Source organism: Lepidochelys kempii, chromosome 2 (assembly GCF_965140285.1).
Source record: "Lepidochelys kempii isolate rLepKem1 chromosome 2, rLepKem1.hap1, whole genome shotgun sequence".
Taxonomy (NCBI): domain Eukaryota; kingdom Metazoa; phylum Chordata; order Testudines; family Cheloniidae; genus Lepidochelys; species Lepidochelys kempii.
In genome coordinates this window covers 76,240,597-76,301,544 of record NC_136381.1, presented here as the reverse complement: position 1 = coordinate 76,301,544, position 60,948 = coordinate 76,240,597, and the positions used below count along the sequence as shown (strand labels likewise).

Below are 60,948 nucleotides of genomic sequence, written 5' to 3'. Positions count from 1 at the left end.
TCTCGACGGGGAACTCTCTTCTTGCCTCTTCTGCTACTACCTCCAGGTATGCACGGCAGGGAGACACCTCATAGAATCATAGAATATCAGGGTTGGAAGGGACCTCAGGAGGTCATCTAGTCCAACCCCCTGCTCAAAAGCAGGACCAATCCCAATTAAATCATCCCAGCCAGAGCTTTGTCAAGCCTGACCTTAAAAACTTCTAAGGAAGGAGATTCCACCACCTCCCTAGGCAACGCATTCCAGTGTTTCACCACCCTCCTAGTGAAAAAGTTTTTCCTAATATCCAACCTAAACCTCCCCCACTGCAACTTGAGACCATTACTCCTTGTCCTGTCCTCTTCTACCACTGAGAATAGTCTAGAACCATCCTCTCTGGAACCACCTCTCAGGTAGTTGAAAGCAGCTATCAAATCCCCCCTCATTCTTCTCTTCTGGAGACTAAACAATCCCAGTTCCCTCAGCCTCTCCTCATAAGTCATGTGTTCCAGACCCCTAATCATTTTTGTTGCCCTTCGCTGGACTCTTTCCAATTTATCCACATCCTTCTTGTAGTGTGGGGCCCAAAACTGGACACAGTACTCCAGATGAGGCCTCACCAATGTCGAATAGAGGGGAACGATCACGTTCCTCGATCTGCTCGCTATGCCCCTACTTATACATCCCAAAATGCCATTGGTCTTCTTGGGAACAAGGGCACACTGCTGACTCATATCCAGCTTCTCGTCCACTGTCACCCCTAGGTCCTTTTCCACAGAACTGCTGCCTAGCCATTCGGTCCCTAGTCTGTAGCTGTGCATTGGGTTCTTCCATCCTAAGTGCAGGACCCTGCACTTATCCTTATTGAACCTCATCAGATTTCTTTTGGCCCAATCCTCCAATTTGTCTAGGTCCCTCTGTATCCTATCCCTGCCCTCCAGCGTATCTACCACTCCTCCCAGTTTAGTATCATCCGCAAATTTGCTGAGAGTGCAATCCACACCATCCTCCAGATCATTTATGAAGATATTGAACAAAACCGGCCCCAGGACAGACCCCTGGGGCACTCCACTTGACACCGGCTGCCAACTAGACATGGAGCTATTGATCACTACCCGTTGAGCCCGACAATCTAGCCAACTTTCTACCCACCTTATAGTGCATTCATCCAGCCCGTACTTCTTTAACTTGCTGACAAGAATACTGTGGGAGACTTTAGCTTTGCTAAAGTCAAGAAACAATACATCCAGTGCTTTCCCTTCATCCACAGAACCAGTAATCTCATCATAGAAGGCGATTAGATTAGTCAGGCATGACCTTCCCTTGGTGAATCCATGCTGACTATTCCTGATCATTTTCCTCTCATGTAAGTGCTTCAGGATTGATTCTTTGAGGACCTTCTCCATGATTTTTCCGGGGACTGAAGTGAGGCTGACTGGCCTGTAGTTCCCAGGATCCTCCTTCTTCCCTTTTTTAAAGATTGGCACTACATTAGCCTTTTTCCAGTCATCCAGGACTTCCCCCGTTCGCCACGAGTTTTCAAAGATAATGGCCAATGGCTCTGCAATCACAGCCGCCAGTTCCTTTAGCACTCTCGGATGCAACTCGTCCGGCCCCATGGACTTGTGCACGTCCAGCTTTTCTAAATAGTCCCTAACCACCTCTTTCTCCACAGAGGGCTGGCTATCTATTCCCCATTTGTGATGCCCAGTGCAGCAGTCTGGGAGCTGACCTTGTTAGTGAAGACAGAGGCAAAAAAAGCATTGAGTACATTAGCTTTTTCCACATCCTCTGTCACTAGGTTGCCTCCCTCATTCATTAAGGGGCCCACACTTTCCTTGGCTTTCTTCTTGTTGCCAACATACCTGAAGAAACCCTTCTTGTTACTCTTAACATCTCTCGCTAGCTGCAGCTCCAGGTGCGATTTGGCCTTCCTGATTTCATTCCTACATGCCCGAGCAATATTTTTATACTCTTCCCTGGTCATATGTCCAACGTTCCACTTCTTGTAAGCTTCTTTTTTATGTTTAAGATCTGCTAGGATTTCACCGTTAAGCCAAGCTGGTCGCCTGCCATATTTACTATTCTTTCGACACATCGGGATGGTTTGTCCCTGTAACCTCAACAGGGATTCCTTGAAATACAGCCAGCTCTCCTGGACTCCTTTCCCCTTCATGTTAGTCCCCTAGGGGATCCTACCCATCCGTTCCCTGAGGGAGTCTAAGTCTGCATTCCTGAAGTCCAGGGTCCGTATCCTGCTGCTTACCTTTCTTCCCTGGGTCAGGATCCTGAACTCAACCAACTCATGGTCACTGCCTCCCAGATTCCCATCCACTTTTGCTTCCCCTACTAATTCTTCCTGGTTTGTGAGCAGCAGGTCAAGAAAAGCTCCCCCCCAGTTGGCTCCTCTAGCACTTATGTCTACAGGCTATGTCTGCACTTACAGTGGTGTGTAGCATACATACACTGTACGTTGCCGTAGCATGGGTACAAACAGCACTGAAATAGTGAGGCAATGCTTAGGTGAGTGGAGTAAAGACACTCTGGAATCTTAATAGTCCTCTCAACACCTTCCCCGCATCCCTCCACTCCAGCAGCATACAAGGAGCAGCTGGGGAAGAAAAGGGGCCAAGTTGTTGTTGCAGTCATTGGGAATCCTGTAGCCATGGTAGCCCATCTGTACTTCCACCAGAATTTGTTTGCTCAGCCCCAGTCTGCAGAAAGAAAAGCCTGTCACCCATGCGCCACTCAGGAGAGATCCCCTAGCATGATCCTGAGGATACCCAGGCCCCACTTTTGACATCAGTTGGAGAGAGCTTCAGCACTCAAGTGAAAACTGCCAAACTCATGAATCCAAGGTGACCGGTTCTCACTCTCCACCTGACCATCACGCAGCCAGAGTCTTCAGGATGACTAGCCTGCCACTACTATTTGTTGCAAAAGTCACAAGACACTTGCATGCCAATGCTCCTGTAGCTTTGAAGAACAGCTACCTGGAAGGGAAGTCAGTTCCTAGACTCATACATTTTAAGACCAGAAGGGACCATCGTGATCAGCTAGTCTGACCTCCTGCACATTGCAGGCCACAGAATCTCACCCCTCACTCCTGTAATAGACTGACTGACTTTGGGCTGAATTACTGAAGTCCTCAAATCATGATTTAAAGCCTTCAAGTTACAAAGAATCCACCATTTACACTAGTTTAAACCTGCAAGTGACCCATGCCCCATGCTGCAGAGGAAGGGAAAAAATCCCCAGGGTCTTCACCAATCTGATCTGAGGGGAATCCTTCCCAACCCCAAATGTGGCAAATGTGACCCTGAGTATGTGGGCAAGACCCATCAGCCAGACACCTGGGAGCCCCAATGAGTTACTGGGGATAGGGAAGCACAATGGATCAGAGAGGTGGATCACAGGTGTGTTGGGGGAAGAGTAAGAAATTGATGGGTTTTGGGGGAAAAGAAGTATGGAATTGATACATTTTTGTAGTGTGGAGAAAAAGGAGGAGAGAATTTTGTCCAGGTAACATCATGTGTACCACTGAATGAGGCAGAAAATTTTGTGGGAGCCTCTTATTAAAACTGTGGCAGCACATCACTTATTGTATTGTAGCCAAGATCTAAGTGCTGTCACGCTGAGTAATAATGCCACCTCCTTTGAGAATGCAACACAGCTTAGAGTATTATAGGCAAAATACAAAGAAATTAAAAATGACCAAATTATTTCACATGGGCTTGATGTGCATTGAGCAGCAACAAAATTGATTTGATCAACAGAAAGAGCTGCTTCTAAGCTAATATGATTTATTGAGTTAAAAATCCTCTTTTTCACATTGCTTAAATCTGGATCTACATGATGACAAATCCAAACGTGCCATTTAAGTTTATCATGTAAATAATAATGAGTTTTCAAAATTAGAATGCAGATCAAAATAGGTCTTTAAATTGCAATGGTCTCTTGGGTCAAAAATGCACTTATTGAATAGTTCACAAATACGAACTGCTTAGATTGTGAGCTTCTATTTATTAAGGCCCATGTGAGTAACTTACACATTTGAGTAGTACTGTTGAACTCAGTAGGATTACTCAGATGTGTAAAGTTACTTACAGGCATAAGTGCTTGCAGTGCTTAGATTGTTAGCGTCTCAGTCTAGGGACTATTTTTTCTTGTACAGTACCAAGCACTTTATCAGCACTTCGATTATACTATTTATTATCAGGAAAATAATATTTCTACCAAACCACATGCAGTGTGATATTTTTTATTTTGTTTTGTAATGCAGTATTCTACTGCAAAAAATGTAAACAAAGTGATTAGGGACCATTTTTTATGTGTGGGCTGGTGAGTACACCTTTAAAAATTATGGGCCCCACTCCCTGCACCTGCATTTGCACCCCTAAATCAGCAAATAACAAATTGCCAGTTTGTATGGACAAAATTTGCATGCAGAAATGTGGGATTCTGTGGGAGTACTGGTTGCCCCTGGGTTTGACATTTTGGCCTTTAATGTTAAACAGCAAAGTTAGTCTTCTAATTGTTCAGCAGAAGGGAAATGTTTTCCTCTTTGACACAGTTCTCTGAACCAGCAGTGATTCCATGGGTAAAACTCAGCCCTGTACAGAGGGCCAACACAAAATCTCTGTACCATTTAAGTCCCACTTAACCTCTCAAAAAAGCCAAAATAGCCCTATTTTGAGGGCTTAAGTGGGGTTTAGGTGGCCCATAGGCCTTGTACCGGCCCTCTGTAACAAGGTGTAAAAATAACCAAAGTCAACTGTTTGAAGGACAAAAGAAATAATCAAGGGCAGATTAGGCAAAATCAGCATCTTTTCCCACTCTGCACCCATCTCATTCTGTATAGACAGAATCCATTTCTTCCTACTTCCTTTGAGTTAATTGTAACTTGCATTGAGTAGTATCATGGAGAGAGGCATAAAAAGCAGCAACAGTAATAGTGCTCAAGGGGAATTAGCAGCTCTACTGCAGAACAGAAATCTCTGAGTAAATGTCCTAGCAATAACTGAGCCAGTTTGATACCAGTCAAAGTCCACACACAGAATACCCCTCTTATAGTACTGTCAAGAATTTGAGTCTGGTAAGCCTCAGGGCACAATGGGAGCTCATTTATAGTGTTCAGCATTTAGCTGATTTTTTTGTTTATTTAGTTTTTTTTATAGTTATTTTTTGTTTTGGCAGATAAATACTCATGGCCAAATAGTGCTTTTGCAGCATTGGCACCTGTAGGGGGCAATGTAGAGTCCCCCACTTACACCCCAGGGGAGCACCAGCAGGTATTATGCTTCAAAGAGAAGAGTGGGCACCATGTCTTTCAGATGAGGATCTAAAACTGTAGTAAGAACATCTTTCAGTGATTTACTTAAACTTTATTCAAGAGTTCTTCTCCTGATGGCTAAAGTGGTGCTTGTAAAATGCACTGCAACATCATCAGTCATTTCACGCTGTACCCTATATTTTTTCTCCTCTAGGCAAACAAAAGTGATGCTATCATAATTAGAACAATATCATGGCAATTATCTCAGTGACAGAACCTGTGATTGAGGTTTTTATTTCTCACAAGACACATTTATATAAAGATGGGTCTGAACCAAAACCCTAGATCCAAACAGCTCACAGTCATAGGGAAAATCAGATCCGAGTATGAATGTTGTGGCTGGCCCCTAGCACAATAATAGGCTGACAGTAAATACTGGATCCAAACGCTGGAGAAATTAAGATCCAGAACCAAATTTTACAGCTCAAGGTCTGAATTGATTTGGTCAGACTGGCTGTGTTCAGGGTACCCCACCTTTGCAATGCAGTGGAGATGCTAGCTGGCTCCTTGGAAAGGCTGTACTCTGTCCTCTTGAGCACAGTGAAGATATTGGCGGGCTTTGTAGACCCATTGGAGAGTCTGTGCCCATTTGTCTGTGTTTCCTTTCCCCCATGTAAGGAGGTGAAGATTTTTTGCTGATCTCTACAGGTCTCCCCTGTGAGAATAAAGACATCCAAGCCGGTCCCTGCAAGACAATGTAAACATCCCACAGTGAAGATGGGTTTACCCAAAGAAAGGGAGGCCCAGGAATCAGTACTGAACATGCATGCTGGAAAAGGTAGGGAGAAAAAAACCCCAAGATCTGTCACAAATGTTAATTAAATCCATGTCTGAATCAAAATTTACTCTGATTCACCATTAATATTTTTCCAAACAAACTCAAATTTTTGCTCACTAGTTGGTCTTCTCCAAAATGTTTATGGAAAATAAACAGACTTTCTTTAAGATTCCATAGAGCAGGTATCAGATATGGAGCGCTCCCTTCCCCCCATCACCCTTCTGCACGACAGCAAAGACTTAATGATTTACGCTGTTTGAAGAGTCATTCAAGCAATTCCACCTGGTCAGTAGCACAGGGTACTTCCTATATGAGCTGGTGCAAGAGACATTTTGCAGCTAAAACTCTTAGGATGTGTTAAGAGCTACACAGGAATGACCGAGGTGACTGCAGACTCGCAGTGCAATGACCTGCATGTTTTGTGTATTTTTTGTGAGTGTCTGGAAAATTATATAGAATCAAATTAAGGCAGCATGCAAAATGAACACGCAGCACATCAACACAGTCTCCATCCTTAATGGCATATGTTACGTAGCTCTCCATTATCAGATGAAAGAAACTCAGGAGACAGAGATCAAAGGGTTCGCTTCCAAGTGATCTTGTCATGCAGCTTCTTAAATGATAATGTAAAGGTTTTAAAAAACATTTAGCATAATTTCTACTAAGTGTCACAGCCTAGTGAACCATTAAGAGTGAACTAGTTCATTGAACCGAACTGAAGTGAACAGATGGAATTCCACCCTCAGTATGCTTGAGAGACTCCATGAACAATACAAAGTCTCCTTTTAAATCTCCTCCTCTGAGCTCGTTACCAGTGCAAATATGTGGTGGGCTCTACAGTCACAAAGGCTGTGGCTCCCTCCTCTAGAAAGCCATGCTGTACTGTATGATTTTTAAAAAATGTACCTTAATTTAGTTTTGCTTTTTCTCTTTGTTTCTCACATAATGTGATGGTCGGAAAAGAGGGTGGACACCCTGATTTCAGCTTGCCAGAGCTTTTTGGCTTACCATCAATCCCATTTTCTCCAGATTTCACTTAAAAACAAAACAAAGCATTTTTCTTGGGAACAGATATTTGTGCCCCTGCAGTTCCGAAATTCTACAGGGGTATGTGGCTTAGGCACTGTTGCCACGGTTGCACTTATGCTCTCTTCTTTGCATTCTCTTTCCTGCTACCCTGCATAATAGACAAATCATGCTGCACAGGTATGCGTGACCTAGCTCTCTCCCCAGTCCCCCTTTTAAAGAGCTGTTTACAGGTTAATCTTCATGGAAATCTGGATCTTTATCGCAGGGCTGAAATTTCCACAGAGTTCGTGATTTTGTGAACAGAGTGTGAGCCATCTCCTCAGGCCAGTTTATAGTAAAGGCCAGTAGGGTGCCTCTAAGCTTCAGCAGGCCATGTAAATCAGTTATGCAGCAGTCCTAAGGATAATCAGCCTGGTGTGGAGGAGAGAATCTGTACCCACCCTGTAGCTGGGAGGTACAGATTTGCTCTGAGGACAGAGAAATCATGCAATATGCTCCTGTTCCCCCAGAAGCAGCCCTCTCCCCATAATCCAGCCTGGACCGCAGGGGTTACTCCAGGACTAGGGCTGCAGTTACAGCTGCACAGGTGACTCACAGGAGAAAGACACAGCATCCTTTCCCCCTCAGACAACCTGACCTTTACTGGAGTGCTGTGGTTGCTGAGGGAGTGAGGGGTTGTTTTCTCCCATTTCCACTCTTCAGGGTCAGAGGTGGATTTTCAGCTTGATGAGCTCTATGCCTCCCCTGAGGTCATCTTACGGGGCTTGACTGCCATACGTAAAGTGGCCAGGCTAGCTGGAGTCATGGATCCTGCCCTGAGGAGAGACTGGGTGGCTGATACATGGCCACATGAGAAGAAGACTCCTCCTCAGGATATGTGCTGCCTTCCAGAGCCTAGACTAGCTGAAAAGATTCTCGGGCCTCCTTGCTGAGGGCAGTAGTAGACCTAATTTTGGCCCAGATTCATTTTCACAGCACACAGTTAGAAGAACAACAGCTTTGCACCCTTCTCAGAACCATATACACTAGCTAATTATGCTCCTGAGGATTGATAGGTTAGCCGTCTGAGTCTTTTCTCACCTTCACCAGGTTTATATTGGTGTAACTCAGTTGACTTCAGTGTTACTCCCAATTCACACCAGTGCAAGTGACATCAGAATCCGGCCCTGAGTATTTTGAATCTTTTCCTTTGCATTAATGCAGTGTTCTGTGCCTGGGCTCTCCAAGTGGCAATCCAGACAAGGTCTTTAAAATATTACTTACCCATTAGAGATCTCTTCCAAAGTCCATTAAATTGTGAAAATGTAAACTAATCTTCTTCGGTGTCCATCTCGATGCCATTTCAGCATTTCAGGCATGTGTTCTTTAGTTACAGAGTCTGCTACATTTTCAAAGATCACGCTAGCCATTTTCATCAGCTCGGTGGCATTCTGAAAGTGCATGGCAAGAATCAACATTTATAAACTGGTAACTGTAGTTGTAAAGAAAGGTTTTTAATTAAAATGGATAATTTCTAGTCTTCTGTTATGTTGTCTGTGAGCCACTAGTACAGGAATTTTACATAAATGGTAGCGGTAGGCTCAAACTGGAATTTGGGATACAAACTCGCCAGGACTGTGGGGCAGTTTGAATCTGAAATGTGCAACTCAGGCCTATTTCTATAATGGGCTGAACTGGACCCCCAAATTTAAACACCTCTGAACTTTGGGGAAGTTTGGGCCCAGACTTCATTGCTCAAAACTAAATTCTGCCACACGCTGCCCCAGGATAGTGTTCAGGGAGGCAGGGTTGTGGGTAGGTAAGGAGGGATGGGGAACCTCTTTCCCCTATACAAGCAGCAAGACAGAAGCTTTCTCATATAGTTCAGGGCATTAGCAGAGGCTGCCAGCAAGACAACACATTCCTAAGGGGGCAGGAGCTGCTGGTTAGTCAGGCGTGCTTAGCCCTTCCCCCATTTGGCTAGAGCGTGTGCTGCAGTCAGCAGCAAGCTCTAACCAGGGGCACACTGCTTCTCAAAAAAGCAGCAAAATACTCTCCTCAGCACATTCTCCTTGCCCACCATAAGATGTCTTGCCTTCGCTGACAGAAGTCTCATCCTTTGCAAAGGATTCGTTTGGCAGTACTTTGGTCTCTTTCCTTTCACTGACCAGGGTAGGATTTAGCCCTACGGTTCTTCTGGCTGTCAAACCAATAGTAAAGCAGAATAGAAATTGGGCTCCCAAGTGTCTTTCTGGTATCACAAATTGTGTCATTTTGGAGAAAGATGGCTTGCACAAACAGTCAGCCCAGAAATGACACTTGCAATTAAAAGTCTGAATAGTTTATATGCTGCAAGACATGTTTCTCACCTATGGGAATTCCAGATTGCTACAATGAACAGAAATGGCCACAGTCTACCACTGAATCTCACTTATCTCACACTCTTATCAAGCCCTTTCTAAACATTCTAAACACTTCCTCCATGAGATGGTGGTCAACTTCCAATGGCAAAGGTATTGTTGCCCTGGATACTGGCAGATGCTTGTCTCATTAAGTGCCCAGTCCTGTAACCTCTACTCATGTGAAAGTAACAATAGTTCAAGGATTGGTCCCTTCATTTGTAGACACAGACAGGAAAGAGTGTTCTCTGACTCATTATCATCTTCCTTTCTTTTTTTTCCTTTCACCATTTACATTGCATGCATATACTTCAAGAACTTGGCTTCAGTCTTGATTGAAATATTTAATGAATATTATTCATTGTTGATATTCTCATGATGTTGTTTTCATTCATTTTAAATCTGCCAAACCTTCCCATTTTTCAAGGATGCCTGGCCTTTTAAATAAGGGAAGCCTTCCGATACCTTTGTTACATCTTTTTGGGACCTCTTTGGCTTATTGCTTTTATCATTTTTACTTTGATTAAAACAAAATGAATAACAATGTCAGGCTCTCCATTTCTTAAATACCTCATACTTTGTCATTATTGTCCACAAACGGTTGATACCAATCAACTTTCTTCAACTCATTCCACTGGCAATATTGATGTGTGTCTAGAACCATTCACAAATATTCCCAGAAGTGTTTCCAATCTGGTGATATTATGATAATTTAGACCTAAGGGCTTATTAGCTTCCATGTTATTCATTTCACCTAGTTTCATTTCCTTGGACTAAGTCCAGAATAGCCCCTGGTCTTGTTGATTGCTCCTCAAACTGAAGAAGCAGTTCTATACACCACACTTAGAAACATGCATCCATCCTTAATGACTTCACTACTGCTATACCCATCAGTGTCAGGGTAATTGAAATTCCACTATAGTCACTGCCTCTGTCTGTTTACAGCTTACTCCTTATCTATATAAGCATTTCCTGATCAACTATTTTGTTTTAACCACGTCACTGGTCAGCTCAGTTTCTTTGTGATTGTTTTATACCATGTGAAAATCTCCTTATTCATGCTCTGCCTCTCAGATTTTTGGTAAGTTAAATGAAAAAAATAGCATTATGAGGCTCACATTATCTGATGTTTTTCCCCCCAGTTAGGATTAGAGTAAGTGCTCATTTTAGGCCACTTGCCAAGTATACAATGAGTGGTTGCTCAAGTCTAAAAGAAAATGGAGAAAAAAAATTAGGGGGGCAAAGAGAGGGAAGCTGTTCCAAATATACAAGTTATATGAGGTCTCTTTTCTACAGTTTTCCTAGAAAATTAGGTGGGAGGATTAAAGTTGCAACTTGGGTTGCTTTAAATCACACAACTTGCACTTGCTAAGGAAGGCACCAGAGGTCTTACTGACTCTGGGAGCATTACAGGCTCATATTTTCACACAGCGTAACTGATCTTGAACAATGTCTCCAATTTATTAGGCACAAACAGGCTTTAAGAAGCCAGTGTTTCATTTTTAACCTAAGCAGTTTTTCTTTAAATAAAACTTTGAGTTAGATTCTCCTCCTTGTATTGTAACTCTGGGTATGGTTGGAGGTTTTTTTTCCACATTCATTTAAAAAAATTCCTGCCAAGATTTTAGTGTTCGAGAGCATCGATTCTCAGCCTTTTCCATACCAGGACCCAACTGGGACTCGCCTCTTCTTTAGCAATTTGGGAAAGACCAAATGGTCACAAGCTTCTGACACCTATTCTTGTGTGCCAGTTGAGAATCCCTTCTTCAGAGCAAGGGTTGAGAACATTTGGCCTTTATCTGAAGAGCCAAAACATATCTTTGCCCCTTGTCTTAAAATGTGCATCAGCAGGTGCAGCTGTGGCGATTACATCTTTCAGGGAGCCAGAAGTTACAGAATTAAAAGTATCCACACAAGTGGTTTGTGGCAGTTTAACCACCCATTTCCCACTGGAAAAATCCAAAAGGTTCTTGTGAATCACACATTAGGAAGGGTACAGCACTCTGTACAAGCAATTGCAAAGGCATCAGTCACCCTAGTATCCAGATTTTCAAAGCAGCCTAAAAGATTTAGACACATATGGAATTTCAACTAAGGTGTTTAAACCAAATAGCGAGTAACAAGTGCAAATTCCAAACTCATACACAGAGAGGCAACTCTCAGAGACAGTTTAACCCATGTATTGGAGGGCAAACATGGGCCCTTAATTGCAGTTAATAAATTAATTAGCACTGCACTCCTTGTCTGGATTCAAAGTACTATTCACTAAGGTGTGATGCACATTGAGTGCTTGTATTATTGGGCGATGAGCGGTAGGAATGTTACAGTAAACGTGTGTTGATGCTCTGAATTCTGTGACTACTGGATCCCAAAGAGATTTAGTCTCTACACCTTCTAGTGCTGATGCTATCTTGCACTCTTTAGAGATTTCAGAGGGAGCTGTGTCTATGGATAAGAGGGGAGAACTGGGCATATAAGATGTACGCCTCCCATACTCATTTCGAAGCCTGTACAGTCACAGCCCTTGAGATCCCCTGAGCTCAGACTGCTTCAACAGATGCGCCTGGGAAGCACACACACAGGCAGCTTGCAGATTGGGCCTTTTATCCTTCGTGTTAGTTTTTGGATTTAAAATATATAAATCCTATGTTCAAGGCCTTGTAGAAACACTACCATGCATTGTGGTAGTGAACAGAAATGACCTTTGATATGGCCAAGGGAACAGGCAGATCTGCCATGATAACAACCAATAAAAATGTTGATACAGGAAGAACTTGTTTAGTCTTCCAGATGGAGTAACCTCTTGGTTCTGTGAGATGCCGAACACCTATCTTCCATTCACTTAACTGGAAATGAGGATGCCCAGTTACTTACAAGATTGGACTCTTATATAGCTGGTGAAATGTTTCTTTTGTTTCAGAATTTTTCCTAGTACTCCATTAAATAAAAGGTACCTGGGCAGATATTTCCAGGAACCAGCTAATGCCGCTGTATTTTCTTGATGCCTCAGTGTCACTTGAAGTTATTCGTGAAAGAATTACAACACCCGTTCGTTTCCATATGTTTTCCAGTAAAATGTAATTTTGTACGTAACCTTGCATTTTAGGCATCACCTGTTCTGCCTTGCATGTTTCGTGTTTATTTCAGTGTCTGTCAGAGACGCAGGGTTAAAACTATTGGAGGTCCAGATGACATCTGGCTTCTCAGCTACTCCAGAATATTGGCTGCAGTGTTTATCAGTGCATTATTCATCAAAACTGATGATGCAAAGTACAACATGCTGTCTGCAGTTCAGGGTATGAGTGGAAAGAAGTTGGCAGAAATGCCTAGTGTTCTGTGAGCAGCATGTAATCAATAGTCTGGGTGCTTGTTCACTTTATGTTGATGACTATTCCCTGTGGTACATCTTTGTATGTTTTTGGGTTCACTGTACTAGCAGCTGTGTGATTTTTTGCTCTCTCTTCTTGCCACCAGCCATGATAGATAGAGCAGAAGGGAGGCAACCTTTTGTAAGGGGGGTGTTACAGAATGTGGCCATGAGAATGGAGGGAAAATATTTAGTCAAGAATTTCTAAGAGTACTTGATATTTAAAATAAAAATCAAAGAAAGAAAATAAATGTAATGTTGGCTAAAATATTATTGTCCTTCAGCTAAATACTGCTCTGAGATTAACATGAATCCAGCATGACTCCACAGACTTCAGTAAAGTTACTCCCAATGTATACCAGTGTAACAGATCAGAATTTGAACTTTTATACTTTTACAGTTAAATTTTAATGGAAATACCAGAACTTGCAAAACATGTCAGATTGTCAGCTGGGGTAAAATGGCATTCTTCCATTAAAGTCAATGGAGCCATACTGATATACACCAGCTGATGATCTGGCCCATTATCTCCCACCTCTCTCTCTCTCTCTCTCTCTCTCTCTCACACACACACACACACACGAGGCGTTGCTTACTTTTTTCACCCTTAAATCTGATGTGAATTTGATGCTTATGAAACTGAAGAATTATGCTAGCCAGGACTTACTAGCAATGCATATTGCAAACAATGACTTTGTACTAGCTTTTTTGCCAGTGTACCTCTGTTAATTCACAGACTCATGTTATTCCAGTTCTATGCAAACATGGACAAACAGCAGACAAAAATGGGTCCAAAAGACCCTTTTGTTTGTGACTAAACCCGAGCATCACCCTCCCAAATCCTTAATTCGAAACATGGAGCCAAATATTCTATACAAGAAAGAAGCAAAGAGACAAATCTTATCTTCTCGTTCAGTTGCTCTTCTCAAAGAAGGGGCATGGCTCCTGATTCTTTACAAGTGGGTCAGGTCCCCACAGCCGGTGCATAGAGTCACTAGGTGGATCTAGGTGAGCTGTGGAGGTCAGGACACCAGTCCATCTATTCTCTTACAGTCTTCCAAAAATACTGATGATTAAACTGCCTGCAAACATGGAACATTATCAGAACAGTTTATGAGTAGTGAGTTAACCCTGGATTGTCATTCAGCTGGGTTAATATATTTCTGATACTTAGACATAGCCCTTGGACAACTGGATTCTGTGACTTAACAAACAAACAAACATTGATATTGATGCCAGATCCCTATTCTAGCAGAACCAGGAAGCGTGTGTGAGTAAATATGTTTATTCTCAGACAAGAGAAAATGACTAAGTCAACATTTTTTTCTCCCTCTACTGGGGCATGTCCTCTGCTTCTTTATCACTGGGAAGAGATCTGCTGTAGGAAAAATAAAGAGGGTGGAAAGAAAGGGGTAAGAGATTTTGAAGTAAAAAAGCCTATAACAATACAGTCAGTGTAAGCTACAGAAGTATCACAGAGAGGGAGGCCACATTTGCCAAAATCCACATCAGTGGACATCTGGAGATCAAGCTTCTACTGCTTCATAAAGTGTGTTAGACTGAGTAGCCAACTTACATATCTCTGCTGCCAAAGCACTGGAGAAACTGCAATGCTTTTCTGACGGCAGAATCATAGCTGATTTAGAGAACCGCTCTCATCACTTCAGTCAAAGCAGTCCTTTGCTTTGTATACTTCATTGATATAGTTACATATTCAGGTCAAGGTGATTACTGTATAGACTTGCTGACCCCACCTGCACTAGTTCACAAGGAGAGCTTTACATTTTCTAACCTGTTCCATTCTTTGCAAGTATATATTGATTGCCCTGCCTTAAGTCTTTGGTGTGATCATTTTTTTTTCCTTCTGGTACTTGGGCTTTGGGCAATATTTTGGGATCTGTGAAAAACTGAATTTTTGGGCATGAATTCTTTCAATGTTGTCACTTCATCCTCGAGAAATACACAATACTGGAGCTTTATTGACTAAACTCTCAGCTTCAAAGCCTTGAGCTGATGCAATAACCACTAGGAAGATACCTCAGAGGTCAAGAAATATACAGCTATAGACCTGAAGGCCTGTAGTAACAGACTGATGACCTGGATGGGGCACCTGAAGATTTTTCAGTTGCTGCAGTTTCTCCAGTGCTTTGAGGAAACAAGATACATGGGTTGGTTGGATAAGAAACCTTCTTGTCCAACTCTGAGAACAGAGTACTGAGATTAGGGTGAAGATTTGTACTTTTGAAGGTTCTGTACAATAGGCAAATGGACAGGGTGCTTTTCTGAGGAGTAATGAAAGTTGTTGAATAAGAGGGAAGAAAAAAAGGCACTCTCACTTCCCTTCCTAACATGGAAATCCAGGACACTTTACAATAAATGACAAAGTGGGAAAAACAGTGTTTATCCTTCCCTGACCCTCCTGCTGTTCTCTCCTAGTCTCAGCCTCTCTTTATCTAATCTAGTTTTTACCATAGCATCATCCTCAGACACATCTAATCAATTCACCCACAATCTCCTTCACAGTCTGACTCCATTTCCCCCTGTACTCGATCCAACGCAACCCATCCTCACCTCCTGGCTTGGAATCTCCCCAAGCCCTCTCAGTTTCCTTTACGAACAACCCCCACTTGCTAAAAAACACATCCTCATCTCAGACCTACGCTTCAGGTGGAAAGAGAAAAGGAGTACTTGTGGCACCTTAGAGACTAACCAATTTATTTGAGCATGAGCTTTCGTGAGCTACAGCTCACTTCTAGAATCCCTCCTCCTCCCTAACATCCCCACAGGTCACAATCACTCTCATCTCTGAACCTTCTCTCAGCTAACACTTCTCCACACACAAGCCCTCCAAGCTAAAAAAGCCTAAGTGAAAACTGAGCAAGGATTTGGCCGTTAGGATATATCAGTATATAATAACAGTATATCCTGTGTGGAATGCCCATAAAAACAACATACACCACAATGAGTTCATATAAACATGTTAGTATTGATGTGCCTTACTATCAATACTAACATGAGTATTTTGGGCAGTAAAACAGAATCATTCTCACTGTCACAAACCCTTAAAGAATATTAAGTAATGTAATATGTGGATGTAATTCCACATCAGAACCAAGATTTTCATAAGTTACTCGTGATTCTGAGTGCCTCAGTTATTGAAAATGCTGAGCATTCACCCTCTGAAAATCAGGCCCCTTTAAGGTGTCTCAAGATAGGCATCAAAAAATTTGAGGTACCCAAAATCACTAGTTACTTTTGAAAATCTTGGCCTAGGATTTTGAGGAGAAATTACTTAATTTCCACACTTGTCTATGATGTTTCCAGAACCCCTCAGTATGGCTAGAGAGCCTCGTATAGAAGACTGGGTACCTAAAAGGTTGTTACAAGGAGGAGAAAGAAAAATTGTTCTTCTTAACCACTGAGGATAGGACAAGAAGCAATGGGCTTAAATTGCAGCAAGGGAAGTTTAGGTTGGACATCAGGACAACTGTTAGGGTAGATAAGCACTGGAATAAATTGCCTAGAGAGGTTGTGGAATCTCCATCACTGGAGATTTTTAAGGGCAGGCTAGACAAACACCTGTCAGGGATGGTCTAGATAATACTTAGTCCTGCCATGAGTGCAGAGGACTAGACTAGATGACCTCTCGAGGTCCCTTCCAGTCCTATGATTCTATGATTAATACTGCTACATAACTAAAGCACCAATATCAATCTGCAAAACTGATGCTTTTGAAAGGCTGGTATTTTGCTGTCATAGCCATGAAATGTGTCAGTTTTAAAGCTGGAAGAAAACTGAGCTTGTGACATTTTTAACCAATAAAACTGGATTACATAATTAAAAAAATCAGTCGTACACTGATTGGCTAAATCATTTTAATGTCAAAATCCCACCAGGTGACAAAGACCTGAAATCCAATTATAAGATATTATAAGATGTTTTTCTATAATAACATCGCTAAAAAATAGGTGTTTATACAAGTATATGCAAAAATAAAAAGATATAACCAAAGCTATATTTTGATTTACCTGGTATAAATACCAGGACATGGTGGACTGGAGAATCAGGGAATTGGTAAAGGAATACAGGGCCTCTTATTTGCAGGGTCAAACACAAATTCCCCTGGGGACAAATAGCTGTTATGGATGTAATGTCTAACAGATGTGGACAAGCAAGCAGTTAGAATACTTAAAGCGCCTGCACAGGTATTTGCAGGGGTATGTACAAGTGGCTACAGTTTCATGTATACACAAGCTGGGGCCAGAGACCCAGCTAAAACTTTAGCCCTAACTATTGATATTTTCATGGATGTTAAATCATTATTAAAGCAGGCTGGAAAAAGGTTTGTATTCCATTGACTGCTAGCACTGCCAGTGTCACAAATTATATCATTTTCTAACACTATCAATGTTTCCAGCACTAGGTTCAGCAAAGCCAAATGGAATTGGCAACTTTTAAAAAAAATACATTTCACTTTTTAATCCTGGTGACAAGTTCTTCTTGCACTGTATTTTTTTGCTCCGGGGCTCACTAATATGGCTACAATTTTCTTTTAGCCCAGAGACATAGGCAGCTCAAAGAAGGAAAGGTAAAAGAAAGCGTGGCATTGTACAGGTTGTTCAAACATACACAGGGTTGAATTCCACCCTTTCAAATTGATTCAGTCCAGTGAGCTGGATCCCTTTTAATGTTTCACTAATGCAATGATGACCTAAATTACAGTATAAATGTTTTCAAAAATATTTTTGAGTCCTCTGTATAAAAGTATAGGAAACTTTAAACACTCTTTTTAAATTTCAGCCTGCCCCAGAAGCATACACTCCCAAGCCTCCCTTTGGCTATTATGAAACAAAAAGGGTTTGGATAGCAGATATTTACTAGGCTTGGGGTACTGGATAAGATGCTCAGCATTTCCTCTCCTAAACTTCTATGTGGCGTAGCCGTGTGTTGTTGCACAGTTACAGTGCTCTATACCAGAAATAGATGCATTTTTGTGGCGGATAAGGTGATTCTGATGTACAGATTGTAAAGTACTGTAGGATCCTTTGAGATGAAAGGTGCAAGATTTTTTTTAAAAAAAGCATAGTAGTGGCGTTGTTCTCTCCCCTTTACTTTTATTAAGTAAATGATGGAAGGTTTGGCCACTAGTGTAAAGATGGGGACTCTTCCAATGTCATACATTGTATTGTGGTAATTTAATTGTCCTTGGTTTCTCGGGCAAAGACAGCCCAAGTGTAAGCAAGAAGCTGACCATAGTAGCCATTCCATTACTGTCCATCACCCCATCTGAGCTCTGCAGATGCTAAACAATTCCTCCCTGCACCAGCTCAAATGAGCAATACTAACTATATGTAATTCCAACTGTTTGCTCTTGAGCAATCCAAGTTCACTTAATGCTGCAGAACAGCACGGGCGGAGATGCTCTGAGACCTTTGCTCAATTTAGTCTTATGAAATATAACTGTACTGAGGCTATGAAACCTGAGGAATGGTATCATTGTTATTTCAGTACAAACCCCATGGAATTCTGAAGAATTCTAAGAAAGGTAAGTTACAGTCAGGGTGTCTGGTATCCTACAGCATTCAAGATGAGCTTTAGGATTTCTGGGATTGTATGGCAGATTCTGAACAGATTCTCTTTAGCAAATGCTGGCCCTCAAAATGTGATTTCATCAGAATAAGTGTATGTAGTTCACAGAGACTGACTGTTATTCGTATACTCAACCTACAAGAACACTGAACCTCTTAGGCCTGCCTTGAAGTAAGTCACAGCAACTAAACAACATGACTGCAATTTTTTCCTCTTCATTTGACCCTTACTTTTGTTGTTATGGGAATTAACGGCAGCTCTGATTAGCATTTCCTGTTTTTATGTAGGCTCTTACAGATAGAATCATAGAAAAAGAAAAATGTAATTAAAGAATGAATTGTGCAGTGGGAGACATACAAGCAAATTACTTGTAAAAGGGACTTTCCTCATGGATGAGGACAGAGGTGAGAGATGGTACTCCAGAGTGCACATTATTGTTCTTTATGTGTTGCAGTAGGAATAGAATTTACGAAAGCAGTAGAAAGGGCAGAAACAGTGAAACCCAAAGCAGCGTTAGTGTTTGCAGCTGAGCCCTGGCACCCAAGAGACTGGAATCTGGGTCATAGTTTTGTCTCACCTTACAACCTGATGAAACACAAAAGGTCCTGCCTGCAGGGAAAATGAGAAGAACAATCAGTGACCATCAAGCAAGAAAAGAGAAGAGTTTAAATACCCTCAGGCTCCAGGAAGTGGGAACTGCTGTTTCACTTAGTACCAAGGGCATCTGAAAACTAAAGCAAAGCCCTAAAATAGGAAATGTATATATAGAAGAGAACATCCTGACCCCCCTGCTCACCCACCAATACATATGCACTATGCACCTGTAAACTAACCAATAAGGAAGAAAATTGTCAACTGTCACTTTTTAGGTTGTCAGGTGTCAATGGCTGGTGCCTAACAAAACATCAGTTTCTATTTTTGCCCTTGACATTCATGTAATATTGTGAACCACTAGCTGGTTGATTTCAGAGTAACAGCCGTGTTAGTCTGTATTCGCAAAAAGAAAAGGAGGACTTGTGGCACCTTAGAGACTAACCAATTTATTTGAGCATGAGCTTTCGTGAGCTACATCCGATGAAGTGAGCTGTAGCTCACGAAAGCTTATGCTCAAATAGCTGGTTGGGTTTGTTGAATATTTTTGATAGACCATCACATAATGTAGTGATCTAGTTTCCTGAGTATAAAGTAGTTTGTTTCTGGAAAGCAAGCCTAGTAGATTGAGCATTCAAAGTCTGGAGCTGAAATTCGTGGCTAGGCCCCAGGCTTCCATTGTGACAGCAGTTCAATTCACTTTGACCGGACTACTGCTCCTTTTGATCACCTCCATTGTCTTTGTAACACTGTTCACAGCAGGAGTTAGTGCAATCTACGCAGACTAGGCTAACAGAGATGGATTCCCCAAAGAATGACGAAGGTGCATAGCAGAAAGCAAAACGATGCTGTTGCTATCACATCTGTACTCATCTCTTGTTCTTTAAGTGAGCTGTAGCTCACGAAAGCTCATGCTCAAATAAATTGGTTAGTCTCTAAGGTGCCACAAGTACTCCTTTTCTTTTTCCTTTTAGAGTTGGTCTACACTTTGAGCTGGGGGCGTGAGTGCCAGTTGAAGGTGTCACTCTCATGCTAGTTCTTATAATTTTTAAAACCAAAATATTTGGAGGGTTTTTGAGTTGAAACAATTTTTTGTTTTGAAAACTTAGAAAATGTTGACAAAAGAAAGGTGTTTTTTTTAAAAAAAGGTCAAAATTGAAATGAAACGATCAAAACAAAACATTTTGATTTATTGAAATGGACTTATTTTTCAGATTTTTAATTCATGAAAATTTTTTGAGATTGATTTTTTAATCTCAATTTTGGATGGGAACATGTTTCAATATCTCAAAAGTTTTCACAGGATGGGAAAACTATTTCCTGCTCAGATCTATTGTGTACTACATCTGTATTATAAATTCATTGCTTGAAGTTTGGACCTTAAATATATGGATAATGTCAACCTGACTTCCATTGCCTGTGTCTGATTTAGACTGTAAGCTCCATGGACTGTGATTGTGTCTTGCTTTGTGTCTGCACATCAACATGCCCACTGTTCGTACTCAGTAAATAATAGAGAAGAAGAAGGAGATAGATCAGTAATTCTATTTCATGTGGTGAGGTGTATTTAGTATTTTCCTCTGATGTCAATGAGACCTCCCATCCTGCCAAAATCTTCCTATGGTTACTAGGAGCTCTTGCAGCCACACAGATAGTGTTAAGAATTTGACTGAGTGACAAAACTGTGACTCTTTATGCAACTTCCACTGATGATTTCTGGAAAACTTTCACAAGAAAATGATAAAAGACAAAAATATCCTCTCACCTGTCGGTGAACACTTTTCACAAAGTGATCACTCTATATCTGACTCGCCCGTCCTCATCCTCAAAAGAAACACTCGGGCCAGGTCTACACCACAGATCTATATCAGTATTACTATGTCACTCAGGGGTGTGAAAAATCAACACCCATGAGCAACATAGGTATACTGACCTAACCTTCCATGTAACCAGCACTATGTCAGTGGAAGAGCTTCTCCCATTGATATAGCTACCACCTCTAGAGAAGGTGGATTAACTATGCTGGTGGGAGAAGCTCCTCCATTGGGATAGTAGTGTCTTCACTAAAATGCAACAGTGTTTCCCAGAGAGAATGTTTCCCAGACTTGAAGAAGAGCTCTGTGTAAGCTCAAAAGCTTGTCTCTCTCACCAACAGGAGTTGGTCCAATAAATGATGTTACCTCACCCACCTTGTGTCTCTCAAATATCCTGTGACCGATAGGGCTAGAACAACACACGTACAAAGTACCTAACAAATGTACGTAAGAGGGAAAAATGAAATGCACAACTGCAAAATGGGGACTAACTGGCGAGCAAGTAGTATTGCAGAGAAAGCTCTGGGGTTATAGTGGGTCACAAATTGAATAACAGTCAGCAAGGTGATTCGGCTGAAAAAAGGCTAATATAATTCTGGGTTGCATTAATCGGAGCGTCATATGTAAGGAGGTAATTGTCCCACTCTATTTGGCATTGGCGAGGCCTCAGTAAGAATACTGTGTCCAGTTTTGGGAACCACACCTGAAGAAAGATGTGGACAAATTGGAGAGTGTCCAGAGGAGAACAACAAAAATGATAAAAGGTTTAGAAAACCTGACCTATGAGGAAAGATGAAAAAAAAAAGCCTGGAAATGTTTAGTCTTGAGAAAAGAAGACTGAGAGGAGGCCCGAAAAAAGGGTTCTCAAATACATTAAGTGCTATAATAAAGAGAATGGTGGACAAATAACTGTATATTTAAGGAGCACTGAAGAAGTGTCTTTGGTCCCTCCATGCATTAGGTTGTATCAGCTTTTTCTGTTACAAATCCTGTTTTCAAAGATTAAGAGCTTACACATAAATGTCTCCAGACATTTAAAAAAAAAAAAAAAAAAGAAAATGAACTCATTATTATAACCTGGGACAATGGATTTCCTCACTTTGGCCTTGAAAATCTCCTGGAGATCTAAACACAGACCACACTATTGCCAAAGCAAAGGAGGGGTGTTCTGCTTCTTCGTCGCCATTCCTCCTTGCATCACTCCACCCAGACCCACAGGGACACTCTACCTTATTTTTTCTGGATGGAAGAGGCTTGATGAAGGTCTGACCGAGGGGCTGGGTGGAACAGGAGAGTTGCAGCTCTCTACTGCTCTAACCCATGGCTACACCCAGATTTCCAGGTCAAAATATTGGCCGGAGGTCATACAACTACAGGCTGTTTCATCTCCCTCTGGGTCCTCTCTGTGCCTTCTATGGAGCAAATGCAGAGAGACCCAGAAAATTGTAGTGTAGCTCCTTCAGAGGCTGACCTGACGGAGAGAAGGGCTGTAAATGAGGGCAAAATCTGGCTCAATAACTTTAATGACCATAATTTAAAGCAGATTATATTCAACATAAATTTAAAGCAAACACTAGAAGCTAAAACAATACAATATAATCTGTGATTCACATCTGCTGTTGCTGGTAACTCCTTCCGTGTGATTACTGTAAAATGACATTCAGTCCAGGGACATTTTCAACAAATTACAGGATGCTATGAAACAGAATGGACTGAACCAAATTAATGCCAAAGATGTGTCTGTGCTCCAGGCCATACTACTTCTAAGGCTGAACTTCTGCTTAGAAAAGTGTAAAAACTATAAGCTACAGAACAAATAGGTAATGCACGTTAAGTCCAGAGCAAGGCGAGTTCACTCGTGGGGTCTGTAGTGCTGTTTACAGGTTGTGCAAGAGCATGAAGACTTCCAGGTTTGGTATCACTCATTCCCCAGCATGACATACATAAAACATGTAAGACCTCACTATGACACCTTCTAGGACGAGGTGTAAATGAGGCTTGCAAAGAAGTCAAGGGTTGGAAAATATGAGATGGAGAACTCCCTGACTGCAGAACTAAGTGCCACTCACAAATAAATCAAGACAGCCAGTCTTTAGAGACTGAAAGGCTAGTCCAGAGGCTATGAAAGAAAATAAAAACCTTTCACCCCAGATTCAAATTCAGACCAAGATTGGGGCAGGACAGTAACTAAACATGGCTACTGTTTGTGGAGCATATATAACATGAACTGGTGGTACAGATCCAGGTAGATGAATGTTCAGAATGCAATAAAATTACCAAGCTGTTGGAATATCTCCTCTGTGAGACTAGGAGGATGGTCATGGGACCTAACCTGTTCTCTCTCTTGCCAGATCTGGGGTCTGAGACACTGGCAAGGCAACGTGGAGAAGCTCGCATTGCCATTGCTCATGCTGTACCGCACAGCACAGGCAGTGGCATGTACCTGATCTGTGAATAAAAAGTTTCCCACACAGGAATGTCAGCTTGGCACATTTCACCAGCATGACATTCACCAAAAATAAAAAGTCAGCTAATCCTAAGGCCTGGAGGAACTGGCGCCAAGTTGTGTTTATCTTGTGTCCTTTGCAATAGCCTGTAGATGCTTAACAAACTAAAAGGACTAACAAAAAGCACTATCAAACCTGTACCACTTTCCTCTGAATTTAAACAGCAGAACATATTCAGCTTCAAATGGAAGCTGTGTTTTCAGCCCTGGTATATTGCACCTGCCATTTACGGTAAAGCCCCCAGACCATTGCAGCCACGAAATAGTGTCTTCGTGACACTGCAAGAAAGGCCCTCTGTTGAAATTAAGCAGTTGGTTGAATTGGCTGCTGATACGCAGATAACTGTAAAAACATGTCCCAGCCTTTCAGGTAGCTACCCTTGGTAAGGTCACACAGGGCAGCAGAAGCTCACTCTTGTTTCAGTCCAAACTGCCCTATTACTAACAATATACCTTGTTTTTAAGATGGGTTCAAAGCCACTGTCTCATAAACATGACATAAGTCATTGAGCAAGTCTGTTTCCACTGGGGTCCCACAGGGTTTGGTTCTTGTCCATATGGTAGTTTTATCCATGATTTGGAAGGAAACATAAAACATAAAATCATACTGATAAAGTTTGCAGATGACACAAAAACTGGGGGAGTGGCAAATAATGAAGAGGACAGGTCACTGATTCAGAGCAATTTGGATCACTTGGTAAAGTGGGTACAAATAAATAATATGTGTATGTATTATAGCTAAATGTAAATGAATGCATCTAGGAACAAAGAACGTAGGCCGTTCTTACAGGATTCTGAAAAAGATTTCAGGTCATGGTGGATAATTAGCTGAACAAGAGCTTCCAGTGGCCAAAAGAACTAATGCAATCCTGGGATGCATAAACAGGGGGATCTCATATAGGAGTAGAGAAGTTATTTTACCTCTGTATTGGGCACTGGTGTGACTGCTGCTGGAATGCTGTGTCCAGTTCTGGCACCCACAATCAAGAAGGATGTTGATAAATTGGAGAGGGTTCAGAGAAGAGCCACAAGAATGATTAAAAGGATTAGAAAACAGGCCTTACAGTGATAGACTCAAAGAGCTCAATCTATTTAGCTCAGCAAAGAGAAGGTTAAGGGGTGACCTGACTCCAGCCTCATAAGTATCTCCATGGGAACAAATATTTAATGATGGGATCTTCAGTCTAGCAGAGAAAGGTATGACATGATCCAGTGGCTAGAAGTTGAAGCTAGACAAATTCAGACTGGAAATAAGGTCTAAATTTTTAATGGTGAGAGTAATTAAACACTGGAACAATTTACCCAAAGGTCATAGTGGATCCTCCATCACTGACAATCTTTAAATCAAGACTGGACATTTTTCTAACAGATCTGCTCTAGGAATTATTTTGGGCAATTTCTATGGCCTGTTATAAAGGAAGTCAGACTAGATGATCACAGTGATCCCTTCTGGCTTTAGAATTTATGAATCTGTAATGCATTTGGTATTAGAAATTTGGCTTGGCATTCACTGGGAGATAGTAACAAATGGGATATGATAGGCTGGTGTAAGACATTGGTCATCAATTCACATGGTTTTGTCCGTAAGCATTAGAGAATTTTTTATTAATAGCGACGGTTAAATATACAGCAAAAGACATACTGAAATGGTCATAACTACCTTAAGTGAATGTGTATTAGTAAATAACATCGTCATAGGGAATTATATACAAACCAGGGGCTTGTATCTAAACCTTTGTGGAATTGCAAGATGAAATTGTGAAACTGGTCTCAAATGAAATGACTCCACTGAGTTTAACCTGGATATGTTTGAATTACACATAGAACAAGAATCTTACATTGTTCACCTCACAAGTGTGAATGTACAATTTTCCTGCTGTCTTTTCCCACCCTTTTTGTTCTTTTCAGCTATTCTGTGATTAACACGGTCTTGGTTAGATCTCAGTATTTTCCCTGGGTGAGCAGGATGTGATCTAGGTGCTGCTGCAGTATGAATCTTTTAAAAGCAGCCTAAGACATATTTAAGACCCTAGTCTAAGAGGAACAGCTCTCCCAGGCATAATATTCGGTGCTGGTTGCAGCAGGGAGCGTATGCTGTGAGGAAAGTATTATTTTTCTAAATGGAAGGTGTCAGGCGGTCACGCAATGTGACTGCATGTTCGAGATCACTGCCTCCCATCTGCAATTTGTGACGTGTGAAAGATTCTGCCCAAATGTGCTCACCAACTGGAAACTCTCAGCACTTTTTTTTTTCTTATCAGGAGAGACCAAGATAACCAATGGTTTACAGACCAGGGATCCTATCAAATGAATATCATTCTAGGATAAAATCTGCTTTAAATACAACGACTAAACTCCAGCAAAGTTAACTAGTACATACAAGTTCATTCATCTGATTAAAAATCCCTACTAGTAAAAGAAGAATATACATTGCATTTTTAAAAAAGAGCTCACACCTTTTAGAAGAAGGCTTCATATAAAATGTGACAGTCTTTTCCAGTACTTATTAATGCCATCCATTTAGAACATCTACTAGACTTATGACAGGCATTAATGTACTGGGGATAGTTTTTCGCTGTCCAGCTTTTCTGTGCATCACATGAGCTGCTTGCTTTTTCTATCTCTTTATCAGTTAAATGTATCCTGAAGTGGTTGGGTTGGAGGCAAAGTAAGGATTATTTGCCTCTAGAACAGCCTCTGCAGAGTCTCCAACAGTGGAAATGTTCTGAGTAGTGGATCATTTGTTTAAACCAGGTGTGACAAAGTTCCTCCTCTACCTTGGTGGGTCTTGCACTTATTGGCAGATTTGCTCGCCTTGGAGCTTCACGGCAGCCCTCAGTTTGGCCGTTTTCGTGAACCCACAGTCCAGGTCAACTCCTCCTGTGTCTGACCAGGAGTTGGGAGGTTTGGGGGGAACCCAGGCCCACCCTCTACTCCGGGTTCCAGCCCAGGGCCCTGTGGAATGCAGCTGTCTAGAGTGCCTCCTGGAACAGCTGTGCGACAGCTACAACTCCCTGGGCTACTTCCCCATGGCCTCCTCCCAACACCTTCTTTATCCTCACCATAGGACCTTCCTCCTGGTGTCTGATAATGCTTGTACACCTCAGTCCTCCAACAGTATGCATTCTCACTCTCAGCGCCTTGTGCCTCTTGCTCCCAGCTCCTCACACACGCACCACAAACTGAAGTGAGCTCCTTTTTAAATCCAGGTGCCCTGATTAGCCTTCCTTAATTGATTCTAGCAGCTTCTTGATTGGCTGCAAGTGTTCTAATCAGCCTGTCTGTCTTAATTGTTTCCAGAAAGTTCCTGATTGTTCTGGAACCTTCCCTGTTACCTTACCCAGGGAAAAGGGACCTACTTAACCTGGGACTAATATTTCTGCCTTCGATCACTCTCCTGTAGCCATCTGGCCCAACCCTGTCACACAGGATGACTCGACTCAGAGACAAAGTTGGGTTTCTCTCACTTGGAAGGACTGCCACATTGCTTTGGTGATAATATAGCTCCATCTGGCTCTGTGCTATCTGCCTCCCTATTAGCAAAGCAACCTCTGGAGGGGCCACATACAACCCCTTCTCTGTTTGAATTTCAACCAGGGGAGGACATGGAGTTTCTAGGGAAATGCCAGGTACAACCAGTGAGTTGGAATGATTGGTGAAGGCCAGTGGGTAATATGTTGCATTGGGTCTACTCTTGGAGAGTTGATGATGCCTCTCTTTGAGAGCGCAAGGTGTCAGCTTCCTTCAAGGATACACTTCTTAGGTCTCTTCAAAGAAATTATTGCTCAAAGCATCTAGTTTAGCCAATTACTGACATCCCATTTCAAATGGGACAAAAATGTGGTTGAGAAGATTGGGTTAAGACAACTTCACCAACATCCGGCGTCCGCAGAATTTATTGGCAGGCAGTTTAGTTTCAAGGCTGGGTATGGTACTGAATCAGTTCTGGTTGTGTTGGTCAATAGATATAATATTTATCTGCCACAATGGTGTTTTGAAGCTTCCTGATTGCTGGTTAATCATTGAGATCTTCAAACAGGATGTACTGTATAAAAGCAGAGTTCTACTAATAAAGTAAATAAATAATGTTTCCTTGCCTGCCTTTAGAGGTACCCTTCAGCATTTCATAGTCAGATTTGATAAGTACCAGTGGAAAGTTCCTCTCTAATGAGTCACTGTGTTGTTGGTCAATAAGCTTATGGCATTTAATATCATCTTCTAGTTCAGTCAAGAAATACAACAGCAGAAGTGTTGGCCAATCCAAAATAAGGGTAGATTTATCCATGAATCTGTATGCAAGCACTTATACTGTGTTTATTCTATGAGTCAGCCAGCAGGTGTACTTCTTTCAAAAACTATTGACAGGGAATTCAGTGCTGGTGAACAGTGTTTGAGTGACAACATTCTATCTAGAGAAGAGTTAGAGCAAAAGCAGCAACTGTCTAATCTTCCCCATATGGCCCTTTTGATGTGTCTTATCTGGAGGAGAAAGTGTATTTCCCTCTCCATAACCATTTACTCCTTGGTCTCTCTGCTAGGAAAAATATCAGTTAGAGCTTAGTTTTGTGCTGTGGATATCTTATGAACAGAAATGGATGAAGACCACCAACCCATTTCACCTAGGTCAGTCATATGCTGTTGTATAGTATCTCACAGTGAACTTGAAGTGGATCATGCTATCTAAAGCTTGTGAAACCTGTAAGCTTCATATTATAGGATGCTTGTGGGAAGAATTGGAGCCCCACAGTCTTCCAGTGCTCATTTGCCTCCTAGCAACTAGCCTACAGCCAGCCTGACCTGCAGTCACTGCTGATCTTCAGCCCATGAGCACCAGAGCACAATATGGGCTGTTATTAGCAGAGGCTGCAATAACACAGCTGCACACTCTCCTAGAGGATGCCTCGGTCTATCATTTTCAGCGATGCATTTAGCAATCGATAGCCTACCCAAAGCCTTCCATCCATCATTTTGCAGTACTTTCTTCCCATGGGAAGTGATGACATCTTCTTCCTGGCAAAGAGCTCCACACCATGTTTGTCACTGCTTTCCCTGTCACATCTTACCTCTTCTCTCACATCAGCACCATAAGAGCCTGCTAGCAGAGAAAGCTTTAGGAGCAGCCCTATATCTCAAGAGAGCAGGGTGGACATGGTGAGTCAAGAGGCCTAGTCGAACACAGGAGCAAGTCAGTGCTGAGCAAGCTCCCGTAGATGGCCTCCGGATGACACAATTAAGTCAACAATTGAGAAAGATGATTTTGGCAGCAGAGTTTGAATTGATTTGAGGTTGTAGCACTCAAGTCCCGAGAAGAGGTGATAAGGATGTTTGGTTTTTATTTCATGGCTAAAAACTGTCATTGCATTTGGATAAGGTCCTAGAAGTTAGCCTTAAGGCTACCACTATTTTTCTATTGCTGTATGAGGAAAATTAATGCAGAAGGACAAGAGCCTCAATTTTTTTCTAGTTGAAGGTCCCTTTAGGAATTTGTCAGTTTCCTAAGGTTTTAATGTTATCATATCACACTCTTAACCTTTTTGTAGCTTCTTCTGTAAGCTACTAAGGCATAATGCTCCACTGCCTTGCATTTGATTTGATAGCTATTTATACCCTCTTTGCACAGGTATAAATAATTACACAAGATGCAAGGCGGGCAATAGAGAACATTTTCTAAATTATTCCTTCTATTTACCATCTAAATGCCGGTGCATTATGTTGGGATCCAGTTTGCTTCTGATGATTATTTAGATGTTGTCTCAGGCACCTCTTCAGAAAAAAGGAAGAGAATAATAAATGGATCAGGTGTATTTTTTTTAAACCATTGTCTTAGTTCTCTATACTCTAACTCTAGGGATACTTAGGGAGGTTGCAATATTAATTATTGGAAAGATTAGTCACCATATTGATGGTTGCGTTTAGAGCAAGAGAGGTAAATGTTCTAGAAGCTGTCTCACCCAAAGTTAGCAGTGCCATTTATGTGTCCATACTGAGAGAGGGGGCATGAGGATGGGAAGCTCAGAAGACATTTTCTGGAGTGAAGATTTTCTTGTGGGGGCTAGGGTAAGGAAGTCACATTAATGACCGGAAACAGCCATAGGATTGAAGGGGATGGAATCTGGGCGCCCCAGCTTCCATTTTAAAAAGAAACTTACTAAGGCCTGCTCTACACAGTGAGTTTATGTCGGATTTAGCAGCGTTAAATCCGAATTAACCGTGCACCCGTCCACACAACGAAGCCATTTTTTTGACCTAAAGGGCTCTTAAAACCAATTTCTGTACTCCTCCCCAACGAGGAGATTAGCGCTGAAATCGACATCGCTGTTTCGAATTAGGACGCAATTAGTGTGGACGCAATTCGAAGGTATTGGCCTCCGGGAGCTATCCCACAGTACACCATTGTGACCGCTCTGGAGAGCACACTGAACTCGGATGCACTGGCCAGGTGTACAGGAAAAGCCCCGGGAACTTTTCAATCTCATTTCCTGTTTGGCCAGGCGAGCTCATCAGCACAGGTGACCACGCAGTCCCAGAATCGAAAAAGAGCTCCAGCATGGACCGAATGGGAGGTACTGGATCTGATTGCTGTATGGGGAGAGGAATCTGAGCTATCAGAACTATGTTCCAAAAGACGAAATGCCAAAACATTTCAAAAAATCTCAGAGGCCATGAGGGACAGAGGCTACATCAGGGACGCAACACAGTGCCGCATGAAACTTAAGACAAGTGTACCAGAAAACCAAAGAATCAAACAGACGCTCCAGGACTGGGCCCCAGACATGCCGCTTCTACGCTGAGCTGCATGCAATTCTGGGGGGGGGACCCTTGTCTGTGGACTCCGATGATGGGGTACTCTCCGCCATGGCTGAGGATTTTGCAGATGAGGAAGACGAGCTTGGGGAGAGCCCACAGCACACTGTTCTCCCTGACATCCAGGATCTTTTTATCACCCTGACTGAAATACCCTCCCAACCCAACGAAGCCAGAGAAGGGACCTCTGGTGAGTGTGCCTTTTTAAATATAATACATGTTATAAAAGCAAGCATTTTTTAATGATTAAGTAGCCCTGAGGACTTGGGATGCATTCGTGGCCAGTACTGCTACTGGAAAACTCTGTTAACATATCTGGGGATGGAGCGGAAATCCTCCAGGGACATCTCCATGAAGCTCTCCTGGAGGTACTCTAAAAACCTTTGCAGAAGGTTTCTGGGGAAAGCAGCCTTATTCCGTCCTCAATGGTAGGACACTTTACCATGCCATGCTAGTAGCAAGTAATCTGGTATCACTGCTTGACAAAGCCTGGCACTGTATGGTCCCGGTGTTTGCTGGCATTCAAGCAACATCCATTATTTATCTCTCTGTGTTATCCTCATGAGAGTGATATCATTCATGGTAACCTGGTTGAAACAGGGGAATTTGATTAAGGGGGCATTCAGAGGTGCCCGTTCCTACTGGGCTGTTTGCCTGTGGCTGAAAAGAAATCCTCCTCGCAGTTAGCCACGCAGTAGGAGTGGGGGCCATTGTGCTGAGCTGTTCGCGTTTGGCTAGCAGGGATCTTCCCTGATACCAGCCAGGCAGTGGGGGGAGGGGAAAAGCGATCATCCCAGAGAATTGGACGGGGGGAAGGGGTTAGTTTGGTTTCTGCTGTTAACAGGAAAACTGCAGCACTAAATGGCCAACTCAACGGGCTTTGCTTGGTATGGGAAAGGAGGGGCTGCTGTTATGAAGGTTGCAGAAGCCAAAAGACGATGGCTTACCATGGCCGCCTGCAAGCCGAATTCTGTTGCCCAGCCCTGTGTGTGTGATCTGTAACATCAAAGCCGCAGGTACTCAATATAAGATGCAAAATGTGACCTTGTACCAAAATCACATGTGCTACGTAATGTGAATAGTGTTGTTCACCGTGAAAGAGTACAGCCATCGTTCTGTAAAATGTATCTTTTTAAATACTTCACTCCCTTTCTTTCCTCCAGCAGCTGCAAATGTTTCAAGCCTCCCTCCTCCATCCCAAAGGCTACCTCAGATAAGGTGGCGAAAAAAATGCACGCACGATGAAATGTTCTCTGACCTCATGCAGTCGTCCGGCACTGACAGAGCTGTGTGGAGGGACACAATAGCAGAGTACAGGACGGTGGCCGATGAATGTGAGGAGAGGTGACGGCAGGAAGATCAGAGGAGGCATAAGGAAACACTGGGGCTACTGCAGGATCAAATGGACATGCTCTGGTGTCTGGTGGAGGTTCATGAATGGCAGCAGGATCACAGACTGCCGCTGCAGCCCCTGCTTAACCACCCTCCGTCCTCTCCAAGTTCCATAGCCTCCTCACCCAGACACCCAAGAACGTGCGGGGGGGGGGGAGAGGGCTCCGGCACCCACCCACCCCTGTGGACAGCCCAAGCAACAGAAGACTGGCATTCAACAAGTTTTAAAGTGGCATTTTCCTTCCCTCCTATCCTCCTCCCACACCCCACCTGTGAGTTATCTCCCTATTTTTATAATCAATTAATAAAGAATACATGTTTTTTAAATGATAGTGACTTTATTTCCTTTGCAAGCAAGCTGTGATTGAAGGCGGGAGGGCGGGTGGCTTACAGGGAATTAGAGTCAACCAAGGGGGCGGGTTTTCATCAAGGAGAAACAAACAGAAGTGTCACACAGTACCCTGGCCAGTCATTAAACTGGTTTTCAAAGCTTGTCTGATGTGCACCGCTTCTTGCTGTGCTCTCCTAATTGCCCTGGTGTCTGGCTGCACGTATCAGTGGCCAGGCAATTTGCATCAACCTCCCACCCCGCCATAAAAGTCTCCCCCTTACTCTCACACAACAAGCAGCAATAACAATGGGAATATTGGTTTCGCTGAGGTCTGAGTGAGTCAGTAAACTCCGCCAGCGACCCTTTAAATGTCAAAATGCACCTTCTACCACCATTCTGCACTTGCTCAGCCTATAGTTGAACAGCTCCTGACTACTGTCCAGGGTGCCTGTGTACGGCTTCATGAGCCATGGCATTAAGGGGTAGGCTGGGTCCCCAAGGATAACTATAGGCATTTCAACATCCCCAACAGTTATTTTCTGTCTGGGAAGTAAATCGCTTCCTGCAGCTGTTAAACAGACCAGAGTTCCTGAAGACGCAAACGTCATGAACCTTTCCCGGCCATCCCACGTTGATGTTGGTGAAACATCCCTTGTGATCCACCAGTGCTTTTGCAGCACCATTGTAAAGTACTCCTTGAGGTTTATGTACTGGCTGCCCTGGTGGTCCGGTCCCAAGATAGGGATATGGGTTCCGTCTATAGCCCCACCACAGTTAGGGAATCCCATTGCAGCAAAGCCATCCACTATGACCTGCACATTTCCCAGATGTCACTACCTTTGATAGCAGCAGCTCAATGATTGTATTGGCTACTTGCATCGCAGCAACCCCCACAGTAGATTTGCCCACTCCAAATTGATTACCGACTGACTGGTAGCTGTCTGGCGCTGCAAGCTTCCACAGGGCTATTGCCACTCGCTTGTGAACTGTGAGGGCTGCTCTCTTCTTGGTATTCTTGCACTTCAGGGCAGGGGAAAGCAAGTCACAAAGTTCCATGAAAGTGCCCTCACGCATGCGAAAGTTTCGGAGCCACTGGGAATCATCCCAGACCTGCAACACTATGTGGTCCCACCAGTCTGTGCTTGCTTCCTGGGCCCAGAATTGGCGTTCCATGGCATGAGCCTTCCTCATTAATACCATGATCTCCAAATTGCGGGGGAATGCAGTTTTAGAGAAAAGTGTGTTCATGGCCTCATCACTGCGCTGCCTTCGCTTCCTCGCCTGGTTTTTCAGGTGCTGGTTCTGCATACACTACACGATAATGCGCGAGGTGCTTACAATGGTCATAACTGCTGTGATGAGCTGAACGGGCTCCATGTTTGCTGCGCTATGGCATCTGCTCCTGCTCGGGCAATCCAGGGAAAAGGGCGCAAAACGATTGTTTGCCATTGCTCTGGCGGAGGGAGGGGCGACTGACAACATGGCTTACAGGGTTGGCTAAAAGGAATTAAAATCAACAAAGGGGGTGGCTTTGCGAGAAACAGAATGGCCCCCTCAAGGATAGAACTCAAAACCTCAAGAATAGAACTCAAAACTGGGTTTAGCAGGCCATTGATTTCACGGAAGGAGGGAGGAGAAAATGAATACAAAATAAATCTGATCTATTTCTTGTTTTGATCCACTTCATCTATCTTTATACATCTTGCTGGCAGCAGACTGTGCAGTACGACCGCTAGCCATCGTCATCTCCTGGGTGCTCGGCAGAAGACGGTGCAGTGTGACTGCTGGCCATCATCTTCTGCTAGCTGCAGGTTAAAAGACAGTGCACTGCCGGTAGGACTGAATCGCCATGAGACGAAACTTAAAAGGGAAATGACCTGGCTGAGTCACTCCCATGTTTGCCCAGGCGCCCCGACCTCATCGAGGTCGGTTAAAAGAGCACCCAGGACTACGTCGATGACGGCTACCAGTCATACTGCACTGTCTGCTGCCAAAAGGCAATAAACTGCTGCTGTGTAGCAATGCAGTACCGCATCTGCCAGCACCCAGGAGACATACGGTGACGGTTAGCTGAGCGGGCTCCATGCTTGCCGTGGTATGGCGTCTGCACAGGTAACTCAAGAAAAAAGGCGCAAAACAACTGTCTGCCCTTGCTTTCACAGAGGGAGGGAGGGAAGGGGGGCCTGACGATATGTACCCAGAACCACCCGCGACAATGTTTTAGCCCCATCAGGCACTGGGATTTCTATCCAGAATTCAAATGGGTGGCGGAGACTGCGGGAACTGTGGGATAGCTACCCACAGTGCAAGGCTCTGGAAGTCGACGGTTGCCTCGGTACTGTGGACACACTCCGCCGACTACATGCACTTAGAGCATTTGTGTGGGGACAGACACAATCGACTGTATAAAAACGCTTTCTACAAAACCGACTTCTATAAATTCAACCTAATTTCATAGTGTAGACAAGTAGAAATGGGACGATTCCTGCACAGTGAATGCTGTGATTGGGCCCTCAACATGACTGACCTCGATGAGAACTGAAGATGCTGCACACTTTGCAGAAGGTGCTTGGCAGCTTGTGGAAGCAGGCCCAGTAACAGCATTGACATAGCACTCATCTCCCGAGGATCTCAAAGCACTTAAAATTATGTAAATCTCACACCACCAAATATTAGTTTCCTTTATTGTTATCCCAGTCTTACAAGTAGATAAACTGATGCACAGATAAACTGATGCACACTAGTGCCAAATTTTCAAAAACAGACGCTAATTTTGAGTTCCTAAACTGACATTTAGAGCATGAATTTCAGAGATGCTAAGCACCTGCAGCTCCTGTTATCCTTAGCTGCAGTTGTGAGTGTTTAACACCTCTGAAAAATGAAGCCACTTTTGAAAGTTTAACTGCATGTGATTTATCCAAGATCACTCAGTGGCCTGCCCTGCTTGTCCATTGCCTTAATAGGCAGCAGGTTTAAAACAAACAAAATGAAGTATTTTTTTCACACAATGCACAGCCAACCTGTGGAATCTTTGCCAGAGGATTTTATGAAGGTCAAGACTATAATGGGATTAAAAAAAGAACTAGATAAGTTCCTGGAGGATAGGTCCATCAATGTTATTAACCACAATAGGCAGGGATAGTGTCCCTAACCTCTGTTTGCCAGAAGCTGGGAATGGGCGACAGGGGATGGATCACTTGATGATTACCTGTTCTGTTCATTCCCTCTGGGGCACCTGGCAGTGGCCACTGTTGGCAGACAGGATACTGGGCTAGATGGACCCTTTGTCTGACTCAGTATGGCCGTTCTTATGCTTTGCACCTTGTGTTGTCACTTACACCTGTTGCACAAAATGGTAGAAGGGGAGTGTAGGATGACTACCACTCTGATTTGGTAATATCATTAAGCTGTAAAGCAGTGGAGTGTATGGCCCAGTGAGTCAATAGCACAACAGGGAACAGAACCCAGGATTCTTAACTGCTTCCATCTAAAGATGAATTTGGTCAATCTGTCCCCAATAAAACGGGTTCATTTTTCTTCCTGGTACTGAAAAGAGTGAATTTTGCAGTTTTTATCTGGAGTTTTACAGTTTACATTGCAACACCAGGTCTGATGGTAAAAACAAATTTGACATTCTTTTCAGAATTGAAAGTTTAACCAGTCCTATTAATAAGCCCATTATTTCCATTTCCTTAAGCAGGCTATCGTGGATCTTACTCTGCTTGGGAACTGGATAAGAGCAGCCAGCTAATGTACTAAAGGTCAGAATTTCAAAACTGCTGCTACGAATGCATTACAACCAACGATTAATAATTCTCTCTCTGTTAAGGGGTCTGGTCATGTCTAAGGGAATGCCAGGTACATTTTTCTTAATGTATGACCACAAGTTACACATAACAGCCTAACAACACAATACTGCCTCTTTAATGCTAATCTATTCCTTGCAATCTACTAGATACATGTAGAATCATTGGTGTGTATCAAGAGAGCAAAATCAGATTCTGAAAATATCTGAAAGGATGCACTAGAGTGTACATAATAATGTATTTTAATCTGCCAGGCCTTAAAATTAATCATGAATTCCCACTGAGATTTTAATAATTTTGAAATGATGTTCTTTTTTTTCCATACAGTGATATTCTTGGACAGAGTTCTTGAAATGCTGCCTGTGAACAGGTGGAGGTGGGGAAATGGGGACATTTCTGAATTACCAGGTTAGATAAGATACGCATAGGACAGTGACTATTTAATTAGTAATTTTCTTTATTTTCTTCAATCAGTAAGATATCTCAGAGACAAACTTTATCACATCATAAAGTTGGCATGTAACTTGATGTATCGGGGCATATACTTAAGGGAACTATTCTCACCTGGCGGATGCCTGGACTATATGACCTGACAGGTCCTGTAAAAGCTTGCAAACCCCCAAATTTGAGTGAGAATGTTAATCGTAGTTCCAAACTTTGGGCAAGTACTGTCATTGGTAGTAGCATAGACAAGATCCTCTTGACTACAATGAGAGTTATGCGCAAAAGCTGCAGGGATTCAATTTTTTGTTTCTGACTAAATGCTTTTCCAGTTTTTGTCCCTTAAAAAAAAAAAAAAAGACTAAGGGCAAAACAAAACCCTGATACATGCAGGGTTCTGAATGGCTTCAAGTCAATGGGAGCTTCACATACTCTTCGAAGGCCAGAATTTTGTCCTGAACATTGTAACTCCAGTTACTAATATATTTTACAACAGGTGCTTCTTAAGGTAATAAAAGAAGCAATATAATGATCACAAATTTAATTGATTCTCATTTTGATAGGTGTTTTGTCTTTGATGGGTGGCCATGCATAAAATACAATAAACAGCATATGTATTGCAGAAGGTCTGTGATTCTCAGGGCCAAAAGGAACACACACAATGTACTGTCCAACAGCAAACCACTGAGTGTACCAAAAAAACCGGTTGTAATATGTACATAATTGAATTGATATGCAAAGGGTTAGCTCTGCACCCTCTCTACTCTACAGCAGAAGATGCACAATTCATAAGGGACAGATTCACTTAAAACAAGCAAAATAAATTTAGCCACCTTCAAAAAACAACCTTGTAATAATTTTTAATTAAAGCATATTACTTATGTTCCACCATTTATATGGATTTTGCACAGCTGTTTACACTAATATGCGTTAAAATGGGTAATTACCTCAGCAATCGCAGTCTGACACAATACTCCTGCTACATTTTAAACATACAGCCCTGTCTTAATCTCGCTCATATACACACACACCTGTTTTGAATGCTGGTTGTTTTTTTCTGCTAGTTATTGCCAGTGAATATTTTATTTCAGAACAGGCACACACTATTTTACACATTCCAAGCTATTGTATTAACAGCTTCTTGGTTGTGTTTTTGTTTCCTATTTTAATGGTTGAGGGACGTGAAAGACAGACTGAATGGTGATGTTTATGATGAGAGGGTAGAGGTAGGGGGAGAGGATAGCTGGGACTACCTGAAGAGTGTCTGACACAGCAGTTTCTCTTATGTAGCACTCTTTTATTTTATTTTTATGAGTCTGAAGCAAATTGATGTCTTCTGATTCCATACTCAATAAAATGTGTAAATTCCAGCTATGGACTGAAAACTGATTGGACTGCACTGCGGCTGCTGGGCTGAGCCAGAGGTGGCAGCATACTGGAGGGCAACCAGCCACCACTTCCTCGCACTTTGCCAGAAGCTTGTCTTTTCCCTAGTCTGTCTTGCCAACAAGACTTCTTGTCCTCTTTGAGGCCCAATACCGCGATGAGGCTAACTGCTATTCTGAGTCTCTCGGTGTCTCCTTCTATCTCCAAAATCCTCCCTCTATCCTGCTGCATAATATATTGTGCATATAAATGGAGACCATGTCAACTTCTCATGCTCTTCCCTCATCCCTCTCCATGTCCCCTTGGCCACACTCATGCTGTGACCCTTCTGGTCTCCTGCCCAACAGCTCCATGCCTTCCATCCATCCATCCCTTCTCTTGCACCAAGTCCATTTGTAAACATTTAAAGATTGTGGCCCTGCTTCTGAACCTTACCAAGCGGAGCTTGCTACAGGTCAGGGGGAGGGGGACAAGGTGGCAGTATACCAGCTTTGCATATCCCCTGATTCTGAGGCCAATCACAGATTGATTTGTGCTCTGGATTAAACTAGAGCAGTCTGAGGGCTGCTCCAAATTGTTTACGTCTTCAGTGGCCCCCAAGGGGCTGTTGTGGAATGCAAGAAAAGTTAGAGCACAGAAACCCTCTGGCCACACATCTAACACACCCCTATGTTGGAGGTTGGCGGGGGTTGGGGCGTTGTTCTGTTGTCTCTTCACCACCTGAGGAGTCTCTGTGCCAGGGAAATTCCTAGGTGCCTGGTTCAGCCAGCTATATGGCCGCTATATATACGTAGAGAGGAACCTAGAATCAGGGCCTGTACTTTCATTAAAAACTAGGAAATTCCCCACAGAAAAACTTGGATAATTTTAAGTTAAGGTTGTTAAGTGCAGTAGAAAGGAAGTCCTACATTATGCAGCACAGCTCCAGACAAAGCAATTACAAAAGGAAATCACAAGCTACAGCTCCATAAACAATTCCAACTCCAACCTCAACCCTGAATTCATGCACACTGAGCAATAAACACAATACATCTGTGATGTGGATTAGCATTGTGTATCTTTTTTTTGAATTGCCCTCATCAGCAGATCTCAAACTGCCTGACAAAGGGGAAGGTAAAGACTACTGACATGTTACAGAAGGGGCTACTGATACACAGAGAGGTTCAGTGACTTGTTCGAGGTCACACAGGAAGCCAGTGGCAGATCTGGGGACAGATCTTAGATCTCCCGACTCTCTGCTGGCCCACATTCCCTCCCTTCCATTGACACAAGTGCTCAGAAGATGAATAGAGTAGACATGCAGATTAATGAAACTCACCTCTTCACCCTGAAGTCAGGCAATGGGGCTGCATCACAGCCCTTCACATCTGCTACTCCAACCCTTGGGCTAGAATAGCAACTGCAGGTCCTCTGTGACACTGACACTGCATGTTAGGATCACCAGATCTCATTTGTCTTCAACACACCAATCTCCTTCTCTCACCGCCACCTATGCTAGCCTCCGCTCTAGACTGCACTGGGTTGAAGAGCACATAGGGGCACTCTGCATGCTGCTCAGCCAGTTAGATCTCTCTGCAGAGACCTGATGCAGGACTTGAGTGGTACGTAAGTGGGGGTCTTGTGTGGTCTCTCTGCACAGGGATTAATTTCACTGAATGTGATTTTGAAAAAAATATTAGCATCTCTGTACCGGTTTATAAAAATCTTAAATATTTATCATTACGTTAATTTGACAGACCATAATGAGGGTGAAATATATTTAGAGCTTCCCCTGCTAGTGATGATGCTCATAATAAAATATAAATTACATTTATACAGCACCTTTTATGTAGAAGGATTCCAAAGCACTTTGCAAACATAAACAGAGATCACTTCACTCACCACTGAAATGCAGCCACGTGTGTGTGTCGGGGGGGTGGGGGGGGAAGAAACTATTTAACAGTGCATAACAACAATACAGAAGAGTTTATGGCAACAAATAAAGAAGAATACTGTATCCAACTGGCATAGCAGGGGGAATTTAAGTAAGCACAATATAATTATCTAAGTCAGCATTTGGATAGGACACCCTGGTACTGACCAGGTCTCCTGGAAATGTATTTAAAGCTTCTGGCTCTCAGCACTCAGTCTTCTAGACCATGTTGATTCATTACAAACAGTGGAACTTACAAAATGGAATAAGGGTGAAACCAACAGGGTTCTATAGAAATTACTCTATGCAACCTATGGAATTCAATAAGAAATTATATAATTTAAAAATCAATCCATTGAACTGAATAGAGATTTATACTGCACACCTGTAAAATTCCATAGGATGGTGTAAAAATTCCATGGAAAAGATATAATTCGCCTTTAAACCATATAGGATTTTTCCATTGGGGCATCATTATTACCCCCACATTATCTTTGATACCATCGTTGTTACTTATTCTTCAGAGTTCAGTGGGTTCCATTAACACCTTCACAATCTGGCCTTTGCCAGTAGACAATGATACTCTTCACAGTACGCCCTTCACTTAGTATTTCCGGGAAAAGCTGTGGTGTTTTGGACATACAGTGAAGTGTCCTACAGACTGACGCACAGTATAAGGAACACTGAGTACCATGGCAACATTAATTCTTGTAAAGAGTTAAATGGCAACCACTGGAGAGGGAAATACTGTGTCTCACACACTATAATGGGATCACTGTTGGTAAATGATGACACCACTGTAGCATACATATACTCTGTTTGTAATGAAACAAAATATATAGCTGCTATGTAATTACTATTTTAAGGCCAAAGCAATTTCTTAAGCAGTAATTATGAGTATAATTTATAATTATTTTAATTAGTACATGTTTAGTAATTACACTGTTTGAAATTAATGTGGTATCTACTGTATTACTAACACGTTGTTCTTTTAATTAAATACCATTTTAACCAAAGCTGGACTGATGTCAAAATACCCTCTTACTGTATATGCCTAGGGGCAGGCACATAATATTCTGCCAATTATCTGAAAACCTAGGGTGTTCATTAATCAGTTCAAGTACCCAAATATGATAGACTGCATGTAGTTGCAGCCCCTATGGAATACCAGAGGGTATTTCCCCCTTTATGTCTTAAAAAAGAGTAAATGGCTTTTGTTGAAACTTTCCAAGACAATTCCAGTTGGACTGAGACTAAAAAGGACGGTTTGCAGCACAAGGGAACATTGGAGAAGGCCATGAGTGAAATCCGTATGGCACTTTAACTAGAGTACTTGCTGCTGTGCTTGCTATGACAGCAAAAGCAAAGATTAGGTGGCACATTCTACAGGTGGAGCAACAATGAGGACAGATGTGTATATTTGGCACAGATGTATTTTCCTGCCAGCAGCAAAACACTTTTGGGGCACAGGAGAGGAAACTCCAATTGCTTTTTAGGAGCAAGGGAAGGCAAAAGGGGGAGAGAAAGAGTGATCCAGTGTTCATTCAATCTCCTTTTAGCTTTATCTTGCAACATGTTAATTAGATGTGCAGATGTATAACGTAGGAAGAGTTCCAGATTAATTGCCAGGAAAGCCAGGCGATCAGCGCAGGGTCCACTAAGCAGGGATCTTCTTTCTGTCATACTGCCGCCAGGAGCACCACACAAGGAGGGTAACAGCAGTTTCTGCCTGATCTTGACATAGACAGTTTCCTAGCTTCTTTGATGACAGTTTGCTTGGTAGGAGAAGAGATGCCGAGTGACTGTTCTGCAGAATGCTGCCCCATTCTGAGCTGCTGAGAGACAAAAGGCCCAAGCTGGTCACAGGTTCTCTCACTCTCAGCACTGGTACAAACACACTTTTCTTACTCTGCTTGTGGTGATAGCACAATCCAGGAATTTATTAACAAAACGTGCACTTTATTATTTTATTATTTTATTTATCAATTTATTAACACTTTGCATCACATGATGTACTCGGCTTTCTGGGACCTGGGCACAAGGAAGCATGAGGCAGTGGCAGAAGAGGCAGCATGTCCAACTGATGATCTTTAACACTGCCCTTGAGATGTGGATGAAACAAGTTTGTCACTATATTGTAATTATTCTAGTTGCTGTGGGCCAGAGTACCACGACTTGGAGGCAAGCACTGCAGACGCTTCAGCAGGTAGGCCTTGAAGGCCCCAATAACCATGGTGGGTCCCAATAATCACTCAGACGCATGGCCAAGGGAAAGGATATTTTACTAGTGCTGTCAGGAAAGGGAAAAGTTGCACATACCCTAGGTACAAAGGTTACACCTCAAAATGAGCAATAGTGGTACCTGTTTGTGTCCCTGAGGCAGTCCAAGCAAGAGTCAGGGTCTTCAGAGCTAGTGCCTCAGTTGCCCTCTCCAGTCCAGTCCTCCATTCAAGCAAATAGGAGCTTTCAGTTTTTGATGCCAGGCTCAGTTAGTGTCTGTCATTGGGGCACCTCTGCAATGGTTCCCTGTCCAGCCGCTACTGTTTCCACGTAAGTCCCATGCGGACCTGCATCCAGCTTTATTTTTATTCCACACACAGCTCTGTGTACAGTTCTGGGGATCACTCTCTGCATCTGGTTTCTCTCCAACTCCTGGCTGGCCATGCTGCTGCTGCTTCCCAAAAGTGCATGTCATTTCCTGGGCCAGGGTCCTTCCTCCTATCTGGCCAGTGGAGAGGGGTTGATGGGACTCATAGTTCCCCGCTTAGTAGGTTCATCATAATATTCTTTCCTTTCAAACATATAATTGGACTTTTAGGATAGGCTTGGCAGGGCCTTCCTGCTACTGTAACAGCGGTGCTGCTCTCCATTTGGTTATCCTCTCCAGAAGTTCAGTTCATATTTCAACCAAGAGGAGAAGATTCTAGTGAAGATGTTGGCAGACTTGTCTACCACAAGCTTCATTTTAGGATGACTGTAGACTAGCCTTATTCAAATCTTTCCCATCCAGGGATGGGGTTTTTTTTGTTTTGTTTTTTGTTTTTGATGAGTCAACTGAGAGCTCAGTGGGGATGCCAGGATTCAGCTGCCTGAGGGTTGGCAATGTAAAGACATGCCCCCCTTCCCAGGGATTTAACTCTCTCTCCAATGAGTTTAACTCTTTCAGCCCTTCATTGGGAGCAGTGTACATACATCTCATCTAGCCTCATAGGCACTTTACTGAGATTGTCTGCTTCAAGGTTCTTAATTGTTTAAATTCCACCAGAGTTAAGCACCCAAGATTCGTACAAAATTCATCATCACTTAAAAAAAACAACAATTCACTAAGTGCAAATTTTTATTCTATAATTAAATTCTCTCTGTCAAATTAAGATAATCCTTCCCCCCGGAAGACATTATCACACATATTTTCCAAACTCTTTCCCCCAAAATGAACATTAAAATCTCTAATAGGATCTCACTGTCTGATAGAGGTGGTGTCTTAAAACTAATTGGTCAATAATAATTATTTAATTTAAAAAAGTTTGAAGGTCATCTTTATTTATTTTATGCAGTATTCTCAGATATTTCTATCTTTTGTGATACAGCACGGCCAGCGGGCAGCAGGAGAGTGTTTTGTTTTTTTTTGAAGCAGAAAAGAATTTTATTTGTGTAACACTAACAAAGAATCACCAGAAAGGATAAAGCAAAACTATGCAACAAAACAAAAGCAAACACAAGGTATGACACAGCAGCCTTCAGGAGAGAGAAGTGTTCAGGCTAGCCTGGGCCCAGGGCTGGGGGGGGGGGGGGGCTTCCTTGACACTCGTGGTCTTCCACCCTCCTGAGTTATCTGGTGGCCTAGAGCGGGGGAGGCTTCCTCGACACTCATGGTCTTCCACCCCCTCAACTTACCTAGTGCCATGCCCAGTGTCACCAATTATTCCTCTCCTCAGAGTGCCCGACAAGATGGGCATGGCTGCGGGGTGGGCGGTTTGCGGGTGGGGGGGACGTACAACCACGTGTGATAGGACCCCTCCTAGGTGTCAGTGATGGTAACCACAGTGGCAACGGCTGGGGCTGGGGTCTCTCGCTCTTCCCCTCAATCAAAGGGTCAGACAGAGGGAACCGGATGGGGTCACCGAGCAGAGAACCTCGGACAGCGCCCACCGCTGCTCGAAGGCGTCAAAGGAGTCGGTGGACGCCGCCCAGAGGAACTCCGCCCAGATACGTGAATGTACTGAGGATAGCAGGAGAGTGTTAGAAGGAAGATTTATTCCCTGTAGAGGGAAGAAAGTTTGTTATAGATTAATTAAAGCACCTCAAGCCAATTAAAGCACCTCAAGCCAGTCACCTGATAAACCCCCCCTGCTTCAATCAGACAGGGGAAGGAGTTGAAGCAGAGTGGATTGGTGTTGCAGCAGAGAGCAGTTTGGAGGGAAGCAGAGGAGAGTTTGGAGAAGTGCTGCGGTGGGCTAAGAAGACCAAGACCCTAGGTAAAGGAATGTCTGGTTTGTGCAGAGGGAGGGCAGGAAGCCCACAAGCTGAAGGGCTGGAGAGTGAAGTAGTCCAGGGGAAGGAACTGCGAGTTCAAGCTGTTTACCGCTATCCCTAGGGCCCCTGGGCTGGGACCCGGAGTAGAGGGCGGGCCTGGGTCCCTCCCTCTCCACTCCCCTCCTCTAGGACACTAGTGGGGCAGTTAATACCCCAGTTCAGGGGAGAGAAACAGTGCCCTGAACCCTCCCCAAGAAGAGAAAGCGCGAGACCCATCAAAGTAGTGCCGGCAATTTGCCACATGTGGTGTCAAAAGTGGGATCTATGCACTGGGGACTTAAAGCAGGGTTAGCCAAACCCTCCCATCCCTAAGATGGATGATGTGATCAAGGCCCTAATACAAGCCACCACAGCAGAAGGCTACCCGGGTCCAAACAACTGCCCAACAGTAGGCGACTCAGATACAACAGGAGACTAATCGTCTGTGGATGAGTCAGGCTGCCCAGGACCGAGCCCTGCTGCAAGAGCTGATGAACCAGATGAAGGCCCTTATGGAGCTGAACTGCAACTGCGATGGGACCCGGACCATACGGGCCAGCCACTGCCTACAGAAAATGACACGGGAGGATGATGTGGAGGCATACCTCCTGGCTTTTGAAAGAGCAGCCCTGCAGGAGGCCTGGCCCAAGATCAGTGGTCTGGTATCCTCGCCCTGTTCCTGTGTGGAGAGGCCCAGAAGGTCTACTACGATATGGCTGCAGAGACTGCGGAGGATTACCCCCAGCTGAAGGCAGAGATCCTGGCTAGATCTGGAGTAACGAAGGTGTTGAGAGCCCAGAGGTTCCATGAGTGGCAGTATACGGAGGACAAGACACCCCGATCAGAATTATTTGACCTGACCCAGAAATGGCTGTGCCCTGAGGCCCTCAGCTCTGAGAAGATGATAGAGTTCCTGGTACTGGACTGGTATATGAGGGGGCTACCACCAGGCCTCCAGACTTGGGTTGGCCAGAATGACCCCTCCAACTATGATGAGTTGGTCTCCCTCGTGGAAAGACAGCTGGGAGCCCGCGAACTGTTCCAGACCCAAGGGGGGTGAGACACTGCAAACCAGGAAGCCAGTCCCAAACCCAAGGCCCCGGACTGTTGAGAACTCCAGGAGAACCATAACTGGGAGGAAAGACACCGAGGAATGGCCCGAGGCCAAGAAGGGACCTGGGGGTTTGGGATGAGAGGGCTGGGGGGGTGGAGAGGGGCTGGCCAAATAGCCCCAGGCAGAGGGCGGCAACTGGAATAAGGGGGTGGTGTTACGAGTGTGGGGGAATTGGGGCATATAGCAGCCCAATGCCCCAACAGAGAAGAGTCTATGCAATGTAATCTGGGGGATCACGGGGAGCAATGTGGCCTAATCGGCCTGGTAGGGGTCGCAATGATCTCGCATGGGTATACAAGATCAGTAAAAATGAATGGAATCAAAACCCTAGTATTAGTAGACTCCAGGAGTGCTGTCACGCTGGTCTCAGGGAAGTTGGTGGGGCAAGACCAACTAACCCGGGTCAAAACCACAGGGGTAACGTGTGTTCATGGCAACATAAATTTCTACCCCACAAGCCTGGTATGGATTGAGATCTAGGGAAACACTACCAGGGTGACTGCAGGGGTGGTCCCTAGGCTTCCCCGGGTTTGGGGAACCCTAATTGTTTGGGGAACCTTAATTGTTAGGGCCTTCCCCAGGTTTGAGAGCTTACTCCCCACAATAGAGCCAGGGGATGGTAGCAACCCCCGGGATGAGACAGAGGCACCTACAGATAGCCTCACCCCAATGTTTGCCAAATTTGCCCCAGAGTTATTCTCATCCCGCAGAAAACCCCAAAAATCTAGGCGGGAAAGGAGGGCAGATAAAAGATTAGGGACCATGATTCTAGCAGAGAACCAGAAAACTCCCTTGTTTGTAGGCGAACCCGTTCAGGAGGCCAGGAGATTATTCAGGCCAGTGAGGACTCGGAGGTGGTTCCTAGTCCAAGTAGGGGCAACCCAGGGGGCAGAGTAGAAACAGTCCCCCTGGAATTAGGTCTGATTGGTACCGCACATGAGCATTTCGGGCAGGACCAAGCCAATGACCCGCTATATGCGTGTTAGCAGTGTCAGGATGAGCTCCACCCTGACATCTGGTGGTGAGGTGTGGCAAGTTGTGGAAAAGAACTTCAGGGGCCGATCTCATTTGCATAGGCACACCCACCCCGCCTAGAATGAGGCCATAGCTGCCCAAATGGTCACTTTGGCTGCTGTGGGATCCCCAGTGTCTCTGTTATTGGGGCAGGAAGAATAAATTGTTATTACCCTGATTATGGGAACTGTGCTTGGAACTGTACTTGGCCTTTTGTTATGATGGAGGGACTCACCATCAACTAAGTGGCACTCGCTAGGCAAGGGTCATGGGTTTTAAAACTCTGTGAATTGAGAGAGGCTGGGGACAAGTATTAATACTTGGTGGCATGGGCCCTTTGGTGAGGGCCTTATATGCTAATTGAACTTCCTCCTCTCTCCACTGTGGAATATCAGAGCTAATTTTGATTTCATTAGAAGTGTAGTTACAGGCTGATGAGCTCACTTTGGGCTAATAGTGCACCAGGACTGAGGCTCCCCTACTACAAGCTGAATTCACCAAAGAGCTGAACTGACTAAGAGCTGAAATCACTGAGTGTTGTGTTAAGTAGTGGGGGAGCCTGAAGATATATTGTGAAGCAGTTTGCAGGATGGCTGGAGTGCCTTGTGGACAGGCTGGTGGAGCAGTTCGTAAGACAGCGGGAGCTGCTGGTGGGACGCGGAGCAGTTTGTGGACCGGTTGGTGGAGCAGTTCGTGGGGCGGCGGGAGCTGCTGGTGGGCCACGGAGCAGAGCGGAGCTGAGCGAAGGAGTTCGTGGGGCGGCTGGCGGAGCCGAGCGAAGGGAAGGCCTATGGAGCTGTGGGGCAGTCAGCTTCAGATCATGTAAGGTGCCTCTTACCCCCGTCCCATCTCCACCCAGGTTGGGAGGTAAAGCTCCGCAGATAAACTTTCGAACTCTAGGGCTGCCCTGACCAGGGACAGAGTCTTTTGGGTCATTGGACTTTTGGGACTTTGGGTGATTTGGGGTTGCTGGACTCAAGAACCAAAGGGAAAGGGGCATGCCCCAATTTGCTTGGGGTGGGTTTTTTTTGCTCATGGGTTGTGTTATGAATCCTGTTGGTGGTGTTTCCCCAACATAATGCCACATTGTTTCTCTCTGTTATTAAAAGGCTTTTTGCTACACTCAAACTATGTGCTTGCGAGAGGGGAAATATTGCCTCTTGGAGGCGCCCAGCGGGGGTGGTATATATTTGTCCCAGGTCACTGCATGGGGGCTCGAGCCAGTTTGCATTGTGTTATTGGAATGGATCCCTAGATATTGAACTCGGCCCTTGTTCCTGCCAACTCTGACGGGCAGAAGGGTTACATGTGAATATGAGGGGGGAGGTAGTGGAGGTAAATGGCATACCCATGGAAGGAAAGACCAAAGGCCCAAGGCCATATTATGTGCTCAAACCCGATCTGTTGTACAGGATAGTGCAAATACGAGGGGAAGAAGTAGAGCAACCCTTAATCCCACGGAAACACACAACGGCAGTACTAGAGTTAGCTCACAGTTATCTATTTGGGGGACATCTAGGAGTAGACAAGACACCAGATAGAGTCCTAAGAAGGTTTTATTGGCCAGGAATACGTGCAGAGGTCCAGCACTATTGTGCCTCCTGCCCTGAATGCCAGTTGCATAGCCCCTGATCTCTCTTGCGGCCCCATTAGTACCTTTGCCTATTATTGAAGTCCCTTTCGAGAGGATAGCAATGGACATAGTGGGCCCACTGGAAAGATCGGCATGGGGCCACCAAAACGTACTAATCATCCTTGACAGAAGTGAAGAAGATGCTGGAACTCGGGGTTATTGAAGAATCCCACAGCCAGTGGTCCAGCCCTATCGTCCTAGTCCCCAAGCCTGATGGCACCCTGAGATTTTGCAATGACTTCCAGAAGTTGAATGAAGTATCCCAATTCGATGCCACGCATTGACAAGCTAGTTGATCAGTTAGGCAAGGCCCGATACTTAACCACTCTAGACCTGACCAAAGGATATTGGCAAATTCCGCTGGCCAAGAATGCCAAGGAAAAGACTGCCTTCTCTACTTCTCTACACCTGCTGGCCTGTTCCAATACACTGTCCTCCCTTTCGGACTCCATGGGGCCCCTGCAATATTTCAACGACTTATGGACAAATTGCTGCGACCCCATGCCAAGTATGCTGCCACCTATCTAGACGACATAGTCATCCATAGCACTGACTGGGAAACGCACCTCAGAAAAGTAGAAGCAGTGCTAGATGCCCTGCAGAAGGCCGGCCTCACTGCCAACCATCACATGTGTGATAGTTCTAGCCAGATACCTCGGGTATGTCGTAGCGAGAGGTTTGGTGAAGCCCCAATGGAACAAAGTGGAGGCAATACAAGGTTGGCCTCGACCAGTCCGCAAAAAGCAGGTCATAGCATTTCTAGGGATAGTAGGATACTATCGGAGATTCATCCATCATTTTGCCACAAGAGCAGGGCCATTGACGGATTTGATAAAGGCTTGAGGCCCCGAGATAGTAAAGTGGACTGATGTGGCAGAAGGAGCATTTGCAGATTTAAGGACAGCCCTTTGCTGCCATCCAGTACTCATAGCCCCAGACTTCGAGAAGGAATTCATCCTACAAGCAGATGCCTTGGAGGTAGGAATAGGAGCCATCCTTTCGCAGATGGTAGGGGAGGAGGAACACCCGACTTGTACCTCAGACGGAAACTCCTCCCCAGGGAACAAAAGTACGCCGTCATTGAAAAGGAATGTCTGGCAGTAAAATGGGCTATGGAGACTCTCCGCTACTACCTACTGGGGCGGCGGTTTACCCTCGTGACAGACCACGCCCCACTCCAGTGGATGCACAGAAACAAGGAGAAGAACGCAAGAGTGACTAGGTGGTTCATATCCCTGCAGCCCTTCCATTTCCGGGTACAGCACAGGGCTGGAAGCCAACATGGCAACGCTGATGGCCTATCACAACAGCACTGTCTCTCGTCCCAAGTAGCTCAACCCCATGTTGTTGAGAGGGACGGGGGAGATATGTGATACAGCATGGCCAGCGGGCAGCAGGAGAGTGTTAGAAGGAAGCCTTATTCCCTGTAGAGGGAAGGAAGTTTGCTATAGATAAACCCCCCCCTGCTTCAATCAGACAGGGGAAGGAGTTGAAGCAGAGTGGATTGGTGTTGGAGCAGAGAGCAGTTTGGAGGAAAGCAGAGGAGAGTTTGGAGAAGTGCTGCGGTGGGCTAAGAAGACCAAGACCCTAGGTAAAGGGACACCTGGTTTGTGCAGAGGGAGGGCAGGAAGCCCGACAAGCTGAAGGGCTGGAGAGTGAAGTGGTCCAGGGGAAGGAACTGCTAGTTCAAGCTGTTTACCACTATCCCTAGGGCCCCTGGGCTGGGACCCGGAGTAGAGGGCGGGTCCGGGTCCCTCCCTCTCCACTCCCCTCCTCTAGGACACTAGTGGGGCAGTTAATACCCCAGTTCGGGGTAAGGAACGGTGCCCTGAACCCTCCCCAAGAAGAGAAAGCGCGAGACCCATCAAAGTAGTGCCAGCAATTTGCCATACTTTATACAAAATGCTTTAAGAATTCAAATGTTTAATTAATTAAGTTCAAAGTACTGTTAGTTATAACAATATGGTATGTCAACATATTCCCAGTACAGTTGTGGTTTTGCTGCATCATCACAAACATCACTTTTTGAGCTTCAGAATATAAATGTATAATTAGTTCACATTGTGGGTGCTTCTGGTCTGAGGTAATAGACGTATGAGGAGCTAACTGAAGTCCAAGGCTGAAATCAGAGGACTTCTAGTCCTTCATCATAAAATGATGAAAAGTAGTATATGCAAATGAAACAGCAGGAGCAGGGGGGTAAGTAGGAAAAATGCAATTATCCAACAAGGAATTTGGCTAGGACATCATAGTTAACACATCAAGTATCATAATTCTGTAAATCCACTGGGATTTTGGTGACTTATACTCAGTAAAGTTTTAGCTTTTAGATCTAATCCAAACTATTATTAGTTATTATTATTAATAGGTGTCTGCTACCATAGCATGTGAGCATCCTACCAGAGTAAATATACATCCTATACCTCTAGAAAGGAGCGCCCTCCTCCACACTCCCTTTAAACTGATTTCTTACAGTGATTAGGTACAATGGTTGGCTCTACCTGTGACAAATGTTTTAGGGGAAATGTCGTCTTGAACAGGTGTATCTTGCAGTGCACACAAAGGGTGATGAGATTTCAAATCAGCCTGAGTTCCTGTGAAAGTAAGTCCCATAATACCAGACCTTACACTAAGAATGCTTGACCTCCACATTCTGCAGATTCAAACCTGAGTCTCATCAGCTGAAGTGACCATCAGCTTAACAATGTGGGTAGCAGGTCACTTGAGATAATTGGCATAAACCATACAGAAGCTTGGCAGAAATGAAGACCCAGGATTTAATTGGCAGCTAGCATAGCGCAGGTGTGAGGGTCGGCACTGGTTAGAATGTGAGACCGCGTGTTCCACAAGTTTCTACTTTAAGTGGCCGTTAGGTTCAGTCTCGGGTTCAGTGAGTTGCCATAAGCAATTCTGGGAATGCATGAATCATTGTCACTGTGTTTACATGGGACAAGACAATTGAAGGTGATAGAAGGCATTTCTCACACCTGCTGCTACCTGGATATTTAAGAGCAATGAGTAGTTGTATATAGATTTTGACCACTAGTGATGCTTGTGGCTCAATATAGGATAACGTCACTTTTTTAGCCAGTTCCTCAAAATGTTTTGCCCTACCGAACAACGTAATTTTGATCTTGCCTGAATTCATCTATATCAATGGAGGAACCTCTTCATCCAGGTTCCTCCGTTCATTCAGAGAGTCCACCACTAGACATTGATTCCAAGGAAGCATGGAGTTTGATGTCAACTGTATAGACATAAAGCTATCAGCTCCCCTAATGGCCTCACATAGTTGCTGAATAACAGGAGGTAGGATCAATACCTGCAGGACCTTTCAAGTGAGGCTTCCTGGGGAAGAGAAGTAGCTACTTATTACTACTCATTGGGATTTGTCCATAGGGAACGAGTGGAGCAAGATTTAAGTGACTGTCTGCATCTGCTGGGCCCCTCAAGCAGGTGAGCCAGGCCTCATGAGGAAAGGTGTCAAAGACTAAGGAAAGATCAGCAGAACAAGCGGGGATGAATTCCATTTTACTCGTCATCTTCATGCAGTGTCCTGATATGACCTTGGACTGAACAGGGTCACAATTATTGGTGGTAGACAGATGATGCTGAACTTTTCCTTGTCCTTGCTTTCTCAAAAAGAAAAGGAGGACTTGTGGCACCTTAGAGACTAACAAATTTATTTGAGAAGAGAGGTTCCAACCAGGAGGGTACTTTGCATGATCACTAGTGTTAAGCAGGTTTTTTTAAAATTTGTTTTCTTTTAGCATGGGATTGAATGTTGCATATTTTAGATCTGCTGTTAGTTTGGCCTCTTTCAAGGAGGCATGGAAAATCAGACAGTCGTGGTCCTAGATATTCTCCAGAGGTTTTCACGAGCATCAATCCATTTAGCATATGGTGGCATGGACACCCTATTCCCCCTGCCTGACGCCATTTTGCCTTGAGCACTTTGTCCTATAGGATTGGACCTACCCATTTAGGAAAGGCTTTACCTCTTCTATCTTGATTGCTTCTGTAGGGCTGTAAAGTCTACTAAGGGTTTGCACAATTTTTCTTAAGTTAGTTGAGAACTCATTGAAATAGTTGATACATGCCTCTGGGACTGAGTGGAGACAATATGAGTTCATTATTTATATTTGTATCATAGAATTGTCTAGAGGCCCCAGCCAAACCCATTATGTGAGGCATTGTATGAATATATATTGTAAGAGATGATCCCTACCCAGAAAGCTTGAAATATAATTAGGCAAGACAGACAAAGGGTGGTAGATGGGGTGAAACATCTCGGAGTGATCAAAGACGTACTTGGCAAATGTCATGTTAGTTCCATTATTTTATGTTGTTTACATTTGGGTTAATAAATTGGCACATTATGCAAAATAGTTTCACTGGCGACAGCTACAGCAGAGAAGGACTTCTTTATTTACAGCCACAGGAGCCGAGGGAACCAGTAGTTTGAGACTCATTCAGTCAGATTCAATTTCATTTCCCCATCATATATGCTGTGATCTCCTACGCTGTCATTTCTTTCATGGTTACCCATTGGGGCAGGGTAAAGGGAAGAGGTGACTGGTAGGAGGAATCCTCATGTGACTAGATTTGTTTTTAAGGTGACTTTGTGCTACTGGGGCCTTGCAAAGCAGCCTTAACTTGCTGAAGCATCTGACCCAGAGCAGAGGCGCCAATTCAAATATTTCTTGGAGGGGAGGGACATTCCAGTCCAACCCCTGGCAGGGACTCCATTCCAGTTCTTGCTCATTCCCCTTCATCCTGTAGGGAACCTGGGTCTCCCCCTGCCAGGGAGTCTCCCCTCTCTCTCTGACCCACACAGTGTATGAGCTGGTGCCACCAGGAATCGAGTTCTTGGAGGACTCCCCTGTGCTCTGCTGTACAGGAACAGACTGCCTGTGAGCCGGGTTGCAAAACCACTCACTGAAATTTGGCCCAGCCGCTCCTCCCCCCACATCTGTCTGCAGGGGTGGCCAGGTCAAATTTAAGCATCATTGTGACCGCGCAGCTGGAGCAGCTTCAGCAGCAGCCATACTGATATAGTACAGCACCACTGCTTAAACGTGGCAGGACTATGGCCCAACTGACCCCCTAATTGGCACCACTGACCCACAGTGACCTGAACAGTGACACAGTATTCGTGAGGAGGGAGTACCATCGACTTATACAAGTGCAATAATATTTTCTGTATGGTCTCTCCCATTCATTATACAGCTGAACATTTCTAAATGAGAGAGTATAAATGCAATAGTTTAGGGACAGAGACCTCAGCAAAAGTAAGTTGTAGAAATAAAACCATATAAGGACATTTTAAAATCACAATTGTATATTTTTCTAAAAAATATGCTGTAGTTCAAACAGGACCTAATTCAGGGAAGTCCCATAGCCTGTGTTATACAGGAAGTCAGACTAGATGATCACTAGAGTCACATCTGGTTTTAAAATCTATGAATTCACCCACTGTCTAGTTACATGTGAAAAAAGAACGTTGAAAATCTTGAGAATCATGTCAGAAGTTGAAGAGGCCCCAATAGTCTGGTTACAAAACCTTTGATCTCTTATTAAAGTCTTGTCAATGTAAAAAGAATTCAGATGATAACTGCTGACCTTTCAGGTTGTGTCCTGCACGGTAGGCTTTCTATACTGATCCTGTCGTTTGTTGGTGTAAAGCTGTCTCCATGGAACTGTCACAAAAATGAGATGGATCTCTTATAGAGCTACCACAGAAGCAAAAACTGAAAACAAATATTTATTGAAGCGTTTGTTTTTTTAGTTTAATGTCTGAAAAGTCTTAAAACTATTAATAATATTGGAATGATAGACGCATGAAGCATTTTTCTCAGTGGTAAACTTCTCTCTCTGGCTGGAGTTTTGTCAAATTTCTGTTTATCTGTAAACTTTCTGTCAATCTATAAACATCAATGCCTATTTAGATTTTGGAACCAGAAGTTTCAGTTTAATGCCACTTTCTCATCAAGTGCAGAATATGGTGTACATCTCCAGATGGCCTACACAAATGCTTTGCTATACTTCACTCACTCTTTGAATGTCAAGCATCTCTGGGATTAAGTACATCACCAATTAGCATCTTATATCCATTTGACAGAAATAATTTCTGATGATTTCATACATTTCTTCTTTGATAATTTTTACACTCTTTATATCACTCTTCTCATGTGAGAACAGGAGGTAAGGTTCTTGTTTTTCAAACATTATTCTCCCATACCACATAACATTGTGCATTGATTTAAAGTAACATTTTGGATCTTGCAATGGAAACTCTTTGGGGCAGGGACAGTCATCGTTTTGGTCTTGAACTGTGCGGAGCACACTGTCGGCACTTAACAAATGTGTAAACAATAATAACTAAACTGAATATCTCTCTCTCTCTCTCTCTCTCTCCTTATTGCAGAAAGTTTCCATAGCACCTCTATATGCCAGTATGTGATAGCGGGTGTGCACATTCCCACTTCACATTTTTTATACATAGAACAAGAGTGCTACTTAGTTTCTGGTTGGGTGGCCTCTTCATTAGCAATTGTCAGTCTGGCTATACATTTGGATGTGTCCATCCATCCTTCTATTGTCTCTGACCCTGATCCTGCAAGGAGAACCACATGGGCAGAGCCCTGTTCCCACACAGAGCCACACTGAAGTCAAGGGTTTGCCTGGATAGACTTCTTGGCAGGATAAGATCATATGTCTGAACAGAGGTTATAGATAGTGTATCTTTTACATTCTTCATTTCAATTAGATTTAGGACAGGAGGATTTGTACTAGGGATGAGTTTTGACAAAAATGCCCCATTTCCCTGCCAAACTAATGACTCATTTCCCTCCAAACTAGTGATTCCTTTCCCCATTGTTTCCTCCCTAAAGATGTGAAGCCCATTGTGTGCAAACCTTAATTTGTAGCATGGGATTATATAAAGGACAACGGTTGCTTTGAACCCCAGATGTTTTGCCATTTCAGTAAGTGTATGAGTCTGAGAAAGGACTTTACCATATGGATCGATGTAATCTACCAGTTTAAACTCTGTTTTGGGTGTTAGGTTGACATATAAAATGCTGATTGCTAGTTCTGATATACACATAATGGGCCAACTGCTACCTGATTTGTGCCCACATATAGTATGCACATATGAAACCCTGATTTGTACACATTAATCAAGAAGATAAGTACATAATTACCAGATTTGTGAATACCCAGAAGAAAGCCTTCATGTTCTATTTTAGTGGCTATTTTGATCTATTTTGCAAAGGTAATAATCCAGTAATCCAATGGAACAACTACTTCCAAAGGTTTAATTAAAGGCAAACTGTCAAGTAATTTAAGTCTCAGAACCTGACCCACACCAAAACTGTAATATTTCTGTTTTCCAGTCTAACCTGAAAGCAGCTGATAAATCCTAATCCTATTTTATAAACAGTTTTAAAAAAACCAAACATTGGCACAAATGGAAAATCGTAACGTTTCTTTAGCCGTTTTTAAGAGTAGTTTACTTCTTTCTTATGCTGCCATTCACTTTATGTTCACTCTGTTTGATGCCATCCTCTTTCTCTGAGTCATGCATAGCAGAAGCACTGGAAGTATTCTGGTGCATATGCATGTGTTTCTGTATGTATGCTCTCCAAAGAAACTACTGACTGGCAAGAACTAGATAATTTATGCCTCTGTCATTGCTCTGAGGTGAATTTTGTCACCATCAAGACCTAATGAAGCCACCAGCTTCAGCCCCAAATGATAAAGGCACAGCTAACAGAAAATCTTTAAAAACTGAATTTTCTAAGAAGTAGAAAGGCAGCAGACTAGCCAAAAATGAACAAATACCTAAAAGTACTAATCGAAATCAGAATCTCTAATCTGGTAAGGAATGCCTTTTAAATGTTTAGGATAAATTTTTCAGAAACTGCAATCCATAATAGTAAATGACAAAACCCCCGATCACTGTTCACATAAATACACGTTTTGGAGATCCATATTACCTAGCAGACATAGGGAACACATGCTGGCCTGTAAATAAACCCCATTTCTAGAACTCCCCAATTTCTTGTCCTGGATTTCTTGACAAGAGGTTAAATTTAACATGGACAAACCTAAACACCTGGGATGAAACCCAGGCCCCATTGAAATCATTGACAAAACTCCCACTGACTTCAATGGGGTCTAGATTTCACCGTGATCAATTTTCTGAAACACCCTCCTTTACTCACATTCTTTATTACTCTTGAAAACACAAGCTGTCCTTCCCTGTCACCCAAGACCAACCTAGACGTTGTCTCTGACTTCCACCTCTCTCTCTTGCCTCAAATATCCAGGTTGTGCCCAAATCTTGCCGAATCCATCCATCGGTTCTCCCTCTTCCACTGCATTGAGTTCAAGCTTTTTGTCCTCATCCTTACCTTAAGACCCTTCAAAATGCTACTGTTTTCTACTTGTCTGCTCTTCTCATGCCGTTGCCCCCGCATTCATCTACTCTGCCAATGATGTCATCCTCACGCACCAATTCGTCAGCTTCTCCTGCAATTATCTGCAGGGGTGAAATCCTAGCTCTATTGAAATCAAATGTCAAAACTCTCATTGACTTCAGTGGGGCTGGGATTTCACCTCAGGTTGACAAACTGTCCCTTATATTTACAATACTCTTCCTGAACTAGTCTGTAAGGCCAGTAAACCCTTCTTCAACAGCAAATGCTGCAAGTATTAAGGAGAAGTTATCTGAGGTAAAATTGGAAGGTTTTTAAGTGTGACTGTGCTCTTAACCTTCCAGACTCCTAAGAGGATATCAAGCAATGGAAAATGACAACCACACATAAAATGCTATAGTATAGACCTGAAAATGGTCATCTATCAATACGTTTTTTAACCAAGTCCTTTCTATACAATTTAGTGGGAAGGTTTACAACCTCTACAGAAGGAGTATAATAGTGTATTCCATTTGTATTGATTTTTAGGGTAACTTTTATAGAACCCTATTGGTTTCATTCATTAAATGTCATTTTAAAAAATTGAGGAAGGAAAGCAGATTTCACGAAAATATTTTTAAATATGCAGTCAAAAGAACATATCAGCCATTACTTTTTCTTATTGGGTGACATTTGTTTTCAGAAATGATTACAGCACTCTTCTAGTCTATTTACTGTAGTGAAGTAGAAGGGAAAGTATCTATTTTAATAAAGTTGAATTCATTTATTAATTTCTCCCCTCACATAATTCCATGTAACATTTGTGCTTACATAACAGTTCAGCCTCTCCTATCGCTCTGCAGCACGTTAGAACACATTACTCACCACTCAATAGAGAGTAGCTTTGTGGAGGAGCCGGAGCCGCAGCTGGTGTACAGCAGTCTCACTTCAATGAAGACAGTTTACACCAGTGGAGTATTTGCCCTATAATTTTAAACGGTCACATTAAAAAAACTACATTTACCTAAGTTTGTGAAGTAAAATCAACAAAATCCAGGTTCAAAGCCAGCACGTTTCTAGTGGGGACAAAAATTAATGCTATGATCAGGGGAAAACAGATAAGATATTTAATTAGATTTTGCTCTCATTTTATTATTTAAAAAGCAAACACACTCATGGAAGGGTGTAAAGAAGAAAATGTTTATCATTTATCTAGTCTTCTGTCTCTCAGGTAAAAATGGAAAATGGATGCATGCATATTATGTTTCTGATAGACCAGAATTGCTGGAGCAAATCAGATCTCTCAGTTAAATATGCATTAATACATTTTTAAAAATGTGTAATATTGACTATATCAGATGTAATGGCTTCTCTAGAGCCATTATGGTTCACAGTGTAACTCTTTATTTGGTATTGTATCAATCTGTAGCATGGACTGTCATGACGGTAAAACGGATATATGTTAATAACAGTATGGAAAGCAGAGTAACTGCCACATGTGTAGTAACCAGTTTTTAATTTCAACATCCTAGCCCCTGTAACAGAAATGAGGACAAAAATTTTCCTCTCTGATCTGCCCTGAGGCTCTTAAATACAGTGGGGCACCCTCATGCACATTCTGCACGCATGGCACATGCATGGAACCCCCCCATTGATTTTAATGGGTGTTCCACATATGGTATATGTAACAGAAATATGCAATGCAGACTGGAAAGAAGAAATTGGGCCTGAAAACACCCAATGGTTCAGGTCTACACTGCAGATTAAAGACCTGAATAAATCATTATATGAAATTATACCAAATGAAATTGCTTTAGAGTTATGGGTTGAGAAGTGCAAAAAGACCAGAAAACTGGTTAATCTATATTTGTTTGGTCATCATATAAAAAGATCCAATGTAATTTTAGCCAAAATGTGAAGGAAAAATATTATTTCTAGGCTCAGATCCCACATCATATTTGGCCCTGTGAACATTTTTATAAGTGATTTATAAACACCTAAACAACAGGGTTTACAGAGAAAATGTGATTGGGATACCAACAGTGTTACTATAATAATTTTGTAACCTCATATGGACATAACCCACCAACTTACTGAAGAACCCCTCTATGTAGGGGAAAACAGAGAAACTATAATGATTTTCAGATACAGTTGACAAGAGACCATTTAGTAAACTTTTATTTTTTTTTAACTAACAGTATGCAGGGATGTTGGATTCTAGGCTGCTACTAATAATCTCATCAGAATGCAAAAGCAGTGACTGTGTTATAAAACCAATGATCTGTTATATTCTGCAAGAATTTACAAAAGCCTAATGTCATTTACTACACCATGAGAACCATACTTGGAGTAAAAAAAAAAAAAACAGAATTCAAAAACTGATTACAGCTGATGAAAAAATAAACCACCAGTTAATGCCAATTTTTAAAGGTATAATGTACTTTAGGGTTAAAAAGGAACATGCTGATGTCTTCAGATTGGAAAAAAAGAACGACATTTGTGTTTGGGAATGTAGACCCCGACAAGCCATTCAGTAATGTATTCATATCAGAGCATTGCTACAAAATAAGGATCCATCAGTCTGCAGTGGATGCCAAATGTGGGCTCAGGCTGCAGGGATCTTACATAGCCTGGGAAGAGTCTATTGTTTGTTTTTTACTAGCACTTTTAACAGGAGAATGGGTACTGCATTCTTAGCAATGAGTTTTCAAAAGATTACAAAGGAAAGACTTTTTAAAATCTAGGACAAATGGAGCAAAGCCTAAAAAAATTACATGGAGGTAACTTTTAATGTACACATAGTAATAACATACTACTCATCCCTTTACACTTACAGTACAATGCGTTTTGCAAACACTACCTAATTAAGCTCCACAACACTCCTTTGAAATGCTCATGTAATTTACATGCAATTTAATACAAAAGGGGAAACTGAAGGTAAGGCCAGGTTGTGATACCTTTACTCTCAAAGAGTAGTAGCTTATTTCACAAGTAGCTCCACTGATATCAGTGGGACTATTTGTAGTTGAAGTTACTATTCAAAAAGAGTAAAAGTTTCACAACCTGGTCTTAACTGACTTGTCCAAAGTCGCGCAGCGAGTCAGCAACAGAGTGGGCAGTCGAACTCAGGGACCCAATTCCACCAACTGCATGCATGTACATTGTACTGAAGTCCAAGGGAGATGTGTGCAAAAAACTCAAGAGTATAACAGAACCCCCTGGAGTTCTGGACTCCAAGACCCACATGCAATCCCCTCGCCCAGGATGAAACCGCAAAGAGTTTTTAGAATTAGCGTGTCACTAGCAGCACAAGCTTGGAAAACCTGCAGCCCTCACTGGTGCTAGTACCAGTCTGTGATAAAAGGGTTCTGTTGATTGTATCACAGAGGTCCTAGTCCTGAAATCCTTATTCAAGAGAAATTCAGGCATTGGCTAGGCGATGGCATAAACAAATATGTCAAATTATGAATTACTTAAAGTTAAAAAGACCCAAACTCCCACCTCTATTAAAAGAACAGGAAAAAATTGCTTTCAGAAGAGAAGCTAAATGACAGAGCAGTCCCAAACTGTTATGACCCAGGAGACATCCATGCTGTGGGTTATATAATTCTTCTTTGAAATATGCTAAAGTTTTGAAGACCAAGGGCGAAATCCTGACGACAGTGAAACTAATGGCAAAATCCCATTGACTTCAATGGGTCCAGGACGTCTCCCCAAAATTCTTAGTATATTTTATAAAACCAGATTTTATCACCATCATCCTGATATGGCAAGTACACTGACAATGAAGCTGGAGAAGCTCAATGGAGCCTAATGGAAGATAAACGTCCAACAGAGTCAAACACGTGATAAAACTTGCCTAATGCTAATCTAATGCTAGTTAAAATAGTAAAGGTAGAGAATATTTCCCCAAAAGTGACTGATGGGGATAGTTAGAGACATCTCTTACCGTCCTCGCTGACTTCCTGTGGCTGTCAAAAGGAAATGAGTGGCAGCTGTGTTGGTGTCCTCTGGTATGTTCTCAGATCGGGGTGACACCTACAGTTAAAGTTGCCCAACACTTCCCATTATAAGCTCTGTTTTCAGTTACTTATAGCTTTGCCAAATTTTAATTGTTGGGGGCGGATTTTTTTTTTATGCCAAGTGTCTGTCTCAGGCTGAATTTTTGGCAAAATTTCAGCTAAAATGATTCAGCTGTTTCTGCGAATTAGGTGACAGGAAAATATGTAATTTTCCTACATTAAAAAAATTCTTACAGCCATTTGGCTGAGAAAAAACAGTTAAAACTTTCTGTAACGGTTGTTCTGCGAGAGGTGCTGCATGTGGCCTTTCCACTGTAAGGGCGTATGCACTCACTACGAAGTTGTCAGAGATTTTTTTCCTCAGCGGCACCCATTGTGGTGGCTCAAGTGGCCTCTGCTGCCACAGGCCACTGTGTGAGGGCATAAAGGGCGGAGCCACCCCGCCTCCATTCAGTTCCTTCTTACCAGAGATCAGAGGGTAGAGAGGGGAAGGAGGCCAGGCCATCGAATGGACGTGTGAAACACAACTCGAAGGACAGCAGTTACAGGAAGGTTAGTAACCACTTTGTGAAAATGGGGGGAGCTGCCGATAGGCTGAATGGAAGCACTGTAAATTGTTGCTGGATTCCATTTATCATAGATGTGAGAAACTTCCTGTGGGTCTCGTGGCTCTCCATGGGGAAGTAAGCATCTTTTCAACTTTAGGGCAGCATAACAGTCCCCTTGCACCAGGGAAAGAATAATGGAAGCTAGGGGAACCATGCAGAATTCTATTTTCCTTGGGAATTTGTTTAATAC

The 60,948-nt window shown here is 43.2% G+C and overlaps 1 long non-coding RNA gene across 1 annotated transcript; it reads right to left on the bottom strand.

The window, feature by feature from the left end:
* Nucleotides 1–5,394: 5,394 nt before the first annotated feature.
* LOC140905923 (uncharacterized) lies at nt 5,395–10,667 on the bottom strand. Its single transcript, XR_012156985.1, has 3 exons — nt 10,615–10,667; nt 8,382–8,548; nt 5,395–5,996 (listed from the first exon to the last, which is right to left on the bottom strand). It is a non-coding gene; the product is annotated as an uncharacterized LOC140905923 (long non-coding RNA).
* Between the last annotated feature and the right edge of the window lie 50,281 nt (nt 10,668–60,948).